The sequence below is a fragment of the Humulus lupulus genome, chromosome 6 (genome assembly GCF_963169125.1).
Source record: "Humulus lupulus chromosome 6, drHumLupu1.1, whole genome shotgun sequence".
In the NCBI taxonomy this organism is placed as follows: Eukaryota; Viridiplantae; Streptophyta; class Magnoliopsida; order Rosales; family Cannabaceae; genus Humulus; species Humulus lupulus.
In genome coordinates this window covers 202,330,806-202,402,894 of record NC_084798.1, presented here as the reverse complement: position 1 = coordinate 202,402,894, position 72,089 = coordinate 202,330,806, and the positions used below count along the sequence as shown (strand labels likewise).

The 72,089-nt window shown below is 37.2% G+C and overlaps 3 protein-coding genes and 1 pseudogene across 5 annotated transcripts in view; 2 read left to right on the top strand and 2 right to left on the bottom strand.

Moving 5' to 3' along the window:
* Nucleotides 1-1,126, bottom strand: part of LOC133782988 (AUGMIN subunit 8) — a 5,882-nt gene extending 4,756 nt beyond the window's left edge. The window contains exon 1 of one of the 2 annotated variants that reach the window (XM_062222484.1): nucleotides 896-1,126. The gene's annotated coding sequence lies outside the window, so the exon portion shown is untranslated. Of the gene's footprint in view, nucleotides 98-895 lie in introns of those variants that run through there. The other variant, XM_062222485.1, reaches the window with a different exon arrangement.
* Nucleotides 1,127-33,161: 32,035 nt separating this feature from the next.
* LOC133782983 (uncharacterized) lies at nucleotides 33,162-39,192 on the bottom strand. 2 transcript variants are annotated; one of them, XM_062222478.1, is made up of 14 exons: nucleotides 38,722-39,192; nucleotides 38,253-38,315; nucleotides 37,573-38,019; nucleotides 37,244-37,315; nucleotides 36,751-36,876; nucleotides 36,429-36,641; nucleotides 35,820-35,867; nucleotides 35,280-35,432; nucleotides 34,783-34,944; nucleotides 34,463-34,556; nucleotides 34,210-34,328; nucleotides 34,091-34,135; nucleotides 33,641-33,969; nucleotides 33,162-33,552 (listed from the first exon to the last, which is right to left on the bottom strand). In XM_062222478.1, the coding sequence occupies exons 1-13, from the start codon at nucleotides 39,055-39,057 to the stop codon at nucleotides 33,736-33,738; spliced, it is 2,112 nt and encodes a 703-aa protein (XP_062078462.1). In that variant the 5' UTR covers nucleotides 39,058-39,192; the 3' UTR covers nucleotides 33,162-33,552; nucleotides 33,641-33,735. The 2 variants fall into 2 exon arrangements, with proteins under 2 accessions (XP_062078462.1, XP_062078463.1); XM_062222479.1 differs by having other exon boundaries at nucleotides 33,162-33,446.
* Nucleotides 39,187-40,624, top strand: LOC133782985 (F-box/kelch-repeat protein SKIP6-like). The gene has a single exon (XM_062222480.1). It carries the CDS (start codon nucleotides 39,187-39,189, stop codon nucleotides 40,453-40,455), a length of 1,269 nt encoding a protein of 422 aa, XP_062078464.1. The 3' UTR covers nucleotides 40,456-40,624.
* An 18,735-nt stretch (nucleotides 40,625-59,359) lies between these two features.
* LOC133787572 (small nucleolar RNA R71) lies at nucleotides 59,360-59,452 on the top strand (annotated as a pseudogene).
* Nucleotides 59,453-72,089: the final 12,637 nt, after the last annotated feature.

Below are 72,089 nucleotides of genomic sequence, written 5' to 3'. Positions count from 1 at the left end.
ATGTATATTTTATTCCCATAAGTATTATTAGAAGATTGAAATTGCAGATGTTAATGTCCTTGGAGAAATGGCAAGAGACAAGCAAATCCACGTGGAATGGTGATCACTGTCCATCCCAATGAATTTTACAGTCTAAATTATACTAGAAAAAAGAACTTACTTCTCAGTTCTCACCACAGACATAGGTAAATAAATAAAATAAAATAAATTACACACAAAACAATATATTTGAGATACAGGTCAGAGTAGTTATATATGAAAATATTTGTATGCATAATATATTATTATTTTTCATTTGACTCTAGCATTCATTTTTCCAAGATTTGGGATCGAAAATCAATGAAAAGCATAAAGCTTTAATTGAAATAGAGAAAACCCAGGGTTTTCCATTACATAACATAAACTTCTGCATTCAAGGGGTCCATGTCTCTTTTGTGGAAGACAAAGTTCAGTGTTTCACTGTTCATCAAATCTCTCCATAGCCCATTTTCACAACAAAAGGAGAGATTTGATTGTTGATTGCTCATTGAACCCAAAAATACAACAAAATCAAATTAATCAATCTCTGTGTATTTATTTACTTTAGTTTAAAAATGAGCAAAATTTAGTTCATTATAGTTGTAAAATAATAACAATAATAATAAACCGTAAAAAAAATACATATATTTACCGATTAACACAATAAGTAAAAAGAATGAAAGGTTGAAATTGAAACCCTACCAACCGCTAATTATAAAATTTAATACTTCATAAAATAGAATTAAAAAATCTCACTTTTTCATTAACCAAATGGCAAACCTCAAAACTTTCTCTCTTTGGTCAAAACTTTATCGGAATTCAATCACCAGTAAACAATAATCTATATAAATGAAGAAATCAAAATCTCAGCGATTACCTAAAAAGCTTTCACTTTGTAATACGCCAAATCCGAATGATTTTCCCAAAACTTTGAATCTAATCCGACTGAGACGGCTCTGAGGGATTGCCGGAGATTGGAATACGGACGATGATCGGAGTCAGATTTTCCGGCGGGAAGTCTTCGTTGAGCAGAGACGAAGATGAAGAGAGAGAAAGAATGGAAAGCAATGCGGTTGAAGAAATAATCAAATTTTAAATATTTTTTTATGTAATTAATAAATAAATAAATAAGAAAGAATTGATTTTTAATTAATTAAATATAATTATTTGTAAATAAAATAAAATAGATTGCGCGAAAAAACGGTTTCAGTTGAATAGGACTATGCAAGAAGTCGTTGATTTCGCGCCACCAACAATTAATTACTTTACACGTTTTCCTTTGGAAAACATCACTTTTTTCTTCTAATTTTCAATTATGCCAATATAAATCTAAAAGTTCAAAATTTTAAAAAATATATATATAAAAATAAATAGATTAGATTCACATTGTGAATTACAAGTTTTTTTAATTTTAATTCTATTTATGCAAAAAAAAATGTTTAAGTGAACCTAATTATTGTCTTTTAAGACTAAAATGGGAAATTAAGTTTTTTAGTTATGAAGTTTGGTAAACAACTAATGAAATAGTTTGAATTTAGAGACTATTAATGAATTAACTAATTATTCATTTTTCATTTATGTCTATGTACCATTTTGTTTGACTAACTATTTCCTTTTTTTTTTCCAAAAATTATTTGGCTAAAATAATGTAATTAGTAGATTATTTATTTTCCATGGATAGTTAAATTTTCCAAGTGGTGGTCAAATAAATCAAAAAGAGTAGTACAAATTAATGGTTCTTAATATACTAAATGTCCAAGGTTGGCTTAATCATCATGGTGAGGTGGCTTTAAAAGCTCAATTAATGTGATACTCTAACAAAATATCGTATTAAATTCTTCTTCTTTTGACATTTATTTTTATTTCTTTTAGAAAAAATCTATCACTTTTTTAATTCTATTTTGTGGTCCCCTAATTATATATAGAATTTGTGGTTATATATAAAAAGAAAAAATTGGTAGTGTAAAATATAATAAATTTTTATTTTTTTTTAAATATGGAGTAGGTGTAGTTGTACACGCATGAGTCATGTAATGATACACATTCAATTCTTACAACATTATTCTTTAATGTATGGTATAAATCATGCTTTAATTAGTTATAATAATTATTACTACATTGTGTGTAATAATCAAATACTAATTGAAATTTTACAACTTGATTAATTATTTATATGTAATTGCAGTTTAATTACTAAATAAGTATTCCAAACTATCAATAATTATTTTTATATAAAAGCAAGTAAATTAATTAATTAGTTAATAACAACAATGTCAAATTTAACTAAAAAAATATTATTAATTGTTATAATTATCTTTACCAACTATTGCTTAATTGTGACCTCATATTTATGTTTGCTTAATTGTTCTGTGTACAATTATTAATTGATTTTAATGAAAAATGAAAGTAATAATTAATTGAAATCCCATACAACATTCAATAATATATACTAACAATAGACAGCTATATAAATTTGAGAGCTAAGTATCAGCTTCTTGACCCCAATATCAAAAGATATTTAAAGAATTAATGATAACTAATAATTAACTAATTAATTAATAAAAGAAGCTTTAGAGATCAAATTGTAGTGATTGTGTTTATGTCTTTTTGACCCCCCATAACAAGGCAATGACTTAAAACAACATCATTACTCAACATCATTTTTCTATAAATTATTAATGAGGTGGCAAATAATAATTAATTAAATTTCTCTTTCTCTTCTATGAAGCAATTCTCTATGTCTTTTCTTGATCCTCAAACATGTAAAATCAAATAATTTGTTATGTCTTTTTATTTTATAATAACAATAATAATAATAATTGTTTGAATATTTGATGTATATATATAAGAATATACTACTTTATATATGTTAGTATTTTAATTAATATAAAAATTTATTATTTTGTTTCACAAATTAGGATTAAATTATTCTTTATGTATCAACTTTGGTAAATATAAAATTAAAAATTAAAAAAAAACAAATGCTCTTGATAAAAGGGATTTTTTCACAAACAATAAGATAAATTATTTTCTATTTATGCAAACTATAATTAGGAGGGCTTACTAAGTTTTATTTTATTATTTTTTAAGACATCTTTTGGACCAGATGGAGTAATTATAAACGATGAGATTGCTTTAAATATTACCTATTTGTATTTTATCAATTATTATTATTTGAAAATCTATTTTGCAGCTGGCTTTTTATTTTATATTATAAGCATAATAAAAAAAAATTATTTTCTTTCAAAAAAGGGTCACTTTTGTTAACGAATTTGGCTTTGATTAGAATCGCCGCAACCACTGTGATCATAACTATTTCATTTCATTTTGTTTTTTTGGTTATCCTCGACAATTTTATGGTTATTTTTTAAAATGAAAATTTGTGTTGTAATGATTACCATAAACCTAATTTTCGTGCACTACTTAATAGTTGTTTAAGAACATAATATCTTTCAAATAAAATATAATGAATACGATGATAAATAATAAAATAGTACATATCACTAATTATACCAAAGTAATACTATTGATTAAAGAAAAAATTCAAAATAATATTAATAAAATAACTAAAATAATAAATAATTCCATATGTACCGAGTTATTTATCTGTATGATGCTTTCCTTTTGTGTGTGGTTTTTTTTCATATATTAAAGTAATTTAATTTTCAAAATAAAACTCTTAAGTATAAATATATGATTTATAGGCCAACTTATTAGGGATACAATGATGTAGCCAAAGGAGGCTAGAGTAGACATGGCTCCTCTAAATTTTTTCTAAATGTTTTAATAAAATATTAAATTTATATGTGCATAAAATATAAACCTATATTGATCTATTTTAAAATTAAATAATTATACATTATATCTCTTATAAATAAAAATGTGTAGATAATGAAAATTATTGATTTTAATGGTGTGTTTTGTTAACTTTAACAAAATATTTTAAATATTTAACGAAATATATCTTTAAAATTAATTAAAAATAAATGTTTATTAATTATATTAATATAAATTCAAATTCAAATGTTATAAAATATTATTATTATAATAATACGTAATACAAGAATAAATTAATAATTATATTAATATAAATTTAAATGTTATAAAATATTATTATGATAATAATATAACTAATATGAATTCAAATATTATAAAATATTATTATGATGATAATATTTAATATAATACCAAATATTTAATACATTGTTAATGTGAATTTAAATATTATAAAATATAATTATAATAATATATAATACATAATCTTAATAAAATTATATTAAATTATTATTTATGTTTAAAAGTGTTATTATATATATTAAAAAATCATAAATAATATTTTGATTTAATTTTTATAATATATTTATGTCATTCTTATATATATAATATTATTTATTTATTTGATATTTATATGACACAATAATATAAATTTAATAAAAATAATTAATTAAATTCTTTAAATTAAATTAATAAATTTTATATTCAATTCACTTTATAATATTAGTATAATATATACTAGAAGAATTTAATTTAATGTATTTAATAAAAATATTAAATATATATGTACATAAATTTATATTGATTTTTTTTGTCAAATTAAAAAAAGATTATATAAATTTTATATATTAGCCACGTGTCAAGAAGAGCTTGGACAAAGGATTTGAATTTGATAGCTTTAGTCAACGAAGGTCAAAGCCACGTATGTAGTGACGTGGCAGATCGTCATTGAGGTTTGTTGCCTGGACACTTCTACTTCTTTTATTTATTTATTTTACATATTTTTATTGGGAAAGGTTTTGGGTCGTTGGATCGGAATTTTTGTTTTATTCGTTCAATAATTGACCCAAACACAGCCTTATTATATTAACACGTGGCTGCCTTTCGGTCCGTTGGATTCCCCAATGACCGTTGATTATGCTTTTGATGACATTTTCTACAATAAATATCATTTTAGAAGAATGAGAATTTATTTTAGTGTTTTTTCAATTCATATATTACTCTCAAAAATAATAAACCAAAGCTTAATATAATGTTTAAGCTATTGTAATAATTTTTCTGCTTGATATATTTTATCCACTAATAAAATAATAAAAACTGCATAAATTAATGGAGCATTGACATTCTTAATTATGTAATAAATTAGTTAATAAAGTTTTGAGTGATCTTTATTTATTGGCAATAAATTATTTGAGATTAGTGTCACTATGTATTATATGGGCTAGCTAAGTTTCATGACTATCAATACTACTAAAGCCTACTTTAAAAAAAATAATTAATTTTTAAAATTTGTATTATTTATACGATTTTTTTTTACTTCTTTCAAAATACGATGTAGCTTTAAAATTGTTATTAATACAATTTTGAACATATATCAAATATATGTAATGAATACTATATATATTTCACAAAAATAGCAAAAAAGATGTTAAAAAGTCATAACTCATAATAAATGTAAATTCATAATATATATATATACTGATAATATGTGTTAATAAATTTAACTAATCGACATGATTTTAATATATTAGTGTCAATTTTGAGACTTACAGATTGTATAAAACTATGCATCAGTCATTTTTATATATAATTGAACATTAGATAAATTAATATATATGATTAAATAAATAAAGAAGTGTATGGACTTAGATGCGTTTTTTATTGGATAATTACTATTTTGTAGAATAAATAAAAGGTAAGAAGAAGAAGAAGAAAGTAGGGGCCAACCAAAGCATAGGTGTACTTTTAGCTGGAAGATTTTATTTAATTTTAATGGAAAAGAAAAAGACCAATTTTTAGAGGGTAGAAAAGAGCCAAACCAAAGTAGACAAAAAGTGTTTGGAAGTCACTATAACAAAAACAATAATATGGTCCCATTGCTATATATATATATATTAATATCATATAGGAACTAGGAAGTCTAATCACATTTTTCTTTCTATTTTGTTAAAATTTCTTTTCTTGTGATTGAAAATTGCCAACTATATAGATTATATAATATTAGATACAAATAACGTCTAATATACACATTTATTTAATTTTATTTATAAAATTTATTAATTATTTTTATTAAATTTATATTAATATCATATAAATTTTAAATAAATATCTTATTTTAATTAAATAATTTATTTATGTTTATTTAAGTTTATGTTTGTTCTGGTTTGTGAATTTGGGAGTGACAACAAAATATTATATATTATATGTTTAATGTAATATTAAATATTATACGTGAATTTTAAATTTAAGTTTCTTGTTATTTTAAAAAAAAAAAGATAATTTGTTGCTAATTGACAGATTATATTATATGTCTAATATGATATTATTCTAATAATTGAGTTTAAGTTTAATTAAATTTTATTTAAGTTATAAAACATATGATTTTATTATTTTTAAATAATTATCATTGTAAAATATCTTAAAATATCATATTTTAATTTATTTAATTATTTATTATTTTTAAATAATTATTATTGTAAAATATCTCAAAAATATCATATTTTAATTTGTTTAATTATTTATTATTTTTAAATAATTATCATTGTAAAATATCTTATTTTAATTTTTTAATCATTTATTTTATTTTATTTAAGTTTAAGTATTTATAAACTACCGTTAAATATAAGAATATTTTATTAAATATAAAAATATTCTGTTAAAATTAACATTAAAAAAATAAAAATAAAATTGTTAAAACTAAAAAATTTCATTATTTACACATTTATTAATAATATATATATAAATAATAATGGTATTTTGATCCAACTACATAATCCAAAGTCAATAGATTGTGAAATGAACGGTGATACTTATAAAATTATTTGGAAACTATGCTTCAATGTTCAATTCGGACTTCTTGCCATTTTCACTTGTTTCTCCATCTGCTGTCTCCTTCTTTCTACCTAAGACAATTCCCTCTCCGTTTCGAGCCCCTCTGTCTGACCAGACCAGAGACTCATGCTACACCATGTTCAATCAAAAGCTTCATTTAAAAATATTAAAATTGAAGCACCCATTCCCTGCCGACACTTTCTAAAAATATTTTCTAAAAATTAATTAGATATTTTTTAAAAATATTTTTAATGATTCAAAATCTAAAACTTAAATCCACAAATATAGTCCCTTAAGGATCTAATTTGTATGTTTCGAATATTTTGTGAATGATTTTTTTGGTTCGCATTTTTTATTCCATATATGGAACTATGAAATTTGCATAATTTTTAATAAATTTAAATGCTAAATTATTGAAAAGTTGATGCAAAATTGGTGTTGGTCTAATGGTGCAAGCAAAATTGAATTTTAGAATTTAATTTCGATGTAAAATCAATGTCTATTTGACGATGCGAGCAAAACTTGAATTTAGAAAGGGAAATTTGACTTTTTATGCTTAATAGTATGGTGTAATACAAAATAATGCTAAGCATTTTTAATATTACAAAATAATGCCAAAAATTTTGCTAGTACCCAAAATACCCCTAAAAACAACTATCTCATCTATTCCCTCCCCCTCTCTTCCTTCCTCCTCTCTTCCTTCTTCTTGTTTCTTCCTCACTCTCACTCTCACTCACCTCACCTCACCTCACACCACCACTAAAAGCACCACGGTAGAGCTTGGGACCGCCACTAAGAAAGCCATTTGTAGACCAAAGTAAGGCTTGAGAAATCTTGGAGAAAAATTTAATGGGTAAGCAATTTTTTCTTAAATACTTGGATTAGTGATGTTTCCTTTAAACTTTTTGAGCATTTCGAATAGATCTGAGCAATATTTGTACATTTTTTTGGGTTTTTTCTGGTTTTTTGTCGATCTGCGTTTTTTGGGAATTTTCTGGGTTAGTGTTGTGCTCGATGCCTGCTCGATGCAGGCTCGATGACACACCAATTTTAGCGTTGCATGTTCTGCTCGATGGGTACTCGATACCTACTCGATGGGTACTCGATGGTAATGTGCATTCTCACTTTTTCATGCATGCTCGATAGATGCTCGATGGCACATCATTTTTTACGTTGCATGTTGTACTCGATGGGTACTCGATGGTAATGTGCATTCTCATTATTTCATGCATGCTCGATAGATGCTCGATGCCTGCTCGATACAAGCTCGATGGCACATCATTTTTTACGTTGTATGTTGTACTTGATGGGTACTCGATACCTACTCGATGGGTACTCGATGGTAATGTGCATTATCACTATTTCATTCATGCTCAATGGATTTTCGATGCCTGCTCGATGCAAGCTCGATGGCACATATTTTTTTACATTGCATGTTATGCTCGATGGTTACTCGATGCAAGCTCGATGGTAATGTGCATTCTCACTATTTCGTGCATACTCGATGCAATCTCGATGGTCATGTTTTTCAGCATCATTAAAATACCATTTCCTACCATCTGTTTTTCAGCTAACTGTATTTGTGTTTTTTTATTTCAGGTTCTACTGTTTACGTATTTGTTTCTTACAACGGTGTTTGGGAAATGCATGGTAGGAAATGGTATTTTAAGGATGCTGAAGGTGAAGTGATACCAGTAGAGAATGATGTCACTTACTTGCAACTACTTGACATACTGCACGAGACATTTCAGGTGGATAGAGAGGTGTATGAATTGAAACTCGAGGTGACATACGTATGCGGCGAGCAACCATTTGCACCAGCTCAATTGAAGAATGATCGTCAAGTTCGTGTATTCTTAGGAATAAGCTTGAATGAACAAGTAGTCTTATGTGTGACTCCAGTTAAGAAGAATGTCATATCAGATCCTTCTCCTAGTGTGAACAAAAAAGACACGACCAGTATCGATCCATCTCCTGCAGGTAGCAGTTACAAGCATCTTAGCGAGGTGGGCACTTTTGTTCTAGTTACTGATCTGATGGCTACTATTCAGCTTGATATACCACAAGGAGGTCCCACAGGTGTGCTTGAGGCATATGAGTACGATCCCTATGTGAATGATGATCCAGTTGGTAATTACTTTGAAGATAATGATGATGGTTCCGAGGATGACTCGTATTATAGTGCATATGTTTTCAAATGAGGAGTTAGACATTTCCCAAGCCCAACAAGTAGAAGAAGAGTCAGGACTGCCTCTTGCACAGGCACCTCTCCCAACTCAAGGACGCCGAGCACCTGCTCGAAGCAGTAATCAACCTGCTAGGACAGAAGATAACACTGGGTGGAGGGAGACAATTGTATCAAGAGAAGATCATACCAGATGGAGTGCCCCAATGTTTACAAAAGAAGATATTGAGGCATCTGCTAAAACCCATTCCTCATCATCTGGTGGACCAATGGGAGAAATATATGTTGGGAAGACTTTTGAGGACAAGATTGATTTAAAAACCAAAGCTGCTCTATTTGCAATGAAGAATAACTTTGAGTATATGGTGAAAAAGTCTGGTACTGACGTGTGGTATATCACATGCAAAGATCCTGACTGTTGTTGGAGATTGAGAGGGAAAAAACAACCAATGTCCCCCATGTTTGAGATCAAGGTATACAAGAGCGTACACACATGCTCACTAGAAGTGCGACAAAAAGGTCATCGTCAAGCTGCACCGTGGGTCATTGGACACCTCATAAAGAACAAATACGCAGTTGATGGGTACAGTTACATGGCAAACAACATAAAGGAGGATATGAAGAAAAAATTTGGTATTGATATGAGTTGTGAAAAGGCATGGAGATGTAGAGAGAAGCCATTTACGTATGTTTGGGGGACATATGAGGATTCGTATTGCAAGTTGCCATCCTACTTGCACATGTTGCAGCAAAAGAATCTAGGTACAATTACTGATTTTGTCACTGAAGATGGTCGTTTCCTATATTGCTTCTTTGCCCTTGGAGTTTGTAGGAGAGGATTCAAATTTTGTCGTCCTGTGATATGTGTGGATGGCACATTCTTGAAGAATAAGTACGGTGGCCACATGCTATGTGCCGTTGCTTTGGATGCGAATAGTCATTTATATCCAATTGCCTTCGGGTTGGTGGATAGTGAGAACCACAACTTGTGGAAATATTTCATGACAAAGTTGAAGGAAGCCATTGGGGACGTTGATGACTTGGCTTTCGTGTCAGATAGGCATGCGAGTATTATTCATGCTCTAGAGGCTGTCTTTCCTGATGCCTACCACGGCGCATGCTACCATCACATCAGTATGAATGTGAAAGCCAAGTTCAAGACTGATCACTGTCACAGTGAGATGTGGGCAGCAGCCTATGCATGGAAGAAGACCGAATTTCTAAAGCATTTTGAAAATATTAAGCGAATGGATCCTCCTATAGCTGCCTATTTGGAGGGAATTGGTTTCGATAAGTGGTCTCATCCTTTCTTTCCTGGAAAACGATACAATATAATGACAAGCAACTACGCTGAAAGCTTCAACAACAAGACCAAGGATGAAAGAACCTTTCCAGTTACAATTTTTTTAGAATTCATTCGGTTCACACTACAGTCTTGGTTTTCTGAACGACATAGTGTGACAGAGAAGACTACCACCAAATTATCCACCCTGATGGAGGCAGATGTATCGAACAATGCTGACAAAGGAAGGTTCATGAATGTCTATGCCCTTGGTCAATTCGAGTTTCATGTAACTGGTGCAGACAGCGATGCTGAGGTGAATTTAATGACGAAATCATGCTCATGTGGGGTATTCCAGCTCATAGGCACACCTTGTCCCCATGCAGTTGCAGCAGCTATAGAGCGTGGAGTGAACCTTTACTCTTTGTGTTCACCGTTTTACACCATTGAGTCATGGAGGAATTCGTACAAAGAAACCATTTACCCAACTGGGAACGAGGATGACTAGATACTTCCAGATGACATTAAGAATATGGTAGTTGGTGTACCCATAGAGAAACAACAAGTTGGTCGCCCAAAAAAGCCAAAGCTAGGAAGACCAAGGACAAACCGTTGGCCATCTGGCGGGGAAAAACCAGTTACAATGCGTAAGTGCAGTAGATGTGGTGGTCGTGGCCACAACAAATCCTCATGCAAAGCTCGGCTTTGAGTTTATTTTTTGTTGTATTTTATTTAAACTTGAAGTTGAAGGTTATTTTTCATTTTCTTTTTTTATTGTCGTTAATGAATTTCGGTCGTTAATTGTCATTAATAAAAAGATACTCGACTCAAAAAAAATTCTTAAAAATCTACATTTTAAGCAAATAAATATAACAAGAGAATGTTCAATGTCTAACATTCTGATACCATAAGTCAACTATCCATTTGTTTCTGAACAACTCCATGTTGTCATCGCAAATCGTGTCAAGTGGTAGCCTACCCAATAAGTGTTCGATGTGCTTGATGGCGTACACACCACAATCTCCACTGTAACCAAAACATAAATTGCATTAGTAACAAAATCAACATAGAATTTAATTTAAAAAACTTGAATAAAAACTAGACTTTTGTTTACCTGACTTTGGTTTGGGGTACTGAATCAACTAGCATGCGGTGCACATTGAACTCTTTGCATCTTTTAGCTCCAGGTGGAATCGTCAACCGAGGGTCGTCCTTGAAAAGTTGTGACTGCAATAACAATGATGGGAACAAAGTAGACCATGACTCATAAAAGATTGCAGATGTTTATCACTTATCACGGTCACGTCCGAATCATAAACATTCAGAGTCCAAGTAGAAATGGAGGCTTCAACTGCAAACCAATGCGCTTGAAGGTAGTTCTGGCACCAATATACAGTGTCTACTCCCTTCCACCATGCCAGAAATTGATTGTCAATTCCCGTAATCATTGATATCACATCTGAATCCCACAAAAACCTTTTCTTATCCGCTTCCTTGGCATTCTGATATGCATCATAACGGGTCAGTACCACTTGTGAGAACATAATATTCATCACAACACCATCTTTCCGATACGCCCCGGGATAGAACTGTCGACGCCTATGTAGCATATGCATGGCCGCATCAATATGCTGCAAAAATGATAGGAAAGCAATTAATCAGCCTATCGAAACCCCTATTGAACCCACTGTTTATACCAGATAATAAATATTAATAAATTTAATAAAATTACTTACCCCATCATCAATCCAAAACTGTGGTGTCTTCATCGTCAGAAACCAACTCGGACCATACACACCAGTTTGGACATCCCTCTTCGTCTTGTTCGGAATATCTCCAAGCAACCACTTGCTGACCGTTTTGTACTGTGTAGCAAGTGGCTTCTTTAGAGGGTCGAGGACTAATGGAATGTCATCAATCGCATCCAAACGAGCTTTCTTTTTGGTTGGGTCGGTGTAGTCTTCAAATTTCTTAGGTTTGCGTCTTTTTCTCTTGGCCAATTCAAACTCTACACCAGCAACATCCCCAGGTTCTATAATAGCAACACCTGGGGTCTCAGGATTTGCTGTGAGTACTATCGGGGGAGGAGTGCCTATGTCATGTGAGACAAAATCATCTGGGAGGTTAAGTGAGTCAGAATCAGAATCAGAATCAGAATCATAATCATTTGGAAGATCTTATACGAATGTCAAGATCTTATTGACAGCATCCATGATGACCGCCTGGTTCTCTAGGATGGTATCCTGACGACTCTCGACTCGCTCCAACCTCTCCAACACCTCCCGTAAATCAGGTTGATCAGGACTGGGGTGTACCGATGGGGCTGGGGCCGAGGGTGTGGGGCCGATGGGGACTGGGGTATCCTCATCATCAGGGCCATCAACAAAAATATTGGCTGCCTTCGCCACCTTCTCAAAATCAGTGGAAGTTTCTACCTCTTCTTCTTGGCCCAACCCGGGATACAAGGGAGCATCACCCTCCGTCAAAGCGCTATAATAATCTATCTCCGAAGGCCGGGGCTTCAACATGGACAACACAATCAACTGCATCAAATACAAAGCATTAAGTTAGTTTGAAACCACCAAAGAATACTCTATTTTGACATAATATAGCAGAACTTACACTCGTCTTCTTGAACATCGGTGCAAGGTCGGCCTTCGAAATAGGACGCTTCTTATTGCTCGACCAACTGAGCATCCTCGGAAACTGGTTTCCATGGTTAATACTATACTCACATGCAAACTGCTGGATGGCTTCGTATGCCCAATACTGCAATGCAGGGACATAACCATACAAACTATATTTTGCTTCTTTCTGTTTCCCCTTAACTTCCTTTTTCTTCTCATAGTTCCTCTTCTGATGATGCATGCCTTTCTTACATGAATCCATAAGCTTGTTAAAAGACACCTTCCCCCATGGGTAAGTAAAGAAGTACTCAGTGTCCTCCACCATCTTCAGCGAATCTATCCAGACATTTAACTTGCCCTCTCGTGCAAGTAAAACCCCCTCAACAAAGAAACATAGACCCAACTTGTAGGCATCTTCAACTACAGTGCAGTTTTTTAAAGCAGCCTCCAAATGCATTAACTTCATTGTTTCTTCATCATTAAAGTACTCCTTGATTAAGCGGTCACTAGTCAAGTGTTTCTTCAAATCAGTCTCATATGGCCCGGAACTGAAGTTCAACCCCGTAACCAAAGCAAACTCGTCTCTAGCAAATCTGCAGGGTCTAGATCCCAAATGTAAATGCAACTCATCCTCTTTGAAGCACTGGATCTTGCGCAACATTAATTGATGCATGAGAGATGCAGAGAAGTCTAATTTCTCAGCCATGAAAAATTGTTTGAATGGGGATTCCTTCACCCTTTCTATCAACCCGAGCTCCTCAAACTTGTCCTTGATTGTTTTAAAGTAACCATTGCCCCTATATGTGACTCGTCCAGGAAAGTGATCTGTCAAGGGTAAAAGAAACTTCGGCATCTACAAAAAATAAAGATAACAATAATACAGTTAAACAAAGTCGCATGAAAAATCCATAAATAAACATACATGAAACCATCGAACCCATCTCAAACACCCATCGAACCCCAACCCGAGTACCCATCGAACCCCTAGAGCATGCATCGAACCACCATCGAACCCAACATAATACCCAATCCATCGAGCATGCATCGAACCCCCATTGAGCATGCATATAACTTCTTAGGTTTAAACCTGGAACCCATAATGGGCCTACCCCATCGAACCAACATCGAACCCCTAAGGCCTACCCTATCGAACCAACATCGACAAGCATCGAACCCAACAAATACCAAACCCATCGAGCATGCATCGAACCCCCATCGAGCATCAAACCTAAACTTGGAACCCTTAACGACTTAACCTATCGAACCCCATCGAGCATGCATCGAACCCAACAAATACCCAACCCATCGAGCATGCATCGAACCCCCATCGAGCATCGAACCTAAAATTGGAACCCTTAACGGCTTAACCTATCGAACCCCCATCGAGCATCGAACCTAAACTTGGAACCCTTAACGGCTTAACCTATCGAACCCCCATCGAGCATGCATCGAACCCCCCCATCGAGCATGCATCGAACACCCATCGAGCATCGAACCTAAACTTGGAACCCTTAATGGCTTAACCTATCGAACCCCCATCAAGCATGCATCGAACCCCCATCGAGCATGCATCGAACCTCCCATCGAGCAACCTTACAGACCCACAAAAATCCCAGGCTTCACTAAAACATACCCACATTATTCCATACCCAAAACAAACCAAATTAATCCATACACACAAAAAATCCCACACTAATCCATACACACAAAAAATCCCACACTAATCCATACACAAACAATTCCACACTAATCCATACACATACACACAAACACAAACAATAAGCTTACCTTTGTTTTGGGTATGGAGAAACTTGAACCGTGGGTTTTGGATGACAAACGGCAAGAGGCGAGAGGCAACACGGACGGACGGCGAGAGGCGAGACGGAGGCGCGGGGTTTCGACGGGGGCTCGACGAGGGGAAGCGCGACTTCGACGGGGACTCGAACCGAGAGTTTGAGAGAGAAAGCTTGAACGTAGGGGGGAGATCTGGGTAGTTCAATGGTCGGGGGGTTAGGAGTTTTTGACCGAGAGTTTGAGAGAGAGAGGGAGAATCAAAACTGGGATTGGGGGGAATTGTGACAGGGGCATTTTGGGTACTAGCAAAATTTTTGGCATTATTTTGTAATGTTAAAAATGCCTAGCATTATTTTTCATTACACCACACTATTAAGCATAAAAAGTCAAATTTCCTTTTAGAAAATAATTTCGATGTAAAATTAATGCTAATTCAATGATGCAAGGAAAACTTGATTTTAAAAGACATCTTTGATGCAAATTATATGGTGCAGGAAAAACTTAATTTTGTGATGGATTTTATTTCTTCAACCGACATAACTTTCTCAAAACAACGAAAATTACTAATAAATATAGTTTTCCAAAATCCTATGGCAATGAAATTAAAAAATTACAAGAAACAAAAATCTTATGGGCCTCCAAAAGTGCTTCAAACACCATTTTTTGGACTTAAAGTTGGGTTGGGAGGGTGTTTCATTTTACAATGTGTGTAAATTTCTTAACGATCTTCAATTTCATAAATTGTACGTCTCGTGGTTCAAATAGAGTCAACAATTATGAGCTTGTGAGCGAACGTACATCAAAACACTCTAAAAACTCTAAGGTCTACACATTTATTATCTGGCTGACATCATTTTGGAAGATAATTTTGATGCAAAAAAGATGGAAGGTGGATGTCAATCTGATAGTACAAGAAAAACTTGATTTCATAAGTCAAGATGTAAAATCGATGCCAATTTGATGGTAGTTCGAAATATCATGAAAGATCAAGTTTTCTTGAACAATCGAATTGGCATCAATTTTGCATCAAAATTGACTTCCAAAATTAAGTTTTTACTTGGATCATTGATTTTGCATCAAAATTGTCATTCAAAATCAAGTTTTGCTTGTACCATCGAATTAATATTGATTTTGCATTAGCGTTGTCTTCCGAAATCAAGTTTTTCCTGCACCATTAAATTGGTATTGATTCAACATGAAAATTTATCGAATTTTTGTATTCCCATATTTGAAAATATATATATAAACAAATCCAAAACATCGCACACAAAAATGTTCAAAACATATAAATTAGTGCCTTTTTTGAATTTCGTGGGTTTAAGTTTTGAATTTGAATCATCAAAAGCATTAAGTGTTAGTGATATGGGCGTTTTGGATTATATATTTTTAGTTCTTTCTCACTTGGATAATGATGATTCTTAGTATCTTTAGTGCTTTTAACTTTATTTTATGATTTTTTTATTTTTAGGCTACAATGCATTTTATGAGGAGTAAATTGACAAAATTCATGCAATTTGTGGCTATATGATTGATGGGAGAAAAGAAGACTCAAGAAAATAAAGTTTGGAAGTGTTTCGGAGTCCCTAAACCCCGATACTTGAGGGTGGAGCAAAAGAAAACCTAGGTTGCGGCCTAGGAATTGAAGATCATAAAAAACGCGTTGAGGTCACGGCGGACACATTTCAGATTGTGCCCTAGAAGTTACCCCAAGACTTGAGGCTGTGGTGGTGAAGATTGCAGGTCGCGGCCTAAACCTGCGTTTTGGTGTGAAAACATGTTGAGGTCGCGACATTCAATATCCCAGGCTACGGTTTACGACGTTTTTCAGCTTTTAAATTTTAAATTTAAATGTAATTATAAGGGGACTATAAAAGGAATAGTTAGGAAAATTCAAAAATAACTTTTAATTGCCTTTTTTAGAGACTTTAAGTCATAGAGAGCATGAGAGAGAAGAAGAATTGATCATCATCTGCATCAACATTCTAATTTTTTTCTTATTCTTAAACTCTATTGTTTTGAATTATGATTTTGATTATGTTTGAGATTATGAAGTAGTTTCTTTCTATGTTAAGTGTTATTTCAAAACTCTAGATATGAATTCTTAATTCCAATGATGATTATTGTTCTTTTTATTCCTTAATATTGAATTGTTTATATTCTTCTATGCTTAATTTTATAATTATTGTGTTTACTCTTTTTTAAATGGCCCCGAAATAGGATTTTGTTCTAGTTTACTACCATGTTAGGGATTTTATTCACCTAATCGTTTAGAACTCTAGGTTTTTATAATAATTTGCATTTAATGGTAATTTCAAATGCCTCTTTATTAATTGTGATGAAGAATATAATGAATCACACAGTTGTTGGGTTTGTTGCATTGATTAACTCATCTTTATAGAAATTAATGTTTTTGCTAGATTAAATCTAAGGTGCTTTTCCATTAGGTTGTTTAGTAAAAAGAATTTGTTAATAGCGCTTCACTTTAATAAAGTACATGATTGAGATTTGGGATGATGACTGCTTATGTATTATTTGTGGAGTTAATAATTTGATTTGGAATAGAGAATAATAGTAATCATTGTTAATCTTGAATGATTATTGAAGGTGAAGAATTAACTTTTAACTGTTTCTTAAAATTATTTTATCTGTACAATTTCTTCGTTCATCATTTTATGTTACTTTTAATTTTCAAAGTTTGAAATCTCATTTTCAATTCTTGTTTCTAATTTTGAATAGTAAATTGAATATTAGTCCTCATAGGTTTTATATTTATTTACCAATGTTGAGATTGCTTAAATATAATGGTTAAGTTGCTATAAAACTGGTGTATAAATAATTGTATTTTATTTATGTGATTGTTTTCTGATAATATTTTACAACCTAGGGCTACATTATATAGGCTATACAACATTAATTACAGAATACTAAACAATCCCAATAAATTAGGGAACTAAAAGATCACACCCCTTTGATTTCCCTAACTGTCAACATTCCCCCTCAAGCTGGACTACAGATATTGATGAGTCCAAGCTTGTTTACTAGGAAATCGAATACTCGTTTAGATAACACTTTTGTGAGAATATCAACTAGCTAATGATCTGTTTGGACATACTTAATGTTGATAATTCCTCCATCAATCTTCTCCTTGATAAAATGACGATCCACTTCAACTTGTTTAGTTCTGTCATGATGTATAGGGCTATGGGCAATACTGATGGTAGACTACTTATCACTATAAAGTTGAATAGGAGCTTTATACTCAATTTTCAACTCCTCTAATAGGAGTTTGATCCATATTGCTGCACACACTCCATGGGTCATGTCTCTATATTCTGCTTCTGTACTGCTTCTAGCAACCACCGTTTACTTCTTACTTCGTCATGTTACCACATTTCCCCATACCATTGTGCAATATCCAGTGTAAACTTTTTGTCATCAACTGAGCTAGCCTAGTCTGCATCTATGAACACTTCAACTTTCCTTTCAGTTGTATTTTGGAAAAAAATATATTTCCATGGGGTTTGCTTAAGATACCTTATAATTCTATATACTTCATTGAGATGTCCTTGACATGGAACATGCATATATTTAGTTCTGTCATGATGTATAAGGTTATGGGCAACACTGATGGTAGACTGGTTATCACAGTATAGCTTAATATGAGCTTTATACTCAATCTTCAACTCCTCTAATAGGCGTTTGATCCATATTGCTTCACACACTCCATGGGCCATGTCTCTATATTCTGCTTCTGTACTGCTTCTAGCAACCACTGTTTGCTTCTTACTTTGCCATGTTACCACATTCCCCCATACCATTGTGCAATATCCAGATGTAAACTTTCTATCATCAACTGAGCCAACCCAGTCTGCATCTATGAACACTTCAACTTTCCTTTCAGTTGTCTTTCGGAAAAAAAAAAAAAAAGATCTTTCCCTGGGGTTTGCTTAAGATACCTCAGAATTCTATATACTTCATTGAGATGTCCTTGACACGAAACTTGCATATATTGACTGACAAGACTTACTGCAAAGGCAATATCTGGTCTGGTATGTGAGAGGTAGATTAGCTTTCCTACTAGCAGTTGATACCTTCCTTTATCAACTGGATTTCCTTCAAACATGCTCTTTTTGTCTCTGAGCTCAATTGGAGTTTTGCCTGGCTTGCTTCCAAGCATACATGTCTCTTTTAGAAGATTAAGAGTATATTTTCTTTGGGACACATAAATACCCTTCTTGCTTATAGAAAATTCCATCCCTAGAAACACCTGAGTGTACCGAGATTCTTGACTTTGAACTCTTTTGCCAACATTTCTTTGATCGAATTCATTTCTTTAGTGTTGTTACCAGTTACAATTATGTCATCAACATACACAATTAACACTGACATTTTTCCTTTCCCGGAGTGTTTAATAAATAGAGTATGATCAGTCTGACCTTGTGTATATCCAAGTCTCTTGAGTACTTTAAAAAAATGGTTGAACCATGCTCGAGGAGATTGTTTCAAGCCATATAGAGACTTGTTTAGCTTACAGACTTTAGTTGTATCGTAAGGATTTTCAAAACCCGGGGGCTAACTCATATACAATTCTTCATCTAAATTACCATTCAAGAATACATTCTTCACATCAAGCTGATGCAACTCCCAATCTAGGTTCACTGCAAGTGAGAGTAAAACTCTGATAGTGTTGAGTTTGGCAACTGGGGCGAACGTTTCTGTGTAATCAATTTCGTAGGTTTGAGAAAAACCATTGGCAACTAATCGAGCTTTGTACCTCTCAATAGTCCATTAGCATTGTATTTGACATTAAACACCCATTTTCACTCTATCACCTTCTTTCCTGGTAGCAATTTCATTAATTCCCAAGTTCCATTCTATTCAAGTGCTCTCATCTCTTCAAGGACTGCTATTTTCCATTGAGGATTACCAAGTGCTTCATTGATATTCACGGGGATCGCAATATCTGAAAAACTATAGGTAATGTAACGACCCAAAATCGCTAATAAGGCTTAAGGGCCTTGATTAGTGTGTCATGAGGGCATTAATGGATTAATTGTGATTTAAATGTGTAAATATATGTTTAGTAATGTTTTTATGATAATATGAAATAAATATGTGATATATGTAAGAACCACATTATTATGTGGGCAGGTCCGCGGAGCACGACTCGAGACGATCCTAGGGTCAGATAACGGGAAAAGTCACAACGGGACTTAAAATATGACTTTGGACAAGTTAGGGGTATTTTAGGTATCGGGTAGCTATTTAGACCATTGGGTTATGAAAATAAATATATGGAGATATATTTGAGGTTAGGATGTCTAGGCAGGAATATTGGGAGATTTTACCATTTTGCCATCGGGGACGGTTCCGGCACCCCGAGCTTTGGGAGTTAACTTAGTGGATAAGAAAAATTTGAGGAAACCCTTAGAAGGAAAATAGACCGACTCTTCCTACCAGCTTTACTCTCACTCTCTTTCAAGGAAGCACAAGGAAAGAAAGGAACACATAAATTTTAAGGGACTCAAGCTGGAATTTCTGAGAATTGAGGTGGGGGAATTGGAGGCTTAGCTCAGGAATTAATCACGAACTAAATCAGGGTTAAGGTAAGCATTTAATCTTCTTTTCTGTGGTTGGAAATTATGAGTTTTGGATGGGTTTTGAGGCAAATATGGTTTTGAAGTCTTAAGACAGAATTAAGGAGGAAAGCTTGGGAATTTGCTAGGTTTTGGCTTGGTGAAGTGGTTCAGCAGAAGAGGTAAGTTTCAATCCATGATTTAAAGGTTTTAATTTGGATTTGAATGGTTGGTTTGGGTGTTTATAGCTTTTGAGTTTTAGAAATTGAAAAGAGGAGATTAGTGTGTGTTAGGCTGAGATTTATGTGGAACTATGTGGTTTAAGTCATGCCAAAGGAGTTGGGATTAATTGGTTATGAGTTGGGGAGCTTGGGTATGATTTAAGGTGAGGTTTCGAGCTTAGAAATGGTGGGAAATCTGGGTTCGAAGGGAAGGGTCGCGGCTCTGTTCTAGAGCGCTGCGGCCCTAGGATGAAGAAAAACCAAGGAGGCTCAGCCAAGGGTGGGCGCCGCGGCGCCCAAAGCAAGGGCCGCGGCGCGTGTCTTTGTTCAGGTTGGCCTTGGTTCTGTTTTGAGGTTAGGGCCGCGGCTAAGCTTCAAGGGCTGCAGCCCTTGGTTGTGCACATGAACTTCTGAGGATCTTAGGCATGGGAGTGTGGTCTAGTTTGCTCAGGATTGGTTTCACCACCATGCTTGGTGGAATTTGGATCCCCGAGAGTTAGTCTTGTAACCGGAAACCTATATTTGAATGTTAATGGAACCCTATACTTTGGTTGTGACTAGGTGATAAAGGCTTAGGCTCAGGAATGGATCGTGCTTGAGGAGCGTCGCTCATAATCAATAATCGTACAGACTAAAGGTAAGAAAACTGCACCTGGTTGAATATATGTGACGGGACTACAGGTTCCCTATTGTAATTGCTTGAAATGATGGTATTATGCCATGCAAGCTATTTAGTGAACCAACGGCCTAAGGGTGCCAAGGGTTACACTAGCGCACAGGGCGCGGCTCAGCCACTGGTAGCCGAGGACAGCTTATTATGCACTGAGCTTGGTTTAAGCGGGCCGAAGTCAGTGGATTAAACAGAGGGTGCGGCCTAAGTCATCGGCTCTGAATATTATATGATATGAGTGATTTAAGTGATTGATTGCATCAGGAACCTGAGTATATGTGCTGAATGTCTATTGTGAGTTATTTGATGAGAGATCATGCTTGATGATTTAATTGCTTGATATCATTGATAGTGTTGTATATGATGTTTTCTTGTTGGGCCTTGGCTCACGGGTGCTACGTGGTGCAGGTAAAGGCAAGGGCAAGTTGGATCATCCCTGATTGGAGAGCTCAGAGAGCGGAATGTACATAGCCAGTTGCTCAGCCGCCACGGTTGAGGTTTAGGCCGGGACGCGTGACCCAAAGATTGACTGTTTTGCCTTAGAATGGCTAGTGATTACTCACGTATCTTTGGGAGTCTGTAACTTTTCTTTTAACACTGTTCCTTTTGGGATCCCGTGTATATAACAATTTAATTATATAAAATGAGTCTTTTAATACCAAAGCCTTTTTAACCCTAGCACTTACATGTTTAGTGACACGTTTTCAAAATAATGACTTGATTAGCAAGTCTTGCACCTTTATAAGTACACAGTGTAGCGGTCTTGGCTATCCAGGGCGTTACAGGTAAAAGCTTTAAATGGTGATGAGAATTTTGAATAAGAAATAAATTGTGAAATAGGGTGTTGAGTGCAAGATCTAGTTCCCTTCCTTAATGCAATAGGAATATTTAGATCTAAACGAATATCTAGATTAGATGGAGGTTTAGAGTGTAGAGTACCTGAATCTTTTGGGAGAGGTGGTTTTATCACCGGATCGACCTCTTGACTGTGATGAGAATTCCTTACTTGTTTATTTCTTTCTCTTCTGGTATATACCCAAATTTCTTTCTGCATGTTTTGATCTTGAGGAAGAAAAGGTGGATGAGAAGATGAATGAGAGGATGGATGATTTTCTGGTTGAGGAAGTGATGGTGGATGAGAAGATGGAGGAGAGGATGGGTGATTTTCTGGTTCAGGAATGTGCTATGGATTTGGAGGAAAGGACATGTCTAAGGGTAATTCTAAACCCCATGACCATTGAGCTTCTTGCTTGTGATGGATGTGCTCTCCCTAATGCGAGGTGGGAGTAAAGTATGGAGAATTTAAAAAAAAAGTGACATCACTGGAGATGTAGAATTTCTTGGCTAGGGGACAGTAACACCGATAGTCTTTTTGTGTAGGAGAATATCCTAGGAAAACTGTTTTTATGGCTCTAGGATCAAGTTTACTCCGATGTTGGGAGTGCACGTGGACAAAGGTGGTGCAGCCAAAGACTTTAGGTGGCAGAGTATTTGTGGAAATGTGAGGATAGAGAGACTGAAGAATATATTATGGTGTCTTGAACTGAAGAGGTAGATTGGGAAGACGATTAATTAGATAACTAGCAATGACTACAACATCGCCCCAAAGATATTTTGGAACATGCATAGTAAACATGAAAAAGCACAGGAAACTTCTAATAGGTGAAGATTTTTCCGCTCAACCACCCTAATTTGTTGTGGTGTATCCACACAAGAGCTTTGATGAAAAATCCCATGATGAAGGAGAAAAAAGGACTAAGAGTAGCATTGAAGTATTCAGTACCATTGTCAGTACAAAGTGTCTGAATAAAAGTTTGAAACTGTGTTTGGATCATACGATGAAAGTTTTGAAAAATTTGACCAACTTTAGTGTGACGCCCCACGTCACTATGGCTGCTTTCTGGAATGACGACTGGCCCTACAAACCAACACGAGTCTTTTCAGCGTGCTTTGTCCTCACTCACATGCTTCCTAGGAAAACTTCCTAGGAGGTCACCCATACCTAGATTACCCCAGGTCAAGCACGTTTAACTTTGGAGTTCTCAAGTGATGGGCTACCGAAAAGAAGATTGAAACTGTGTTTGGATCATACGATGAAAGTTTTGAAAAACTTGACCAACTTTAGTGTGACGCCCCACGTCACTATGACTGCTTTCTGGAATGACGACTGGCCCTACAAACCAACACGAGTCTTTTCAGCGTGCTTTGTCTTCACTCACATGCTTCCCAGGAAAACTCCAACACGAGTCTTTTCAGCGTGCTTTGTCTTCACTCACATGCTTCCCAGGAAAACTTCCCAGGAGATCACCCATCCCTAGATTACCCCAAGTTAAGCACGCTTAACTTTGGAGTTCTCAAGTGATGGGCTACCGAAAAGACTAGTGACGTGGGGCGTCACAAATGGTATCAGAGCCTTGACCTAGCCGGAAGTGTGGCCGACGGGGACGTCGGGCCCATAAGGGGGGGTGATTGTGACAGTCAGAATCCCGTGATCTGTAAAGGGAAAGACCGGGTAAGCTGTGCAATCCCACACCGCCTGGGAAAGGTCAAGTGTGATGATTCTAAGACTATGTAGGTATGGGACTACACGGTTGAAGAGGGCTTAAATGGATTGATGGGTACTACCTATATCAACAAGATGCATCTTCTTTTCGGTAGCCCATCACTTGAGAACTCCAAAGTTAAGCGTGCTTGACCTGGGGTAATCTAGGGATGGGTGACCTCCTGGGAAGTTTTCCTAGGAAGCATGTGAGTGAGGACAAAGCATGCTGAAAAGACTCGTGTTGGTTTGTAGGGACAGTCGTCATTCTAGAAAGCAGCCATAATGACGTGAGGCGTCACATTTAGACTTATGTTTAAGCATATAAACCCAAGTGATCCGTGTGATCATCAATGAATGTAATGAACCAATCCTTACCATGAGAAGTAGTGACTTTTGAGAGACCCCAAATGTCACCATGAATAAGAGAGAAAGGACAGGAATGTGCATACATTTTTGGAGGAAAGTAGACTCGTGTGCGTTTGGAAAATTGACAAATATCACATTGAAAATCAGCAATATTTTTATGAATAAACAAAGATGGAAAAAATTGTTTTAAATATGAAAAACTTGGATGCCCAAGTCGACAGTCCTATAACACAATTGTACGGGAAGTTAAATCAGAATTAGATTTTGAAACATAGGAATTGGAAATAGAACTTGAATCCAAGCGAAGTTAATAAGGTTGCTCTCTTCTTTGAAGTTGTCTATCAAAGAAATAAAGTCTGTCACGAATCCTAGCACTGTCAATTGTCCTCCCCGATGATAGATCCTGAAAATGACAAGATTTTGACACAAATTGAGCAAGGCAGTGATTATCAACAGTTAACTTATGGACATAGATTAAATTGCATTTCAAGGAAGGTACATAAAGAACTGATTTAAGATGTAAATCAGCAAACAATGTAATGGTGCCAATTCCTACAAAAGGAGAGTAAGAGCCATCTGCGATTTTGACACTAGATTTAATGGCACACAGATAATAAGAATCAAACAATTGAGGTAAACCTCTCATGTGATCAGTTGCGCTAGAATCGATTATCGATGGTGTTTGGAAAGTAGAAGAAAATGACCAGAGTTGTAACGACCTCCAATCTTAACATACATATATATATATAGTGTAAAAACAAAGTTTAACCTGAATATAACAATACTTAAATTCTGAATTTACAAAAAACTTTATTAAACAATACATAACTAATGTTCATAACCTCAAACCATACATTACTCACAACTAAATAAAAACTTTATCTTACATACAAATCTTAATACTTTTATAAATAATTTTCGTGGCGTTACTACACCTTAACGCAGAGATGAAAGTGTATCTAATCGATAAATTGAAAAGCTTTATGTAAATTACAAAGTCCATGAAATACTTTTAAAGCTTTAAGTAAACGATAAAGTTCACAAAATACTTTTAATGAAATATAATAAAACCAAGTTTCTTGTTTATTTATAAAATAGTATAGCAGAACTACACTCCCTTCAGGTCAGCCCCATATGTACAGTCATGTTGGCTCCACGTATACTCATCAACGATTTATATTTGAGGCCTCTTACCTACAATACAAAACATTAACTGATGAGCTAAAGCTCAGTAAGCAGAATAACTACCTCATATGCATTAAAATAAACGTGCAACATGCTATGTATTTTCTTTCTTTCTGTCACTTTCCTTTCTTTTGGGCCCTAGAGGATGCTGCTGCCGGCATTACATAGGGAATCACATTCCCACCTGAACATAAACATGATAATAGGGAATTTCTCCCTCATAAACATTCATTATATAGGGAAGTACATCTCCCTCCTTACATTTTTGGGACGTAGGTCTCCCAAGCAGCACCTCTACTTTAACACTTTCAATAACTTGTTTGTGAACATTAAGCGTGCTTATGCATAAGAAATATAACATTCTTAAAAATAACTTATGCATAAAAACATGGAAGGATAACATATAAATGCACATAAGACACATAAAAGACATGTATTGTAGATGAGGATTCTACTTACCTTGCGTCTTGATAAAACAACCAAAATTGTTAGCTTCCTGATAAAAACACAAACTATTAACTTACATAAAATCTACATGATGTAATTTTAGTTTATAATTGTTGTTATTCTATTTTTATTTTCTTCTTATTGTTTATTTTATGTCCAGGCGTATGGTCATACTATATTTGTCCATGGGATGGTCCTGGTCTAAAAGTCGTGGTCATGGTCATGGTCATACGGAAATGTCCAGGTCATAGTATCAATCCATAATAATAGGGAATAAGGTCATATAATAAAAGTCCAAATAGTCCAAAGTGTGACCATAGCCTATATAAGTTTAGTATTATAACGATACATAAAAAAATAGTTTATATTTCAATTTTTGGCATTGTAAATTACGGCGTCATGGTAAAATAATCTATATATAAATTTTAGCATTTTAATGACATAGTAAAGTAATCTATATAACTTTTGGCATTATAATGACATGGTGACATAATCCATATATAAATTTTGGCATTATAGTAAAGTAATCTATATATAAATTTTGGCATTATAACGGCATCGTAAAATAATCTATATATAACTTTTGACATTATAACGACATATTAAATTAATCTATATATAAATTTTGACATTATAACGGCATAGTAAAATAGTCTATATATAACTTTTGGCATTATAACGGCATAGTAATTTAATCTATATATAAATTTTAGCATTATAACGACATAGTAAAATAATCTATATATATACTTTGGCATTATAACGACATAGTAAAATAATCTGTGTATATATAATAACTAAATAACTTAAATGAAAGGCTTGGAAAGAGCTTACCTAAAAGGTTTTCGTAGGCTAGCGTTACGGACAAAACTTCGCCTAGATCTTCGAGGTTTAGAACTTTAAAAGGGTGTTAAGAATATTTTTGAGTAGAGTAAGAGAAAGGAAATGAGGTTTTTTGTGATTTCAAGATGAGTTTTGGAAGGGCTATTTATAGGAAAAACTTGGGATACTATTCTAATAAAATATTAAAAATAATAAGCATAGTGGAATAATAACATATTCAAAATATCAAGCATAGTAATTTGCTTAAGTCATCACTGTGTCACTGCTGCATCAACATGTGGGACCCATGGGGTGGACCCCGCTGTGGGACCCATGTGGACCCTACTGTGGGACCCTTGCGGACCCCACTGTGGGACCCACTATGAATAGTACCCAGTGAATAGTAAAAAAAAATGAAAATTTCCCAATCTTCTTGTATTACTTAGTTCAGCATTTTTGACTCACAAACTTTCTAAAAAAGTTTCTCTAACACCAATAAATTAATTATTCCCACCTGTTGGTTACTTCAACTATTTAGAACTGTTAAAATCCCATAATAGAAAACAACTATACCCCCAACGGTCAAGAACACTATTCACCAACGGTCATAAACGGCTAGTTTTTGTCCTATAAATACTTGTTCCTTCAACCATTTATTTGCACAACTTCTTCATCTCTTAACCTTCTAGATAAAATTCATCATCAAAACATGAATTTCTCTTTATTTTTCATAACTTTAGTGATTGTTTGCTTGTATTTAGCACCATTCTATGGGTATTATACTAATGAAATGCCCATGAATGTTATAGTTGCATATTCATTAGTTATTCTTCCACTTTACTTAATAGCTATAACATTCGGTTAGCATTGTAATGCACTCAAAAATGAATAAAAATATTTTCTCTTATTTCTCATAATTGTTATAATGTATTTGTAAAAAGAAATAGGAGTTACAAGAGTGTGCAGTCGAGGTACTATGAGAGGTAGGAACAGACTTGGTTTTTAAGGAAGATGGATTATGGATTGTAGGCCTAGATTTGATAGAAGCAACGATGGACTGATTATGGGCCTGAGGTTGGGCTTGGATTTGGGTAGGCCCACTAATTTGAGAAAAACTAAGGATGGTGGGTCTGGACTTGATAGGTGCAATGATGGGCTGATGTTGGGCCTGAGTTTGGGCAGGCCCACTATTTTGAGAAGAGACTTCACTTGTCATCTTAGGGCTTCGGGACTTGAGAAGGCTGAAGGATAGTTGAGGAGACTTGACGGAGTGTGTAGTCAGGACTTGAGGAGGTTGAGAGCTTCTTTCCAAGAAAGTGAGACGGAGCTTCACTTAGACGGATTGCCGGTCTGGAGCAGGTGCCAAACTACTTCGCCAGAGTACCTGGAACGTCGTCGGACTAGTTCGCCGGAGTGCTTGGAGCGTCGTCGGACTGGTTCGCGACTGGAAGAAGGGACGACTTGAGTGGTGCTAGAGTAGTACTGGTCCGCTAGTTCGGGATGTGCGACTGGAAGATGACTTCGCCTGGAACACCTTGAATGTCGCCTGAGAGCTGAGGATCAACAACCGAAAAAAATGGAGGAAAAAAAACAGAGGGTGGTCGAGAACGAGCCTTACAGCTCTGATACCATATAAAATTGGTGTAGAAATAATTGTATTTTATTTATGTGATTGTTTTATGATAATAGTTTACAACCTAGGGCTAGATTATATAGGTTGCACAACATTAACTATAGAATACTAAATAATCCCAATAAATTAGGGAACTGAAAGATCACTCCCCTTTGATTTCCCTAACTGTCAACCGTTGTTTACACAATGCAAAACATTTAACAATTTTCACTTAAGTTGAAGTGCAAATATGAGATTTTTTTACTAGGTATCTATAATTGACTTTTATGGGTCTAAAGTGATGCAACAAGGTATCTAAGCATGTTAAAAAAATTTGGGAGCATTTGAAGGATTTTAAGGTCACTTTTGAGAAGTTAGACTTGCTTATATGGTGTTGCATTGCCTCCTTGTAGGCGATGCATCGCCTAAAGTGTGAAATTCTTGAGGACACACTGCAGGCGATGTAGGGAGGTGACGCATCGATGCATCGCCTACGTGTCTGTACTGTTACGTTGTTTTAGCTCCAAATGATGTGTTCAAAGCTCTAATCCTATTGGTTAGACTTAATGATGGTGCCTACACTATAAATAAGAGTTATTAGAGTTGCAAAGCCTTGATCACAATTTACAACTCTCTCTCCAACCTTTTTCTCTCTCTAACCTCTTTCTCTCTTTAGCTCTCAAAGTTCATAAGTTTTCTCTAAGAAACTCATCAAGAATTACTTTAATTGTATGAGTTTCAAAGACTTGTTTAATCTCAAATCTCATTCTATCTTGGTGAAGCTTCAAGCAACAATAGGAAGCATTGGAATAGAGATTTTAGACAACGATACTCCTCGTGTATAAGCCTTTAGATGTTCCTCAAGTTTGAAGATTCAATTGCTTAATTCAAATGTTGTGTTTCCCTAAACTCTAACATTTAATTGTGTTTATATTGTTAGTATTGATGATTAAATGTTTCTAAATTCATAATATAATAAGTTAATATTTAATTATCAAGATTTGCATTCAAACTTTGAATATGTTATTTGATTATCAATATTTGCATTCATACTTTGAATAAGATTGTTGATTAGGATCTTGAATTTGTAATATTAATTTATTCTTATCATTTATTGTTGATTTAAAAAATGTACATCCATACATTTCTAACAATCATTGCGCTAAAGTAGTTAAAAAAATTAAAAAATTAATATATAATTAAATTTATTAAAGTATACCACACTCATTGGTCGGTATTCGGTGACTAATGAGTGCTTTGTTGAAACTCAAAACTCATCCATAATGTGGTAAAAAAAAGTGAGTGATTCCATTTCAAAAGAATACTAAATTTAGGCTTTAACATTCTTTTTATTTATTTATTTTTTTGCCGGTATATTAATGTATATTATATTTTAAAATTATTTTATTTTCAAAATATCTAAGCCTTATCATGTGATTGATCATTGCCATCTCCACGGTGCTACATAAGTATATATATATTTTTTAAAAAGACAGTACTAATAAGTATAATACTAAATTTAATCATCTCTTTCTTTTTTTGAACAGTGATCGGTTCATTTTTATTAATCTCTGTATTAAATATGAAACAGTTAAAAACTATATAATTAGAAGCATTTGTAGGGTTATCATTATCACCCATTTTATTCCAATTAATGATTCAGGAATAAGAAGTTGCTTGATTCAAATTCTGTATGATATATATACCATGTATACATTCAAGTTTTTTTTTTCTTTATCTTTATGGGGGTATTTTGTTTGATTCTATACATATTCAAACAATTTTTCTCAGAGAAATATTGAATGACAAAATGTTTTTGTCTCTGTTTTTTTATTTATTAATAATATGTTATTGTGAATAAAATACAGGATTCTGTCATGTCAGTCCTGGTTCCATACAACACTACATTTAATCTAAAGTAAATTAACTTGATAAAGTTAAAAAAGTAAGGTTAATATGAATAGAAGTAAAAATATAACATGGTGGTCAAATGACTTTTAGATAGTCAAAACTATATGCCATCCTGTTATTTCTCAAGGTTTCACTTTACAACTACAAAGTCCAAAGTCACCTCTTTTCTTTAACTTTTTATTTTTATTTTGGGATTAAGTTTGAAGACTTTTTCCCTCCACATTGATCAATTTTACATATATTGTCCCTTAAAAAAAAAGACATTCTTTTTATATTGCATGCATCAACAATGACAGCTCTCTTAATAATTTCTCATGATTACTATGTCACCAATATAAATAACCCATTTCCCCTTTTCCTACCATTAAACAAAGAAACTACAATGATGGACACACCTTATGTGTAGAAGTATTGTCCGAAAAAGGTCCTTTCTTCTTACATCAAACCAATAAACATCAAGTATTTAATTAGGGGTTTGAAAGGAATTAGAAAATAGCTACATAAATTTCCATTTTTTGTGATTTGCTTGCACATGTTATGATTAGGACAAATCATATTTCATTTTCTTTCCTTTTTTCTTTTTTAATTTTTAAAATGTATGTGTCTTGTCATCTCATGGGACACACTTTATTAATAATGTTATTATTATTTTCAAAAGACGTATTAAGTTTCTAAATAGGCCTCCTTAGTGAACCAGATTGGTCAGAAACGATACAACTTGAAAAGTAAGTCCAAGAAACGACACAACTTGAAGAGTAAGTCCAAAATCCAGGATTTTCTATTGCAGGCAAATGGTAGTACCATAATTATTATTATTATTATTGTCATGTCATTAAATGAGAACATTTTATCATTTGTCTTTTTCTCTTGTAGATTTGATTTACTATGTGTCCATGGCATTTATTGATAATTATGAATAAAAATAAAGAATGAACAAAATTTACAAATTAGAGTAGGGATCACAATTTTACACTAAAACTCATTTATACGTGGATATCATTCCTTGATCTCAAGGGTGGGTATTACCTCATAAATTAGAGTTTAAGATAGAGTGAATGAATGCAAATATGTACCCGAGACGGGTATAGGGTAAGGTGCGAGTATAGGTATACCCAACCTTATTACCCTACTCCAAAGACATAAGCAGAAAGTTGAAACAAGAGGGGCCAAACATAAAAAATAAATTAAAAAGGGCCAATTACGTAATTTTTGAACAAAATTATAAATTTTTATTGAAAAGTCAATAAATATTTTAAATGAAATAAATAAATTAAGGGGGACCAAGGCTACCCTTTGGGTCTACTAGATCCGCCGATGCCCTACCCTACCCTATCCTACCCGAATATATATATATATATATTATACTTAATTTGTAAATTAAAAGATATATACAAATATTAATATATCTTTTTAAATATAAATACATGTTATATAATATACATAAAAAATAATTAATATACATTTTGAATTATAATTTATATACTAAAAATTAAATACTTCTAAACTTGTTAAAAATAAATATAATGTATAGTATAGTATTTAAAATCTTTAATACATTATATATTATATATATTAATTAATTTAAACAAGTATAGATATATAATATATTAAATTAGTATTAATAATTTTGAATACATTATATTATATTCTTATTCTATGTTATTATTGTTTACTATCCTTAATATTTAATACATATTATATTTCATTTAGATTTCAAAGTATAGTGTATTAATTTTTTTTAAAATATTTTTATTTTAAATTTTGTTAGGGTAAAGTACTCTATATTGTTAGGGTAGCACTCCTACCCGCAAAAAATTATAAAATAAGAGTGTAAAGTATGGATAGTACTTTTTTTGATAAGGCAGGATCATGAAATAGACATACCTTATCCATTGCCATCCCTATTAGAATATCTTAAAAGTGGTATACCAATTAACAAGAAAATTTTAACAAATAAACTTACTATTTTGTTTACATTATTACTCTAAAAGGCATAAGAAAATAAAAATTGCCGCTAAAAGAATAAGAAAGACAAAAAGATGAAAAAGATGAAATAGTATTTGAAATATATGATTAATGAGGGTAGGGGAGATGAATTTAGTTATAATTTGGACCATTCAACTTATTTCAATAACAACAAACGAATCCTCCTAAAGATGGTATCATGGAAGTAGTTTTATTCTTTTCTTATTTTTTAATTAACATATAAGATGCTTAGAAGAAGAGAGAGATAATAATTGTCCATTGATTTGAGCCAAGCAATGGATAAGTTCAATTATTATTACTATTTTTATAATTATATCATATTCAAAAATTGCTTGAGAACTAAAATGAGCATAACCCAAATGAGAGGCCTTCATGTGCTCGAACAAACACATGGCATAATTCTTATTCTTTTTTACACTAATACAAACCCACCCATATGCCATGCTCCTTGCATGTCCTTTTGTTGCTTCAACATGTTTATTTATAAAGGGATTAAAGCTTATATAAAATCAAATATAATTTTTATATATAAAATCCTTTCAATAGTGTATTATTAGGGGGTTCTGATGTGGCAGCTTGCATGTGAGTACTATTATTTTTTCTTTTGTTTCATTGATTAAGTAGGTAATACTTAATGAATGTGAAACAAAAATGATTCAGATTGGTAATTTTGTCCTTTGTTTGTTTGTTTGTTTATATATATGTGACATATTATATGAAAATCACCGATTGTACTTTTGTTTGGTTCATAGGATTATTGCAGTTCACATTGGATACCTCGGGGAACATTATATAAGAAAGGATTTAGCAGTAAGGATGGAACAAAATGGTTCTGATTTCTGAACTCTGAACATTGTCTCTTGTTTTTTATTGATCTCATTAATGTCTGGTCACATGTGATATCTAGTATCTATTTGATCCCAACAACAAAATCTCATTATTATGTTTTTCTTTGTGAGTATCGAGCAATGTGGGTCTCTAATTTTATGTCTCAAACCTTCCTACAATTCAATATGGTTTGCCATTCTTTTGTTATGTTAAGATGTGTAGTGTGTTTCTTATCAGTAAAAATCTCATATATTTTCATGGAAGTACAAGAAACCAAAAATTTAAACGAGTAAAATTGAATTCTAAAGCTTTGTTGGTTTATGTTCATATACAAACTCGCAGAAATTGATTTGTGGAATTACATACTATGATAGATTCCTAAGTTAAAAACGAGTCTCAGTAAGTTTGTAATGTAAGAGTATATATTATAAGGTTTAAGTTTACAAGAGTCTTACTGAAGCAAAGTATTGCTTGAATGCTTGAAAACTTATATTGTTATCAGGTCAGTGATCAACATGATGATGGCTTCTGAATCTACAAAAACTCGATCTGCAGTGAATCGAAAAGCTATTCGTCAGATCTCGGTGCATAAGTCACAGTCAGCTTGAGATTTTGATTACTCCCAAGCTTGCTTACGAGAAAAATCTTTACCAAGCTGCGTAGCCACAAGAATAGAAGGAGGTGATGAGTAATCAAACCTTCCTAGCTGGATTTTCGATGAATTGTTTTGGTTAATTCTTTACCTCAGATGTTTTCTTCAACGACAAATTCGTTGATGCTGGAGCTTGTATTTGCAGGGCGCTAAAAACCACAGTGGGAGACAGGACCGAATATGTTACTAGTATTTAACAACGCCAGCACTCTGAGTCTTGCCAAAAACTGATTCTATGCTATCATGACATAAGTCGAATGCATTTGACACAGCAAAGCCTGCACACATGCCATCCACAGCTGCGCTTACAATCCCTCCAGCATAGCCTGCTCCTTCACCAATAGGGTACAATCCTTTCAATGACGTGCTCTCGTAAGTGTCTGCGCTGCGGGGAATCTGAATAGGGGAGCTCGTTCTCGTCTGGAGCCAAAGATAATATGTTGGCAGTAAATAAATCTAATCTTTTCCAGAGAACAATAACTTAACATGTGAAAATGAAGAAATTAAATGGTTTGTCAATCAATATAAATACTATTATTACCTCTACTCCATGAAGAAGGCCCTCTTTGGATATTATTCCTGGTAACTGAGTGAAAGAAGGAAGTTATGTAGTAATTGTTCACAGAATTACGAGAGGAAAGAAAAGAAAGACTTTAATACCTCTTCATTGAACATTGAGATTGACTGTTGCAAAGCCTCTGTTATATGAATCGGGAACAACTCGTAGAGATTTGCTGCTTTCACTCCTAACCGATAACTTGACGGTGGCGTAGATGTTACTAGACCAAAGAAAAGAACAAGTAAACTTTCAACCACAAATAGTGGGGGATTTTTACAGGCAAGCAGCTCTCTTTCTTTTTCAGGAAAGAGATCCTGCAAAACAACTATAGAAAATGAAATGACAAAACCATACCAGATAACTTTCCATCCAAAAAGTCGGTAACTGTCTGTACAGGCACAACGAAATCTCCCCCTCCCATTATAGCTGCTCTTCTTTCGAATTCTCTCTTAAAATTTAAACACCACAACAGTAGAATTTGAAATTAGCGGTGTTTAAAATGCTATTACAAAATAGCTAAATATCATGAAAATCCAACTAGAACAAAGATAAGGGAATTCAAAAAGGTTGTCAAATCTATATCCCCAGAATAGTGAAACAATTGAATCGGCAAAGATAGTAATATAAAACTTCGGAAGTGCTTAGGAGAATATGCCAGGAAGGAAAACAAATACCTGAAATTCCACCCCTGCAAGATGACCACGGAGATTCAAGGACTCAAAATCCTTCGTTGAGACAGTCACAACAAGGGCAGCATTTGCCCACTTAGATGCACGCCGAGAAAATGACATGCCATTGATACAGATTTCTGAAGGATTTGTACTAGTGAGCACGACCTGCAAATAAAACATTTGGATTACTACTTCCAGTGTGAAATATTACTGGTAGATCTATCATATTATCACACCAATTAATGAATTTTCTTGTCATCTGGCATTATTATCACACCAATTAATTAATAATCTTGCATCTGGAAGTCCTTTCACAAGGTACTAGCAAAGACTTCTCGACTTTTAACCAATGTCAAGTAGGTAGTCAAGTGTAACATGTCTACTAACATACATCCTTTTATGTAGCCCTCTAAAATATTGACACTTACAAAATTTCAGGCACAAAATTTAAATATTTCACTGCTCTGCAAAGCAGGCTCTTAAAAGGAAAAGGGAAGTACCTGCCCACCAGGACACATACAAAAAGAATAGCAACTTCGAGTTGCCCCAGCAGACACATCGCCATTTTCCCTGCCAACATATTTGACAAGCTTGTAATCTGCCACTGGTACTTTTCCACGTCCACTGCGAACTTCAGATGCCAAACGAGAGTACTATACATTTTCACAACAAATTTGTTGAATTCTGATCAGAAGAAAAACAGTTTGGAAAAAAAATCCTGAGTACTATACTTACGCCTCAGTTTCTGTCTCTCAAAAATATTATAGAGTTTGTAGTGGGATGACCTAGTTTCAAACTTAAGTGAGTTTTAAAAGCTTTTGGGGATATATAAAAGAAAAATGGTTGTATCAGAATATTATCAACAATGGCATGCAGAATTAACCTTGTTCCTCGTGCCTTGAACTATAAAAACATTCAAAACTGAAATAGGAGTAGAATAGCTATAGCTGGCAGAGGTGACTTAGTCATGGACAACAAAATTTTACATGGACAACAAAATTTTGATAAATTATCCAAAGCAAAGAGATAGTATAACCAACCTGTATGCTGTTTATCACTTCTTGAGGATGCTCCATCCGCAAACCTACCTGTTCAGCCATATAAGAGATCGCATTATAATTTTTTTTTAAATAAAATATTTGAATGAGCATGCATACATGTTAATTGTCTCTATGAAAATCATCATCCATTATCCTAGCAACAGTTTGCATTGTCAAAGAAAGTCATTTCTTTTACAAGACCTGACAAAAGAGTTCTGTGCGCATAGCTATACAGTATACAAAAGGACCGGAATATTTCAATATCGAAAACATTAAAAAAAAAAATGAATGAAAGGTTGTTCCGGCTAGTAATATACTCATCCAGGAATACCTTGTTAAAGCAAAGTAACTTCCCTATGTTCTTTACTGTTAAATATATATATATATATATATATATATTATTAGGGTGTATACAATGTCATTTATTAAATGCTTAAAGTCTGAAATATTATCATCTCCAACAACATTGTAAAAAAACTTCAAATCTTAGTAGTCATGGAAGGCAAGTTTATTGGAAGTAATGCTTAAGCCGATGTCATGAATAAAATGTCCTTAACTACCAGATATACCCTTACTAGCTCAGAAGAAAAGGAAGAGAAAGCCACTCACAGCAAAATCTTTTGGAACCAAAGCCACATTATGAGAAAGAAGCATTTGATAAACATCACGTGCAGAATGCCCAACAGCCAAAACAACAGCATCAAAGCCCCACTTCTGGCTATTAGACTGTGATCTGTCTTTTGAATCAGATACTTTGACGCCAACAACTTGTCCATCCTCTATGAGAAGATCATCCACTCTCTTCCCAAACTCAATAGTAACCTAAGATGTTTATGAAAAGAAAAAGCAAGATTAGGAAGCAAGTTTAAAGTAAGAAAAAAATATCTGAAAAAATACGTTTGATTCAGCCAAAAGTATGTATGTCACTCACACCCAGTTCTAGTAAATGTTGCCGAAAATTGCGAAGTAAAGGAATCAATTTATCTGTTCCCAGATGTGGCTTCCCATTAACCAAGATTCCTTCTGTAGCTCCAAAATGAACTAAAGTTTTCATAACCTAAAAGAATAATAGCTGTGAGTCAGTCCATACCATAACCAACAAAACCTAAAATAATGCACATGAAGTGTTAATCAAATTTACTTAAAGATGGCAAAAATTTGTAGGAAGAAATATCTTGAGATGAGATTGATCTCCATTTAATCCCCTCTGAATTAATAGTTAAAAGGAAAGAGTAAAACAAATGCTGATACATTAATTTTCCATTCGTCTGTTCTGTTGTTCGTTCATAATCAAATTCTTATGAGAGGGAGTAGGATTTCAAGTGCAAGTAGTGATGCATACACTTTGCTGTGGGACTACTTGGAAAAGTGATTAAAAGGAGGTAGATAACAAAATTTCAAGAAGATAGAGGTAAGGTGCTAACCGCCAAAACAGTGTCGCTATTTCTTCCAATTCTAGTAACTAGCTTTCCATCACTCCAGGTACCTGCACCACCCTGCCATGTATAAGTCCTTGATAAATGACTCAATCATAAGTTATGTAAAAATAAACATATCAATTAAATTAGTAAAAGACAACTTTAGCAGAATTTTGAGAAAATACACAAATCCTATGGAAAACACCATTCAGTTCAAAATCAACAGTTGGCTATTAAAATAAGGCATCAACATTACTCCATCACATTTTTTAAAATTCAGTCTAAAACAAAAGAATGGCACATAATAAGAGTGAATCAAGTTTAATGTATAAAACCTCCCCGAAGCAAAAATTGCTTTCCATCTCTAAAATCTTCCGCACAACCAAAGCGCCAATGTCACGTCCTCTTTGTTCAACAGGCTGACCTCTTTCTATTAATGTAACATCTGCCCCAAATTCTGCAAGAACGAGACACGCAAATAGACCTGATGGTCCACTACCCACAACTGCAATTTTTGGTTTTCTGGATGTCGATGATAATGGTCCCTTAGCCACAGAATTATAGTCATGTCCACCATCTCCTGAAATGGTATCCCTAGAGATCCTTTTACAATCTCTTATAATGTTGATCAAGTCCCCAGTTACTTTTTCCTCAGACAAATGTTCTATAAGCCCAACTTTAGGCTCCATCTGAGAAATGAAGTCCCAAGTACGAGGCTCCAAGCTCAAAAGTTTCTCAACGTCCATGTCCACTACGTATACAAATTTGGGCTCCTTTAGCATCTAAGATAATAACAAAACACAGACGCACAAACAAAGCAAATTAGTATTGTAAAGTTGATCCTCAATTAACTTGAAATTCTATCATACAGATTTTTTTGGGGGGGCTGTTTTAGCAGCTGTGCATAATGATAATATGTTTCAAACAAAAAGCTGATTTTTAAGATTCTATTTCGGCCGTGATTAGAACACACAAGGAGAAAAATTATAATACAATTCAACACGATTGAACAAACCTTCCTTGCATCAAAAGATTTCCGAATCACTGTGAATGCTTCTGCTGGCAACATCGAAGCAACCTGAAGTCGCACCAAAAAAATTTCATAAGCTAGGAAACTTGTACATTTTCTCTCAATAAGAAAATGATGAACGATTTTTAAGAGCCCAAGCAATATAAAAAAGTGAATGAAACTTTTGGTTAGGGGAAAATAAACTCATTTCTCTCTCTGCTCATACATTTTCTAGGTAACCAAACAGGTAGAATTCATTTGTAACTTGAAAACAAATGCTTACGAACTTCATTTCCCGCCAAGAAAACACAAATGTAAATGAATATCTAACCGCAGCTTTCGTATTTAAGTACTACTTGAGTTTCAGTTTCGTCCTTAATCGATAAAAATCGCCATTTTCCAGAACGAAGCACGGTGAAAATTTTATTTTCCTGAATGCTTTCTCACCAACCAAACAAACAGAAATTGAAATTACCGGAAATTCAAGAACTTTAGCAATGGCTTCAAGCAATCCCTCCGAAACGCCAAGAAAGTCCTTTCCCGGGTCCCTATGGACCGGAACTCCGAGCTTGGACAGCCTCCATAAACCCTCGAACTTGTTCCTGCTCTTAACTTCGGCTAAGATATCCTTCTGCTTCAATTTTAGCTTCTTTTTCTCCGACGGATATCTCCTTTTACCGGCTCTCTTAGCGCAGACGATTCGTAGTGTTTGCCTACGAGTATGAGGTAGTCCACGGCAAGGATAGCACAGTCCTGGGATATCGTTTCGGGGACTGAGGCAGAAAAGCTTGGAGGGAAGAAGTAGAGACATGGTTGGCTCTCTTGAAAACAAATTGAAGTTTTGGCTGCTGAAAAAGATGATAAGAAAAGGAGAAATGATTTCAAACGACAAGTCGTATATCCACTCGGAATCTTCTTCAATTAAAACCACTTGTCGTATATGGAATCGTTAAATAATTGGAAACCTTTAATGGGAGAGGAACCAATCTCCCATAATTATAGAATTACAACCCCGCTTTTCTTCTCCCCAATGTCGACTGCCGTACCTCCGCCGCTACCGGCGGTGCTCATCCCAGCCCTGCCAAACGATCTGGCGTTGAATATTCTAGCTCGAGTACCGAGACAGTACCACCCGATCCTCTCAGCTGTATCCAAATCAATCAGATTAGCCATTTCTTCTACACAGCTGTTCACCCTTAGATCACTCCTCAACCTCACCGAAACCTTGCTCTATTTCAAGGTCGGTTCTTTATTCCTCGACACCGAGAACTGGTTCGCCATCTATCAAAAACCAATCGTCTACGGTCGCAAGAGTCTTCTTCAATTCGCCCAACTCCTCCAACCGAACCCAATTCATTTGGTGGGATCTGCCCACGCTGTTGTTGGCCCTAACATTTACGTCATCGGCGGCACCACCTCGGATGACGCCAATGTTGTCAAACCTTCCTCGGACGTGTGGGTGCTCGATTGCCGCTCTCACACGTGGCAGCGGGGGCCAAGCATGCGAACGCCACGGTTCGACGCTTCCACCGCCGTAGTGGACGGCAAGATTTATGTGATTGGAGGACGAGCGAACAATTCATGGGTCGAAGTGTTTGACCCGGTGGCGGTGGGCGGTGGACGCTGGGAGGACATTCCAGGCCCACTTGACGGGCGCATAGAGCTGTTTACGGATGTAGAAGTTGTGGATGGTAGAATCTGTGTCAGGGTAAGCAATCAAGAGATTCGGCTCGACCCGAAGACCACGACGTGGGAGGTGACCGGATATGATTTGCCATATGGTGGGAGAGAGGAGTGTGTGGTCAATGGGGTGTTTCATCGCTGTGATAATAGGGGGAAAATCGAATGGTATGATGACAGGAACAGAGTGTGGAAAGAGCTCAAAGGTGGTGTGACGGAAATGTTGCCCAAGTACGTTTGTGGTACCAAATTGGTCAATTTGAAAGGGAGGCTGGTTATGATGTGGGGAGAGGTGAGCTATGGAAGTTCAGTCAATGGTGTGGAGAAGAAGAAGAAAAGGAAGAAGGGGGTTGTGAAGTTATGGTGTGGAGAAATTGAAGTGAGTAAAAATGGAGATTGCAGGGATTTATGGGGTGAGCTTGTTCAAAAGGTGTGTTTGCTTCCAGAAGGGAGTTGGGGTTTGGCCGAAAAGAACTTTTATGAGTCTGTGTTTCTTTTCGATGGCATAACTTTGTGTGTTTCTTTGTGAAGTCATGGTGTTCTATATAAATTCCTATGATATTTGATATCGATATGATGTTTCGTACCACTTATATACACACACAGTGACAGTGTTATAGTTGTTTGACTCTCTGTAGAAATGGGGTAACAAAGCAGATTCTAAAGACATAAGATGAAAATGGTGAATTATCCTTGTATTATGTTTGTTTATACTGACATTAGAAGTTGTGTATATTATTCTAACAAGAGAATAATTTCTCTACAAATAAGGTATTTTTATCTCATTATAGTATTTACAATAATTTCATTTTATAATGACAGTTATTTAGTTAGGGTAACTTCACATATTAACCATTCTTTTCTCCTATATATTATAAGAGAAATTCGTAAAAATGATATTTTTTTTAAATAATTCTGTACTCTAGCTTATTTTTGATAATTTTTTGCAAAATAACATATGCCTAAAATTCAACAAGTTATCTAAATTTTTCCACCAATTATCTAAAATTTTCGACTGACTGTTTGAGATTTTCGACCACCTGTCTAAATTTTCGATTTGTTGTCTAAATTATGAGAGGTCATTTTGTAAAGAATTATTAAAACTAGGCGAAAGTGTAAAATAATTTTAAAAAATAGATCATTTTGCCAAAGAATGCTAGTTATAAACATATAACCCTTTTAAACTTTTTCACAAAAAGAGCTCATGCGGTATATTTTTAACATCATTATTCTTTTGAAAAATTCTCCAAAATTGAAGGAGAAATAAGTATTGAAGCATCTGATAATAAGTAAGTTATTTTGTTATTTATAAATTATGAATGTGTTATAAAATAATTTATGTGTATTTTCACACTAATTTAGGTTTAGAAACCAACCAAAAATATTAATTTTATGTTGACATCATGAATTTCTATGGAAATCTACCATTTATAGTTTTTTAGGTTTAGACCATGTCCGAACCTGGTATAGTCTGAATTTGGTCATTACTATGTCTAAACCATGTCCGAACAATGTCTAAACTTGAACCGAACTTGATTCGAACAATGTCCAAACTTGGTCCGAATTATATCCAAAAAATGTTGTCCGAACCATGTCCGAATTTGGTCCGAACATGAAAACCCTAAATCGCATAAATCACATAAAAATTCATCATCTCAACATAAAATTCATTTTTTGGCAAAGTTTTCAGCCCAGGACAGTTCGAAAAACAACTATAAACTATTATATAACATACACATAACTTATAAACAACAATAACGGTTAACCATTATCAAAAACTCTTTCTTCCTTCAACTTTGACAACTTTTTGAATGAAAGAACACAAATTCGAATTAGATGAAGGTGGTAGCTGCATTTCATGAGTGAGGTGAGAAGAAAGAATAACACAACAATTGATGGTGGTTTGTGGCTGCAAAATTGATAGAGGGGAGAAGAGATAAATAGAGTCTTAGTTTGTGCTAAGGGTATTTGGGACTTTTCAAGTGGGTTTAGGATTATTTTTGTGAATTTTTTTTGAAAGAGATATATGTTTATAATAATAGAGTAAAAAAAGGTTAATATGTGGAGTTACTATGACAATGATATCTATTTTTATTTATATGATATTAAAATAGGGTTTTTTTTTTCATAAATACACTTTTTTTTTTTTTACATTTTTACGATCCTCAAGTTTTAAAAAATACAATTTTTAAAGTTTCATAATTACAAAAATATCATCTCAATTATACATCAACCTCCGACAAACAGTATTTAAAAAGCAACTTAAAATCAATTAGAGAGCAACACCACAATAATATAACATTGAAAAAAAACAATTACAAATCAATTAGATATCAAACTTATTTTTCGATGTATTTTCATAAGAAGTGTAATCACTTTTCAATTTCATATTTTTTTTTCTGTTCATGAATTTTTCTCAATCTTACTATTTCTCTTCTGAAACAAATTCCAAAATAAGCCCAATTACAATCATTCCCTATCCAATATTCATATGCTCAGGGTATAATTCAAGGGAAAGAAAAATAATCGAATTTTCATTTAAGCTCAAAATCAGTGTCAAATAACAAAATAAATTAATATTAGGCTCAAAAGGGGAAACTAAGGACACAATTCATCAAGGTTGGCTTAAAATGCTCAATCGTTCCAAAAATAGCCTAAATCATTTTACTAATCATTCACCATCTATAATTTCGTCTCAAATAAGTAAGCAAGTTCTAGAAATATTTTTACTCATCATTCCACATTTCATATTTAACATGCATAAATCACATTCAATTGCAAGGAATTTACAAATTATTGCTAAATTTTCATTTTTCCCAATAGATCAAAGCCAATCGAAAATGCAATCTAACCAAGCACACATATTTATAATAGTTGATTTTTCATCAAATCATGTAACACAATTCATGCAGTATCATTGACCCATATTGACAACTTGATTCATACACAACACAACAAACTAGCTAATTACTAAAACAACACAAATAAAGACAATAAACAACTAAAAAAACAATAAGATTCCTCCCCTAAACTTGTCTAGCACATTGTCCCTAATGTGTAAATAAATAAAAAGAAAGGAAACTTACCAGGGAACCATCCAAACGAAGGCAACAGAGATGGCAGTGGCGTCACAACCCTCTGGTAAGCGCCAAGGTGATTGGAAGCCTTCAAAATCACCTGCTCACTGACTTCCTCGGAGTCGTGACTCAAAATGGCAATTTCTTTTATAGAGATTTCACACTTTCCACGGTTTAAAAATTACAAAACTAAACCCAAAATGTAAAATTTAAGACAAAAACACATAAATTTTTTCACAAATCCAAACTAAAATAACAATGCAAATAAAAGAGTTGGGATGTCTCCCAATGGCGCTTTATTTCATGTCTTTAGTTGGACTTTTTGATTCTTTATAGCTTCAACTCTGGTCAAGTCCACCCCTTAAGTCCTTAAGAGCCAGAGTGTCATTAGTGAGAGCCCGTCTTTTGATGTTGCAAATATTAGGATCCTTCCACCGCTTTGTAACATTCGAATCTTCCCAATAAAGAACTTTTTCAAACGATAACAAATTGCTTGACTACCAACTTGAGCAATGGCCTTTCTCTTAGTGACTTCAACCTTACTACCACATCCTGTTATAACATCCACTCTACAAAAGTTGGAATTTCAGTTGCTACAAAAATATTAAATGTTACCACCTCGTCTTGTTGCACGCGCAACTTCAACTCCCTTTTTTGTACATCAATTAGCGCCCTTCTGTTGGGGATTAGGCTATATATAACCTTTGGTTTGTGATACAAATCAAGCAAAAGACACAAGTAAAACAATCTTTGAGAATAGTTAAACGCAAATTACATAAACACAATAAGATAAGAGTTCAGAGTGGACCTTCCTTGAAGAACAAACCCTAGGAACATAAAATCACAAGCTATGATTTTATGTGAAACACAAAAGTTGCAAGGCTTGACACAAATGAAGGTTTGTTGTCCAAAAATCCCTATTCTTAGCCTTTTCTACAAAATTTTTTGAAGCTACAACAATGGAATGAGACTGGGATACACAAGCCTTGATATTTCATACAAACCAAGCTTTCTTAATGAAGATCTTGGAGCTAGAGAGAGAGAGAGTTCTTCTTTTTAGAGAGAGTGAGAGAGAGGCGAGTGATCAATTCACCAATTAACTCATATAAAACCCGTAAATAGTATAGAATCCTCATTAGGCTCAATCAATGAGATTAGATCATTTAAATTTAAGTTTTGGAGGTTATTCACGTAACTATGCGGACTTTCCACAATAGCCCAGGCGACGCATCGCCTGGCACTAGGTGATGTATCACCTATGGTCAGGAGATGCATTGCCTGGTCCATCTAAGCCAAGGGTTTCCTGCTTTTGGCGACGCGTCGCATCGCCGACGCCTCTGTTTTGGTACTCCAAGACTTGTCTAAAAATACCTCCAAATGCTCCCAAACTTCTTGAGTATTCTCATATACTCCAAATAAACATTTTGGACCCTAAAGTTGATTTATAAATGCCTATACTGAAAGTCAACTTTCACATATTGACTTTTGTGAAATCATTATTGTTTTAGCACATCTTCGCGCCTAAACAATTTCACAATGTATTTAACCAATCTCAACACCTTTCGATAGCTAAAAATGGCCTCCCAAGAATAATCATAATATTTTCAACTTCCTCCATATCAAGAATAATAAAGTCTGCAGGAAAGATGAATTTGTCCACTTTCACCAATATATCTTGAATTACTCCACGAGGATGTTTAATTGAACAATCTGTCATTTGTAGGGACACGTTAGTAGGGCGATGTAACGTCCCAAAATTTCTAATAAGGCTTAGTGCCTTGATTAGGGGGCTAGGAGGGCATTATTGGAATATTATGTGAATTAATTAAATATTTATGTGATTATGTGAATTGCATGGGTTATGTCATTTTATGAATAATTAAGCATGTTTAAGTTATTAAATGTGCGAAACAAGCTTGCTTTTATTTAAAGGGGCATATTCGTAATTTTGACCCGCTGAGGGTATAAATGTGATTAAATGGTATTATATGATTAAGATCACATTATTATGTGGATATATTTGACATATTTAGCAGGAGTCGGTCCTTTTGAGCAAGATAGTGGTTTAGTCACAACTGGGATTTATACCCAGCTCGGGGTGAGCCAAGGGGTATTTTGGTTATTCGGTGAGTTACCGGGACTCATTGAAGTATGAGTCATATTCTGGGAAAAATAGTGATATTTTGGGTTTGGCGGAATTAATTGCGATTATAAGTATAATGTGAGACGGGAGTGTAAATGACGATTTTGCCCTTAGTAGGCTTTGAAAGGGAAATTTTGCCTTAGGGGAATTTTGGTCATTTGGACCATGGGCTGTCTTATTTAGCTGAAGCTTATCAGCTTACATTTTAAAATAAACATAAATCTCTCTCTCTCTCTCTCTCTCTCTCTCTCTCTCTCTCTAGTTCTCTTTGTTTTTTAAGAGAAATTTGATTTCGAATCTTGCAGCTTACTTGCTAAGGGAAGTAAGGAGATTTGGGGAAAGTTCAGAAGTTGTTAAAGCTTAGGGAGTATAGCTGGATCCAAATTCTTTTTGAGGTAATTCAAAATATGAGTTTTAGTTTTTGGTTTCTTAGAGATTTTAAAGTTTCATTGAGATTCTAAGTTTAAGGGACTTTGATTGAGTTTTAAGATTGGTTTTGATGTTTATGAGCTGTTGGGACCATTATTATGGTCGAAATTGGTTAAAATCATGTTTTGGGACGATTTTGGATAGGTTTTTTATTTTTAAAATCGGTGGGTTTTCGAGTTCACAGAGTCGAATCGCAGCGCTGTTCTTGAGCCCCGCGACCCTCATGAACTCAAAGAGGCATGGGTGTGCCTCGAACCGCCCAGGCGCCGGGGCGTGTGTCTAGTGATTTTTGGGCTCGCGCTCTCTGACTTGTTGAGTGTTGCGACTCAAATTGGGAAAAAAAAATTAGAAAGTAGGTTTTGGGAGCTGGGAACCCAAACATAAAGGCTTAGGAGTGGTTCTACTACCCGGGTTAGTAGAATTTAGGATCCCAAAGGCTAGGACTTGGTCCGGAAGCCTTTATTAGTTCGTTTCTTGATAGCTATGTCTTGTTATGGTTGTGACTAGGGTGAACCATTAGGCTCGGGAGGAAAGGGTCGTACTCGGGGTCATCATACGCTATTCTCTCAAGACCTTAGGTAAGAAAATTGTACCTGGACTGTGGTCAGGGCTTGAGCCCCGGTTATTGAACATGGTTGTAATCATGCTTAGAATATTTTGTTAAACATGTTGATTGCGATGTGCATACATGTGTTAAATTATGATCGTTCATTTGATATATCTGATTAAAAGGCCAATGTCGTTATCTGTCATATCTGATTGAAAGGCTCGACTTATACTGTAACGCCTCAATTTCCCTAATAAGGCTTAGTGCCTTGATTAGGGGTCAAGAGGGCAATAATTGAATTATTATGTGATTACATGCATGATTATATGAATTATGTGAGTTATATTATAATATGACTATGTCTGCATGTTTAGGTGTATTAAGCATGCATGTGGGCCCGTTTCTTATTAGAATGACATTTTCATAATTTTGGCCTGTTGATGGCATATTTGTATATGTATGTGCATATTGATTGAGACCAAATTATTACGTAGACATATTTTGGTTGTTCGGCACGAGGCAATCCTAGTGAGAAAAGTAGTGGTTTAGTCGCAACAGGGAAAAATACCTTACTCGGGGTTAGCCTAGGGGTATTTTGATAATTTGGTACATTGCCGGGATTTATTGGGTAATGGGAATTGTCTGGTAATCACTTGGGAATATTTGAATTAATTGGGAAATAGAGTGATATTTGAGAATATTAGGAATCTCCAGAAAAGACCAAAATGCCCTTGGTTTGGTTAAAGGGACATTGGCTTGGGTGAGGGTAAATTGGTCATTTTGACCCTTGGGCTGAGTTAAGTTGGCCAAAGCAGAGCACTTTGGCTCATTCGCGTTATTCTTTCTCTCTCTCTCTCTCTCTCTATCTCTCTCTTGGTTACCTTCTTGGAAGGGTTTTGGAGCTAAGGAACAACTTGAGCTCTCATTTGGAATTTGGAGACTTGGAAGGGAGAGTAAAAGGCTGGGGAAGTGGAGATTGCAACTCGCTTTGTCATTTCCTCCCTTGTATTTTTGGATTTGGTCAGATGAGGTAAGAATTTCTCAACCTCCTCTTGAGTTCTTGATGTGTTCTTGGTGTTCTTAAGAATAAATGGGTTTTGAATCTTCATTTACGGTTTTGGTGCTTTTGGTGTTATTTAAAGATTGATTTAAGGTTAGGAATTGGTTTATAAACTAATTTAAAGGCTTGTGGTGGCTTGAATCATGAATTGGAGCTCTTGATTTTTGGTTTTGGTTAGAGAATGAGTTTTAGAACTCAAAGTGTGATTGTTGGCATCTTGTTTTCTGAGAGCTTTGAGGTTGTTTGTGAGCTCATGGGCACTTGGGTAACCATCTTGGGGGTCGAGGTGTTGTTAGAATTAAGTCAGGAGCTGGGTTTGGTGACCCTTGGGGGTATTGGATTGGAGGTTGTCAAGCTTAGGTCGGAGGAACTGCAGAAAACGGAACCCAGAATTCTAGGTTCGCGATGTAGCGCAGCAGGGGAGGGCTTGGGGCTCTTTGTTTAGGCTTGGGCGCCCCTGCGCTATGCAGGGGAAGTTTTGGGTGGCCTTGCCATATCTTTGGGCCTCCCTACCATATGCCAACTTCAGCAAGCCCCATTTTTAAAGTTTGGGAAAAACTTGGGGGCTCGGGGGATGGTTCCACCACCCCGTTGGGTGGGATTGGAAGTCCTGAGAGCACAGGATTGGTTCCAGGGTTTAATGAGGATATTATTTATAGTTGTGACTAGGTTACCACTAGGGCTCGGAGCAGGATCGTGCTTGAGGGTCGTTCTATCTATCTTGTGCTTGGACCAGAAGTAAGAAAATTGCTCCCAATACGTGATATATGTGATTAGGGCTTGGCCCGGTTGTTAAAAATAGTTATGATTAGGGCTCAGGCCCTTGTGAATGAGAATGATTATGCCTGTGATTGTTTGATTAAGCATGTTTGAATGCTTCGTATCTGGATAATTGTTAAATGATGTGTGCTTGTTTGCATTATCTAATTGAAAAGCGTTGACTTATAAGTCAAGGGCAGTAGTAACGCGCTGAGCGTTGGTCGAAAGCATTGACTTATAAGTCAATGGAGGTAATAGCGTGCTGAGAGTTGGTCGAAAGGCGAGTTTTGGATAAAAGTGTAGTCCCTACTCACATGGGAAGAACCGCAAGCTGAATTCCTGAGTACGCATGTCGCTCGGTTAGGCCGCTCGACAATGCATGTGGAACGTAGGTTGTAAAGGTGAGTCCTGGATAAGGGTGCAGTCTCTTCTTGTTTGGCAAGAACCACGAGCTGAATGCCTGAGTATGCATGTCGGTCTGCTGGGCCGCTTGGAAACGTGTGTGGAACACAGGCCGAAAGGCAAGCGTAATCTGAGGGTGTGGTCCCCATTTTCCCAACATGAGCTAAGAGTTGAGCGCCTGAGTATGCACTCACTCGGCTGGGCCATTTGATAGGATTGTTTCTTAGACCGTGTGACTAAGAACAAGTCCAATATGAGGGTGCGGTCCCCATTACTCGGCATGAACCGCAGGCTGGGTGCTTGAGTATGCACCTCGCTCGGTTAGGCCGCTCGGCGGGACTAATATCCTGGGCCGAATAATCAATGGTATGATTTAAATGAATATTTTATTTGTAAACCGTGGAATGCATTTACAAGTTATATGATGGGAATGAATATATCTGATATCTGCGAAGCATGTGTTTAGTGCTTTTGAATATTTAAGTATATTGTTATACCTTGTGAGGTTTTCTTGTTGAGCCTTGGCTCATGGGTGCTATGTGGTGCAGGTAAGGGGAAAGGAAAGCTGGACCAGCCATGAGTTGGAAAGCTTCAGTGGCGACGAGTACATATGCAGATGCTCGACCACCACGGCCGGGGTTTCTTAGAGGAACTAGGTTTGAACCTTATTTTGCAGCTTAGGCAGACTTATGTTGTAATTACCCTTTTTAGAACTCTAAATGACTTTGTAAATGTTTATTTTGGGATCCCATGTTCGAACTTAACGTTTTAATGAAATGACTATTCCTTTTGACCAATTTTTTTAACCATAAATTGTTAATCACGTTTAGTCACACGTTTATGGCTAAATGGCTCGTTTAGAGAGTCTAGCACTGTTTAAAAGACATAGTGTAACGTTCTTGATTAGTTGGGCATTACATATACATCAAGATTTTATCGATTATATTCGACTGAAAAGCTCGATTTATAAGTCAGGGATCTATCTATTGTATCTGATTAAAAGCTCGACTTATTAGTCGAGGGTATATCTGGTTAAAAGACTCAACTTATAAGTTGAGGGTTTACAAGGCTCGACTTATAAGTCGAGGGTTTACAAGGCTCGATTTATAAGTCGAGGGTTTAAAGGCTCGACTTATGAGTCGAGGGTGGCAATAGCGTGCTGAACGCCGACCAATGTGGTTAAGCCAACCCAGAAGCATGATATACACTTGAATGACCCTATGGTCGCTTGGAAAAAAAAGCGCAAGATGCGTCGGGCCAGCTCTAAGGCTGGTTAGATAGGAATAGGGCAATGGGCCCCCTGTGTGACTCTATAGTCGCTTATATGGGTTAAAAAGCTCGGCTTATAAGACGAGGGCGACTTTAGCGTGCAGAACGCAGGCTGAAATGGTAGGGCCAATTTAAGAAGCCCGACTTATAATTCTGTTGTGGAAATTATGTACTATGCAAGTATACACAATCGTAACAAGTAATAAAGTGATAAATCAAGTATCGTTCCCACGAATATTGTTATTAACTATAAAAAAATAATCTTTAATTCTAATTGAATGACAAATAATGAATTTTGAATTTATAAAACTAAAGGAATAAAACACTAAAATAGAACAATAGGGAATTCAATAATAAATATTAATTTAATGGAATAAGAATTATGGTTATTAATTTCATCAACTTTCCACCTATGCCTCTCTAATGTGAATTTAAGAATTTCTATATTTATTGTGAGAGCGGATTACAATTGTAAATTATATTCTTGCTAGGACTTATAATTCTCTACAATAAGCAATCTCTAACATCTCTGTGGTAAACTAACATATTGCGGGCATTAAACACGTAATCCCTAAGCTACACAAATCATACAGGTACTCTCGTCCAATATAAATCTATGATTATTTGACTATAGCATATTTATCATTCACTTCTCAGATCTCAAGTTAAAATCATATAAATCATGTAAATGGTGATCAACCATTCACAAGCATTAAACACAAGTCAACAATTCACAATATTGATAGGAAATTCATAAAAACTGCATTAGATAATCATAAGGTTTTAAGAGAATCCATAAACACCCTAAATAAGAAAATTAGTTCATACTAAACATAATCAAATCCATCAAACTAAATATAAACATCACTACACGAGAAAGTAAAGGAAGAAGAAGAAAAAGAATGATAAAACTAGTTGATCTCCAAGATTTTGCCTCCAGAGAGTGTTCCTTGAGTCTCCTTTTAACGTCTTCCTTCAAAAATCGTCATAATGTTGCTTAAATAGAAGTTTGTGCTTTGCACAAGAAATTCCACTTTTTCCCCTGCTTAAAATACCCTAATTTGCACATTATCGCCTCAGGCACCGCAGCCCTCTAATGAAGAATCGTGGCCCGTGTCCAGGAACTGAACTCTGTCTCGCCTCTGACTCAACAAGCACCACGACTCTAATACTGGTGCGCCGCGGCTCAAACTCTCCAATCAATAGTGCTGCGACTCTCAAAGGTAGTGCCGGGGCCCTCGACTTCTCAAGATTCGGTGTCTCTGTCTAATCACAGCACTGCGACTCTAATGCTCAGAGTCGCGACTCAAATGTTCTTTTTCACCAAATCACATATTTTCGAAGGCTCATTTATCAATTTTTCCATAAATCCTGAAATATTATCAAACACAGGCAACAAAAACGTCATAATGCACAAACATAACTAAATAAGCTAAAAAATTCCCCAAAACAACTGTAATGCCTTACTTCCTTAGAGCCGTTACTAAGTGAGTTTAAAACGTGCTAGTCACTCACTAATCAAGGTTTTAGGTTAAAAGTGTAGCTAAATTGTAACAAAAAGAGTCATCTAAAGACATTTGATATGAAAATTTGGTCATTTATTGAAAACATAAAGCATTATACATTTGGGATCCCAAAATATGGTTTATAAAATACTTTACATCTCAAAATACATTTAAGGTTGACCTAAGCGACAAATCAACCAAATACATTATATTTTCCCAAAATAACCCTGGCCGTGGCTGTAACGCCCTGGTTACCCCAGAACCGTTACGGTGAACCGGAAATTTGACCCACTACCCGAGTCCTTTGGTTAAAAACGTGTTCTAAGTGGTATTAACAGGCTAAGGTGAAAATTAATAAAAAGACAGGATATGTTTTATTTAAATCATAAAACTGTTCATGGGCCCACAAGAACATTTACAAGTTATTTACAACTCAAAAAGGTCATTACTATTTCAAAATTACAAACCCATCGACCTAAGCGGCAAAAATAGGGTAAACCCCCTAGTTCCTTTGAGAACTCCTTGGCCGTGGTGGTCAAGCGGCTGCATATGTACACATCACCACCTAAGCTCTCCACTCAGGGTTGGGTGAGCTTTTCTTTCCCTTTACCTGCACCACGTAGCACCCATGAGCCAAAGCCCAACAAGAAAACACAGCATTGTATGTAAACATTATCAAATGATTATCATTATAATCACACATAGCTTATGGCTCTTAAACAGATGAGTGAATATCACTTGAGATTCTAGAAAAACCATACTGAGTGACTGACAAGCAAGTCACTAATTTAAACAGAAGAATGGCTGCTAGGTAAGCCACTAGCCTTAAACAGATGAGAGACTGATAGGTAAGTCTCTAACTTAACAGATGAGTGACTGATGGGTAAGCCACACAAGCGCTTATAATATTCATCGAACTTGAGGTCGATCCGGCATTAATGCTCCTTGAGTCATCCAATGCAGATATCGATTAGATCTAATCTTTATTAGCTTGCGTTGGACACGCTAAAGCCGTCCTGACTAATGAGTCAGCACTATGTGACCAGTGCCCAGTACCACTGCCGAACCTGACTAATGTGTCACAGCTTCACAGTTGATACTGACACTTTTGCCAAATCTGACTAATGAGTCAGTACCATGCACAAGTGAGCAAGATTTGCTAAGCATTCAATAATCAATTCATGTCCACATTTACACAATCAACATGCCTCAAGAACAACCAAGCATGTCACATATGGGGTGCAGTTTTCTTACCTCTGATTCGAGCTAGAATGAATAAAAGAACGACCCTTGAGAACGATCTAGCTTTTAGTCCTTTAGCGGTTACCTAATCATAACACATTATAGGATACCATCAATAAAATGATAATCAAGGGTTCCCAAACCAATATCTAGCCTCCGGGGCATCAATCCAAACTAATCCAAGTAGTAGGAGTGATCCCGAGGCCTAAAACTATGTTCCCGGGGTCAAAACATGCAAACGGGGTGAAGACTGGGCAAGGGCTGCGGCCCTAGCACCTTGGACCGCGACCCCCAGAACTTCCTGAAGCAAGGGCCGCGGCGCCCAACAGGCACAAAGAGCCCCACCTGCTTCTTCAAGTCAGGGCTGCGGCACCCCAAGAACAAGGCCGCGGCCCTCAACTATGGGCCATTCCAAAACACATTTTCAACTTCCCAAAGCCTCCAAAATCATACCTAAACATTCCCCAATCATCAAATCAAAGTTACCAAGCTTCCCCATGCTTCAAAACCATCAAAACCCAAGGCTCAATCGAGTTGAAAACTCAACGATTCACAAAAGCCAATTCTAAGCTTAGAAACTCTAAAAACTCAAAACTTTAAACTTAGATTACCTTCAATTGGGTTGTTTCTCGTCAAATCCTTTGGTCAAGAAGCTTCTAATCTTTCCTAGGATCGCTATGCCTCGATCCTCACTTGATTTCGACTCCTAGAACTCAAGATATCTTCGAAAATGCTTCGAACGGTGAAAATAAGTTAACGGGGAAGAACGAGAGGTTTTCTAACGTACATTCTATCTGACAAGCTACTTCAAGCTTAAGTAACCTCAAATAAAACCTAGTGCTCGGGGTCCCAAAAACACCCCCGGGGACATTATAGTCAAAACTTCCAAAATTTCACCCTGATCTCAATAACTCCCAATTTATCATCAAATAACATTCCTATTACCCAATAATTGACCACGTTATGACAAAACCGCTAATCCATTATATAGGACCATCTCATGCCGACTAGCTCAAATATATCTCCATAATAATGGGATCTCATTCACAAATCACATTATGCACCCAAATACACAAATTTACCCTCAATAGGCCAAATTATCAAAACATCATAATTATTCAAATGTGGACCCACATGCATGCATTTAACATCATATTATAATATAATTCACATATACATGCATTTTATCAATTAATGACATAATTAAACAAGTATGGCCCTCCCGGCCTACTATTCCCGCCATTAAACCATATCGGAGATTTCGGGGCATTACAGTGGCAGCCAGGTAGACCAAACATGTACCCATCGCTTCACGCTCTCCATACTCATGGTTGGTCGACCTTTCCTTTGCCCTTACCTACACCACAGAGCACCCGTGAACTGAAGCCCAGCAAGAAAACTCAACATAAAACAGATAACATATGCATATCTATTAACAACATATAACAAAGCAGCCAACAGGCTAAACACATAGCGACCATGCCGTCCCAGGCGCTTTACCAGGCCCTGGGTTCGCGGTCTTCACCAAGAGGATGATTCCAGCATCCTAGAAGGATCTCACCCTAACGGCTTGCACTCTGCATGCTCAACGCCACTCCCGGCCCCTTGCCGTACTCGACTTCCTGCCGTTCTCGGCCTTCGCCATTCCCGGCCTTCGCCGTTCATTCACATATATGCAATACATAGCATAATATCAACAAATACTTAAACAAATACAAAACGTAAATAATAGGGCTACGCCCTACAATTCAATCACTTAGGGCCATGCCCTGCAATACAAACTATAGGGCCACGCCCTGCTCTACGGGTACAACAGTTTTCTTACCTGTGTCCCGAGCTTCTTGAGCACTGCAATCCCGAGCATAGTCCTATAATCCGAGCCTCGTTGAAAACCTACTCACAACACACACGTAATGTTCTTGTTACTAACCTATCCAAAGTTGTACTCCGGAACCAATCCCGTGCTCTCGGGACCTCCCATTTCCCCACACGAAGTGGCGAAAGTGTCCCCCGAGCCCCCTGGGCCAAAGCCCTAAAAACCAAAATCCAAGACCCTGAAAATGGCCTAGCGTCGCGGCACAGCCCTACAGGTGCTACGGCGCCTAGCAGGGGCTCCCTATCCTGATTTGTCCCAGTGCCACGACACAGAAGAACAGGGCTGCGACGCTCATACTTGAACCCAGAAAACTGGGTTTTTCCCACCATTTTTCTTGAGCCAAAACTTACTCAAATCATTACCCAAGTTCCAATTCGACCCAAAACTCCAAATAAACAATATCACAACACATAAACATCATAAAAAAACTCAAACATCCATCCTAGCTCAAATCACTTAGTGGTTTAAAATTCCACAGAAACTTAAACCACACCAGAAAATTCACTTCAGAAATCAAAAGAATCCTTACCTTGAGTAAGAATTCGTTCGACCCTGAGCTGCTTTCAAATTCAGCTCCAAGCTTAAATTATCAGATTCCTAAGCTTAAGCTTCACAAAACTTCATCCCAAAATCCACCAAACAAAACATAAATTCAGCTTACTAATACAACACTTCCAACAAAAATTCAACAGAGAAGTGGGTTAAAAGTTTACCCTTGAACCCTTGAATTTCTGGCCTAAAGTCTTCCAAAATCAAGCACTATGGAGAGAGAGAGAGAGAAACCGAATGGGTGAGAGAGCTGAGAGAAATTTTGATTCTTTTCCTTCCTATCCTCTGTTTTTGTCTAAGTGTTTCTAGAGTCTCAGCTCCCAACTGAGTATATCCACTTTCCAAAAGGTCAAGATTGCCCCCCTTAAGTTAATCTAAGTCCTCAAATACCACAAAGGGTAATTTAGTCATGTACCAAATCTTACTAATTCCCCGAGTGTTCCTATAAATCCCCGTTGAGTCTCGACATATCCAAATAACTACCCATTACTCAATAAATTCCAAACACATATTATATACCCAAATTACTAGGGCTGTGCAAAAAATTTTACAACCCGCCCAACCCGAATAAACCGCCCAAACCAACCCGAAAAAACCGCCAAAAAATGCAACCCGAATAAACCGACCAAAATTTAAACCGCCCAATTGTTACATTGGGCGGGTTGAAAATAATTATCAACCCGCCCAATATAACCCAACCCGCCCAATTAAGAATTTATTATTTTTAATATATTCAAATAAATATATAAATTAATTAAGTTTTGTTTTAATTTTTTTACTATAAATTTAAAATATTGTTTTAAGCTTAAAAATATAAACTTCACACTATTAGTACTAGTATTTAAAAGAAAAAAATTACAAAAATGTTAAAAAAAAAATTACCACTTTTGTTTGGGCGGGTTGACCCGATCAACCCGCAAAAAAAAAATACAATTTCGGTTTGGGCGAGTTAACCCGACCAACCCGCCCAAATTATTGGACGGGTTAAAATTTTTTTTTTTCTTAATTGGCAAGTTACGGGTCACTTTTGCTAACCCAATTATGACATTGGACGGGTAAAAATGTCTTGTAACCCGACCAACCCGCCCAATGCTCAGCCCTACAAATTACCCCTAGGCTCCTCCCGAGCCAGGTATTCGACCCCGTTGTGACTTTCTAGCTAAACTTCTCCCTAGGACTATCTCGAATTGTGCATCACAGATATATCACCACTCACTCACGGTGTCAATCACAATATTCACAAATATAACATTTATGCCCTCAACGGGATGAAATTACAAACATGCCCCTAATAGCAAAATGGGACCCACATGCATATTTAATCCACATAAACATGCATTTCTAATCACATACTCAAAAAATTCTCATATTAACATAATAAATCAATTATTGCCCTCTAGGCACACTAATCAAGCCCTAAGCCTTATTAGAAAATTTGGGACGCTACAACAACTCTCTAAAACACTATAAAAACTACTCTATCAAAGTCATGGACGACATTAGTGTGCAGAACGCAGGCCGAAATGGTAAGGGCCAACATTGAAGCTCAGCTTATAAGTCGTGGATGGCATTAGCGTGCAAAACGCAGGCCATAATGGTGGGGCCAATATAGAAGCATGATATACACTTGCACGACTCTATAACCGCTCAGAACATGGAGCGTGGTGCACGCTTGGTCGACTTTATAGCCGTTTCTAAATAGAGTAGTGAAATAGGCACCTGTGTGGCTCCATGGTCGCTTAAATGGATTAAATGCATGCACGAGTATGGTTATTACTGCTAGACATGTTAGGTATGATTCTGTAATCTATTGATTAACTGTTTGTGGGCATGTTTATGTTTTCTTGCTAAGCCTTGGCTCACGGGTGCTACGTGGTGCAGGTTAGGGCAAGGGAAAGCTGGATCAGCCATGAGTTGGAGAACTTCAAGGGCAGAGTGTACATATGCAGCCTGCTAGACCACCATGGCCGAGGGTATCCGTTGGAACTAGGGTTGGACCTTGATTTTGCCGCTTAGGTTGGCTTTTGTATTCATTTTGAGTCTGTAACAGTTTTAAACTCAGTTGGGATCCCATGAATCGAACTCAACCTCTTTTAATGGAATGGTTGAATTTTGACCAAAATTTTTAGTACCTAAACCTGGTGTTAGTTTCAATTACACGTTTTAAGTCCAAATGATTCGTTTAGCGAGTTAAGCACTATTTCAATTACACAGTGTAACGGTCCGGGATTTAGAGGACGTTACAGGCAAGCTTCTCCCAATCTCAACTTGCGGAAGATCGATAGAGGCATTAGATTCACACTAGCCCCTAAATCACATAAAGCCTTTGTCACCACTAAGCCCCCTATAGAGCATGAAATAGTGAAACTACTAGGATCTTTAAGCTTTGGCGGTAATTTCTTTTGCAATATTGCACTGCACTCCTAAGTAAGTGCAACTATCTTGTATTCCTCCAACTTCCTTTTCTTTGATAAAATTTCCTTCAATAATTTAAGGTAAGTTGGCACCTGCTCAAGTGCCTAAGCAAATGGACTATTTATGTGAAGCTTCCAGAAGACTTTTAAAAATTTAGCAAACTGCTTGTTAAGATTGTTTTTGCGAAGCCTTTGTGGATATGGAATTTTTATATGGTGCTCAAAATTCATTGGTGACTGCTTCTTCTCAAGGTTCTCAGTAACCTTTTCTTCTACCTTACCCTTTTTCTCATAATTCATTTTCGGTGGAAGACTAGACTTCTCAACTGGCTCTTCCAACTCCTTACCGCTCCTCAAAGAGATTGTATTGCATTGCTCCTTAGGATTCACCTCAGTATTACTTGGCAAATTTCCTTGAGGTCTACTTTGTAACATATTTTCCAATTGACCCACTTGCATTTCGAGATTTCTAATGGATGACCGGGTTTCAGTCATAAAATGAGATTGGGAGTTGGTTAGGGTCAACACTACAACTTGTAACTCAATTGGCTTCTCTTCTAGAACTGGCGGCCTAGGTGGTGATGATGGAGGTGTTAGAAAATATATATTATTGCTCAATGGAATTATGGAAAAATCAAATACAACTCTATGCAAAAATACAATGGACAAGATAATATTGATTAAATAAGTATTACAACTCAATTGCTCAAATACAAGTAAATAAAAAGATGTAGAAGAAGAAGATTACAAACTCAATACTATAATAATACAAGTAAATAAGTTGAACAAGAGGAACAAAAAGAAGAAAACACAAACAAACTCTCACACAACCAAAGTGTAGAGTAGTGGGGCTCACCAACTTGAACAAGGTTCAAGACCTTTGTCCAAAAGCTTATTTCCCCCTATTCTCTAAGCACTAAGGGATCTCTCTAGGAAATAGCTCTATGGAATTATCAAGCCTTTTGGTGTATTTTTCAGCCAAGTGCTTTGTGGATGAAAAATGGTGTGTCTTACAAGTGAGCATTAGGCTCCTATTTATAGAGTTTAGAGACACCCTTTGAATTTCAAATTCCACCAACCCCCATGGCTGTTACCAATGATTAATTGAGTGTTTTATGGAATTAAAATAGAGATTTGGGAGTTACTTGGCTGTTGGAAACGTTCAAAATTGGATAAAAACCGAATTAGTATGAATCTGTCAGCCACTAGCGCCGCGACGCTTGTTTCAAGAGCCGCGGCCCTTGGTCAGTTTCAGCAACTAATTTTTTAAGTTTTTTCCAAAACGTTCCAATTTATTCCCACTTGATTTTGTAACTTCCATACACAATATGGGAGTTAAAATCACGTCTCTATCAGCCATTTCTCATATGGCTTTAAGAAATTCATCTCAATATTGTGTAACAACAAATCTACACAATAATTGGTGATATTTAGTAGTTACAAATTTGTGATGAATTTGTAACACAAAATATGTTACATGTTTGGATATTTTACATATATCCAAATAATGTAACTCTCTATTATATGTTACAATATGTGACACTCTATGTCACATTTATTTAATCTAAAATATTATATTATAAAATAATATAATATTACATTATATTATATTATAAAATAATATAACAGGAGGTTGAGGCATGAGCTACTGAGACTGAGGTTTGAATTGAGGTTGCTGGCCCTGATAATTTCTTTATGAAAAATTGCGGTGATTTCTCCACCCTGGATTAAATGAATTGGAGAAATGATTGTTGGCTTGCCTATTGAAATCACCCATCATGTTTACTTGCTCAATTGGGATGGTGTTATTTTACTTTGCTGCTATTCACTGCTCAAATTGGTGAGGACCACCACAATTATTGCATATATCTTGGACTTGCATGGCTTGAGTTGTAATAGAGTTCTGTTGGAACTGCTTGGTGAGGAAAACCACTTAGACAGTGGGAGCGGTAATAGCATCCAGCTCATGTATTCCAGCTACCTTTTTATTCCTTTCCCGTTCATTGGGCCACTAATAGTTAGTCATGGTCATTTCTTCTAGCAATTTATAAGTCTCATTTGCACTTTTGCTCATGAAAGCACCCTTGTTGCAGCATCAATAATGGTGCGAGTAGTACCGCATAAACCATTATAAAAATTGTGGACTAACATCCACTTCTTTATACCATGATGAGGGCACTTCCTTAACAACTCCTTGAATCTCTCCCATGCATCATACAATGATTCCCTCTTATTGCGGTTTTTTTTTGTTTCTTTTAGGATATGCAAGTGTACTTAATCGTCTCACAAGTAATAAAATAGTTAGTAATTTTATCGTCTCCTCAATGACTGCTTTAAGCTACATATTATAAAAATCAACTCTAACAATTTGGGTTGCAAACACTTTGAATTTATGTGAGTAATTAATAATTTGCAAACTACTTTAGAAAAATAAAATGAGCAAATTAACTAACCAATGAATAGTCATGTAATGCCCCAAATTTTCTAATAAGGTTTAGGACCTTGATTAGGAGGCCGAGAGGGCCATAATTGATTTATTATGATATTTAATGAGTATATGCACGTTTATGTGAATTATATTATTATATGATGGTGGATGCATGCATATGGGCTTATATTTTAAATGCAAAGGCATTTTGGTAATTTAGCCGTTGGGGGCGTGATTGTGTAATTTTATGCATATGGGTGAATTATAATTATAGCCACATTATAAGGTGGATTGGTTCGAGCTTTTCGACATGAGACGATCATGAGATGTAAGTGTTCGGTCTAGTCATAACGAGTTTAAGTTTGGGTCTCGGGGTGAATTTAATGATTAGAGCATTACCGAGAATTAAAGGGTAATGGGATATGATTTATTGGTATTTGGGAATATTGAGAATAGCGGGGATTAGAGAGCGTTAATTATAATTAACGAGATAGGCGGGAAATGACGGTTTTACCCTTGGAAGCTTTTAGAGGGATTTAATTGGCCTAGGGGCATTATGGTCTTTTGACCTTAAAGATTTATATCAGCCTTAGGAATTTTGGAAGGTTGTGGATTGATATTAAAACATAGCCTATCCTCTCTTTCTCCCTTCCTTCCCGTACAAGTCCTCCTTCACCCTCTTCTTTAAGTTTTGAGAGCCTATCTTGAGGAAGCTAGCTAGGGCGTCAAGCTTGGGGAGGTTTAGCTTGAGTTCAGCCTTTGGGAAGGATTCAAATCGTGTTTAGGGTAAGTTTCTACCATTAATTTCTGGTTCATACTCTGTTTTGAGTTTTAGCTTTTGACTTGTGAATCACTTGTAGAAAGTTTGAATTAATGGAGGTTTGGGTGATGTTTACTTTGGGTTTTGATGAGGGTGAGTTGTAGGGGATATTTGGTGGTTGAATTGGGTGTTAGGTTGTGATTTGAGACAGGTTTGAGGGGCTGGTTCTAAGGGAAAATGCAGGGGAGAAATCTGGTGTGCGAGTTGTCATTTTGGCTGAACTGGAGGTTGCGCCGCGGCATGGTCAAGGAGAGCCGCAGCCCTTGGAGTAAGCTGGGTTTGGGCGCCTCTGTTTGAGGGGTGGGCCGTGGCCCTTAAGGTCATTTTTGCCAAGGAAGGGGTTTTTAGCTTGGGAATTCAAGCCTTAAGCCTCGGGGTTGTACCTAGTACCCGGTTAAGTGGGGATTGATGTCCCGGAGGCTAGATATTGATTTGGGAACTTAAGTTGATCATTTTTATTGATGTTACCTTATGTTTGGTTATGACTAGGTGACCGCTAAAGGACTTAAAGTTGATCGTTCTCAAAGGTCGTTTCTTTTATTAATTCTCGCTCGAACCCAAGGTAAGAAAACTACACCCATATGTGACATGCATGGCTATGATTGATGCATGTTGGATGTTTAAATGTAAACATTGATAGCATAATGAATGCCTGGCAATCTTGCCCATTTGCATATGATTATTATTGAGGCATACTGGATGTTTAAGTGGGATGCATGTGATGCACAAGAAACATATGATTAGGGCATGCCATGAATGATGAATATGAGATTGGCCAGAGCTTGAGTCTCTGGGTTTGTGCATGATCATGATTATGCTAGCAACTGTTTAGTAAGCATGCTGAATGCCCTATTCTTGGATAACTGGCATATGATACATATTGATAGCATTGCTTACTTGTGCATGGTACTGACTAATTAGTCAGATTTGGCAAAGGTGTTAGTATCGGCTGTGAAGCTGTGACTTATTAGTCAAGTTCGGCAGTGGTACTGAGCACTGGTCACGTTGCACTGACTCGTCAGTCAGAATTGGCAAAGGTGTTAGTATCAGCTGTGAAGCTGTGACTAATTAGTCAAGTTCGGCAGTGATACTGGACATTGGTCATATAGCGCTGACTCATTAGTCAGAACGGCCATAGCGTGGATCACGCAAGCCAACAGAGATTAGATCTAATCGACCATCAGCATTGAATGACTCAAAGAGCATTAATGCTAGACCGACCTCGAGGGTCGATGAATGAAATAAGCACTTGGAGGCTAGTGGCTTACCTAGCAGCCACTCTCCCTCTTGAATCATGTGATGCTCATTCACTGGTTTGAAAGTTTTACGCTCAGTGTGATTATAATGATAATCATTTGATAATGCTTATGTATAGTGTGATGTTTTCTTGCTGGGCTTCGGCTCACGGGTGCTATGTGGTGCAGGTAAAGACAAGAGGAAGCTAGACCATCCTTGAGTTGGAGAGCTTAGGTGATGATGTGTACATATGCAGCTGCTCGTCCGCCATGGCCGAGGTTTAAAGTGGAACTAGGGTTGAACCCTCTTTTGCCGCTTAGAACGGCCTGTTGTAAATATTTTTTGTAATAAACTCTGAAATTATATTTTTGGGATCCCAATATATATATATATATTAAACGTTCTAGTGAAACGTTACACCTTAACCAAAATGTTTAATCCCTAAACCGCTAATCATACTTAGTTGCACGATTTTGGCCAAATGACTCGATTAGCGAGTTTAGCACTGTTTACAAGACACACCATAACGGTCCCAGGAGTTGGGGCATTACAAGTCACTTGTCAAATGAATGATGAAATAGCTAGGAGTATCAATTCCCCCTAATTTGTAGTTCACCCCTAATGCTCCAGCAAAGTTACTCTTGTAACCAAGATTCTATAACAATTGCACATGTCATCTTTCCAAATGCACATGCTAAAGTTCTCACAATTAGATACACATATTCCTATGCTAATCCAATTTCAAGAACACAATTTAAGCATTAATCTTATATGTTCGCATGGTGAATACAATATTCCTATAATATTCACTAATTAACAACATAGTTATTAACATACATCAATTAAGCATATCCACTATTTTCAACCCTTTCGGAATTAATATTAGCTTGTATCTCACTAAAGTTGATCAATCTCAAGCAAGAATTAACAATAAACATAGCTTAATTGAACAAGAGCAACATAGCGTAAATTTAAATTAACAACTTAAGGGTTCACTACAAATTAGGGTTCATTAATATCCCTAGTTTCAAAAGAGTTAGTTCATAACCAAAATAAACAAATAACCATAAACATTCAACATCATTATTTCCATGAGTTCAAGAAGGGAAAAGAAATGCAAACTCAAAATAGGAAAAAGATTAAGAAAATCTAGCCTCAAATGGTAGAGAGTTCTCCTCCTCTTCCTCTTCTTCTTTCTCTTCTCCCATGTTTTCCTCTTTCTCCTTGGTGTTTTTTTCTTCAAAAGTTTCAGAAAATGGTCTTCAATGGTCTTAGGCGGTTGCTGCCACTTCTTAGGGCTCCAAAAATGGGTATAAACCATCTTCTCTCTCTCTACGTGGGGACCACATTTTTCCCTAAAAATATCAGCTCTTTTTCCACCTCATCATCCATCTCATCATGTCATTCCATCTCATTTAATGACTTGCCAAGTATGCATGAATGACTTAAGTTGCTGACTGTGTACACTTTGCTGCAACAAAGTTGAAGTGATGTTACAGCAAAGTATCAGGATTTCAGCTCCAAGATACTTTCTTTACACAATTTCCACCAAGCTTTCCATGCATCCTTTCTTTTTGACCTTCAAAATAGATGTCACATTTTATTAGTTCATAATCTAATTATTTTCCAACAAGATTTATCATTGATTAAAATGAAATTCACAAACAAAATCAAAAGACAAAATGACTAAAACCACACATTAGTAACACAAACACTCTACTTCACTAAGATATTTAAGTCCAAGAGCTCAATTAATAACTCTAAAATATAGAGTTATCACCCCTCTATCTGACAGATTTTATTAATTTCTCCCCTTAACTTGGCTGCCTTTGCTAGAGAGAAAAATTTGGAAAGGAACTTTTGAGCAAGATCCTCCCATATAGTTATGGAGTTGGCTTGTAGAGAGTTTGTACGCCCTAAATATCTGCAAGTTTTTGGCGAGCTGAAAAATGGCATAATTCAGTCCACCACGTGTAAATCGTCCACCCGGAGCTGCTCTAACGAGTTTCCACCTCTCCAGCACGAGCTGATTAGAGAGTTAGCAGTCTACTCAAAGGCAGCGAGTCAGCAATATGGATATCACGAGTTGGCACTACATCAAGCTTGAGATGCGGCGTAGATTTGACACCTGAATCCTTGTAAAGACAACCACGCAATGTAAACGTGCACATATCAGAGATCACGTGTCTATTCCATTCCTGAATTCTCGGACACGCAGTATAAACATGCGTATTCAGACCCCCCACGCCTGGTTTGGGCCATGCGGCCCATTATCCCCCCTTACTTATTGATTAGACCACACCTCACTGTAAGGTTTTAGGAATTAATCATCAGTGTCACAGAGATGACATGATGGGTAAGAAGGTCACGGGATGACCCCCTTTACTAACCCAGGTATCCTCTCCCTATAAATACCAAGACCCTGGGTGTTGCAAGGGGTTGGCATATTTTTTGTAAAGAAACAATCTGTAAGAAATAATCAAGAGATATCAATAATATCGACTGGTGGACTAGAGGGATTTTAACCTTCGAACCACCGAAAAAGAAATGAGCGATAACTTTCCCACGATACTAACTTTTGCTAGTTTAGAATTAAGTTATTTTCATATTACGATTCACTGTTTAGCACTAATCCATCCTGTTTATTCATATAATTATCTGTTGGCGAAGAACCGCGTCAACAGTTTGGTGCTTTCATTGAGAGAAATTAGATTGGTGCTTACTCGTTCGAGAGATGGTAATGAGGCAGACCAACATGATGGGCAGGAGGCCCACCATGTCGCCATATCTTATGAGCAAAACCCCGAGGTTCAACAGCGACCGGGAAAGCAGCCTATGGGTCAGGGCGACACTGGGAGTTCGGCACCTCGGCCGCCAAATCCGAACCCAAATTTCCTAACGGCGATAGATATGGAGAACATACAGTTGAGGAGTCAGCTGTCAAGAGCAAACAAGCAAATCAAAGAAGTCTTGGCCCGGTTACCCCCTCTTACAACCAACGCTAACGTCGGAAAGAGGCAAAGTGGGACTCATAAGTCCCGCTGGGATAACCAGTCCAAGCCCAGCCGATCAGTCAGAGCCTCGACTCCAAGTTCTACCCCCACGTCACACCACCACCAGGAAATTGTGTTTGAGGAGTGTCCTAGGGCCAATCAACAATTTAGCCGATCAGTCCGAACCTCAACTCCTTGCTCGATTCCCCCATCGAACGCACCCAGAAGGGCCCGAGGCAGCTCGCGGAGGAGATCCGGGGAGGGCTTGCAAAGACAGCCTGCTCCGACCAGCCATCCTACACCACGATCAGATCGCCGAGCGCAGGATGCGGGGGATGGTAGAGTGGAGCGGCCGCGACCTAACTTGATCCGCCCGGACGAGACTAGGATCGTATCACCAGTTAGGCATCCCCCATCACCAATAAGATACCCATCTCCTCCCCGTCCAGTCTGGGACATTCCGGCTCATGGGAGCAGCAGGAGAAATCCTCCTTCTATCGGTCCTTCCCATCGCAGCCGAGCGTGCGGGGAAGTCCTGAATCCTCACCCTCAGCAGCGGGCTTCGAGCTTTTCAAATGGGAGTTACTAGACCGGGAGCCACCGAAGTGGCAGGTCCGATGAAGACCTGCACAATCGCTTGAGTTCAACGCAAAGCCCTTGGGCCACCTCGAGGGCCGACCTTTGAGATCGCCTCAACTCACAAAGGGGAGATCCGGTTGGAAATGGTAATCATGCTCGCCGAGGGGATGGTCTTTCGGAAGTTTGTGACAGTGGGAGTGTCCCACCTAACCAAGCTCAAGCTTGGAGGGACAATAGCCCGTCTAACGCTTACAATGGAACTAGAGTTGTTGAACAGCCCCAAAACAACCAAGGAAGTAAAGACCAAACCCTAGAGCGTTTAGCTCAGATGGAGGAGCTGATGAAAAAGCTTTTGTCGGAAAAGGAAAAAGACGAGTACGACTTGATGGACGAACTCGAGCTCTTCGCCCCCAGCATAGCAGCCACGACGTATCCACCGGGTTTTTCAGATGCCCCACTTATCCAAGTTCGATGGAGACAGAGACCCATCAGATCATTTGGGTATGTTCAACACCCTGATGATGGCCCACAACATCGGCCTCGAGCTAAGATGTTTGATATTTCCTTCCACCTTGACTGGGCCGGCCAAGCAATGGTTCAAGCAGTGTAAAAAGCAGTCCATCAGCTCGTGGAAAACCTTTTCTGCTGACTTCAAGAGGGCATTCCGAGCTTCTCAAGCTGCCTGCATCAAAGCCGGCACCCTGGCAAACGTGAAGCAGCAGCCTGAGGAACCCTTGAAAGCTTACTTGAGTAGGTTCGCAAATGTCGTGGCACGAGCTAGGGACTCAGATGATAGTTCAAAGCTTATGGCCTTGAGGACTGAAATCCTTGTTGGAGGCGGACTATGGAAAGAGATACAGAGAAAATGTGTCAGCACCGTGGATGAATTCCTGAACAAGGCCCAGGGATGGATAAACCTGGAAGAGGCACGAGCATCGGTCGCGGAAACCAACCAAGCCCCTGATCAGCCTATTGGAGTGGGAACGGATGTCATGAAAATGACTCAAACCGTTACACAGAATAACCAAGTGGGTGGAGGCAAGAGAAAATGGAGGAGCGAGAGCGGCCAACACGGTCCAAAGAAGAACAAGCCCGTGGAAAAATTTAAGCTAGTCTACGCGACTTATACCGAGCTCACAAACACTAGGGAACACATTTTCCTAGCCAACTCTGCTCGCCTCCCCTGGAAGAAACCAGAGCCTTTGAAGCACCAGAAGGCCAAGCGGGATCCTTCCAAGTTCTGTCGATTCCACAACGACATTGGCCACAACACTAATGATTGTAGGCATTTAAAGGATGAGATCGAGACACTCATCAGAGCCGGACCTTTGGCTCAGTACGCGCGGAACAGAGTTCCCACCAGTCAGCCGGCCCCAGAAGCTCCGGTGAATCAGCCAGGGCCCTGGATAAATCAGGATACCCCTCCACCTGTGGTAGGAGGAGAGATATCCACAATCTTCGGTGGCCCCCATTTGGCCGGCACGAGCAGAGGTGCCCAGAAGAGATATGTCAATGAATTGAAGGCTCATAACGGGGTGGAATTCGTCCCGGAGCAGCATCTACCCAAACAGCAACGATTGGAGAGGCAACCGGTCATCTTTACCGAGGAGGATGCTAGTCACATCCAGTTCCCCCATAACGATCCTCTGGTCATAACCGCCCAGCTCGCCAACCAGAGAGTTAGGAAGATACTGGTCGATAATGGGAGTTTGGTGAACCTGCTATTCCGGTCTACGCTGGAGAAGATGGGGCTATCTGTCATCGAGTTGAAGGCCACCTCCATGATGCTGTACGGGTTTTCTCGAGAAGGGTCAGCGGCGATAGGGACAATCGAGCTGGTAATTACCTTGGGAGAGGGGCCTCAGATTTTCTCTGAACTCCTCGAATTCGTGGTCATCGATTGTCCCGCCTCCTACAACGCTATTCTAGGCCGACCTACGTTGATAGCATTTGAGGCCGTAACCTCCATTTGCCACCTCGTAGTCAAATTCCCCTCCTCCACAGGGATATGCACGGCCCGACGTGATCAGCTCGCGGCCAGGGAATGCTATAGCATTTCCATGAAGGGAAAGTCATGAACCGGGCAGCAGATGATGACCATTCAGGGTGGGACTGAGGAATCTCAGGAAGCAGGACCTATTATTGATATAGAAAAGCCTCAGAAAGTCGATGGGGAGGGTATCACCTTGAATGATGATATCGGCCCCAGAATAGGCGAAGATAGATCTGAGCTCCAGGCCATCGAAGAGCTCGAGGAGGTGAATATCGACCCACAAGACCCCTCGAAGGTGGTAAAGCTCGGGAAAAACCTGTGTAGTAAAAGGAAGGCGGAGCTGCTTAGATTTCTACAAGAAAATCTAGATGTGTTCGCCTGGTCTCATGAGGACATGATAGGGATCAGCCCATGCATCATCATGCACACCCTCAACTTGGACAAGAACGTGCCGGCAAAGTCCGAGAAATAAAGGCGCCTGGGCACGACCCAAGCTGAGGCGCTAGAGGAGGAAGTAGCCTGGCTCTTGAAGTGCAGCTTTATTCGCGAGGTGAAGTACCCGATCTGGGTCGCCAATCCTGTTTTGGTCCCAAAGTCCAACGGGAAGTGGGGGACTTGCATCGACTTTTCCGATCTAAATAAAGCCTACCCCAAAGATTGCTTCCCTTTGCCAAGGATTGATCAATTGGTAGATGCCATGGCGGGGCACGAGCTCATATCTTTTATGGATGCATACTCAGGCTATAACCAGATCGTCATGAATTCGGTGGACCAGGAGCACACTAGCTTCATGACCCCAACTAACGTTTATTGCTACAAGGTCATGCCTTTCGGGCAAAAAAACGCAGGAGCTACATACCGAAGGTTGGTCAATAGGATGTTTACTAATCAGATCGGGAAAAACATGGAAGTGTATGTTGATGACATGCTGGTGAAGTCAAAAACTGTCGATAACCATGTCTCCGATTTGAAGGAATGCTTTAAGATTTTAAGAGAGTACGACATGAGGCTAAATCCCCAAAAGTGTACTTTCGAGGTTGCGTCAGGAAAATTTCTGGGTTTCATAGTCAACACCAGAGGAATAGAGGCAAACCCCGATAAGATCAGGTCGCTACTCGAGATGCCATCACCCCAGTCACAAAAAGATGTTCAAAGTCTGACAGGAAGGGTGGCAGCCCTTAATCGATTCATTTCCAAATCTACCGAGAAGTGTTTGCCATTCTACAACCTGCTCCGGGGAAATAAAAAATTTGAGTGGACCGAAGAGTGCGAACGTGCCTTCCTCGACCTGAAAGCACATTTAGCCGAGCCGATCGTGTTGTCCAAATCAACAGCAGGAGAGCCTCTTTTCCTTTACTTGGCTGTCACGGAAGATACGGCTAGCGCAGTACTGGGAAGAAGATCGGTCTCAGAAGCCAGTCTATTACATTAGCAAGAGGCTTCTCGGAGCTGAATCCCGATACCCGTTGATGGAGAAAATGGCTTTCTGCCTTATTACGGCCTCCCGAAAACTCAGGCCGTATTTCCAGTCCCATTCAATCCACGTCGTAACCGATCAACCCTTAAGGCAGGTTTTGCAGAAACCTGAGGCATCGGGACGTTTTTTGAAATGGGTTATCGAGCTCAGCCAATTTGAGATATTGTACGTGTCGCGAACTTCTGTGAAAAGCCAAACTCTGGCTGATTTTGTGGCAGAGTGCACGGGATTCCGAGAAGAACCAGTGGAAGAACCGGTTCAGGCCTCGTGGAAAGTCTTCGTAGATGGCTCGTCCAACGAGAATGGGTCCGGAGCTGGAATCATATTGATATCCCCGGATGGACATCGATTCCACTCCGCGTTACGATTCAGATTCAAAGCATCCAACAACGAAGCCGAATACGAAGCTTTATTGGTTGGGCTAAGGGTGGCCCAGGAGCTGAAGGCCAGCTAAGGCCAGCTCCGTCCAGTGCTACAACGATTCCCAGCTCGTGGTAAACCAAGTATTAGGAGAATACCAAGCACGGGGATCCAAGATGGTTGCTTACCTGGCCAAGGTAAAGAAGGAGCTATCCGCATTTGAGCACGACCTAATTGAACAGATACCTCGGGAGCAGAATGCCAATGCTGACGCCCTGGCAAAGCTCACCACCTCCAGGGAGGCCGAAACTTTGGGCCTGGTACCGATAGAATTCTTGGAAAGACAAAGCATAAAGGAAGCCGGGGCGGAGGTCGAGATGATCGACACCAGGCCGACCTGGATGACCCCCATAATCGAGTACCTCACAGCAGGGAAGTTACCCGAGGAGCGAAACGACGCAATGAGGGTACTTTACCAGGCTCCAAGGTATATAATGATAGACGGGATATTGTACCGGCGTGGCCTCTCTTTACCTCTCCTGCGGTGTGTTCTGCCAGGTGAAGTGAGAACCATTCTGCAGGAGGTGCATGAGGGATTTTGTGGAGATCATGCTGGGGGGAAATCCCTGGCCTTGAAAGTGTTGAGGTAGGGGTATTATTGGCCCACTCTATCGAAGGACTCGATCTCTTATGTCAAAAATTGCGACAGGTGCCAGCAATTCGCCACGGTCGCCCGAGCCCCTCCAGTCGAGCTAAAGATGATCTCATCCCTATGGCCGTTCGCGGTTTGGGGGATTGATTTAGTTGGTGCCCTTCCCACGGGAAAAGGAGGAGTTTGCTATGCTGTGGTGGCTATAGACTACTTCACAAAATGGGCAGAGGCAGAAACCCTGGCGACGATTACTTCAAAGAGGGTCTTTGACTTCGTGGTCAAGAATATTGTCTGCCGGTTCGGGCTGCCAAAGAAGATCATGTCGAATAACGGAACACAGTTCGATAGCGACCTCTTCACCGAATTCTGTGAGAGGCACGACATAGTTAAAAGCTTATCCTCTGTGGCCTACCCCCAGGCTAATGGGCAAGTCGAGGCTGTGAACAAGACACTAAAAGCGAGCCTTAAGAAGAGGTTGGATGAAGCCAAGGGAGTCTGGCTCGAACAGCTCCCCCAGGTGCTGTGGGCATACCGGACCTCACACCGAACTTTGACGGGTCACACTCCTTTCTCCCTGGCTTTCGGAAGTGAAGACGTCCTTCCTATCGAAACGAAGATAGCCTCGCACAGAGTCCGGACATTTGACCAAGACCAGAACGACAAACTGCTTTGCGCGTCCCTCGACCTAATTGATGAAAAATGAGAAGATTCGCAGCTGCAGCTCGCATATTATCAACAGAAGATCACTCGTTATTTCAACTCAAAGGTCAAGAAACGCATCTTTAGCGTAGGCAACCTGGTGCTCAGAAGAGTCTTCTTAGCCGGTAAGGATCCCAAGGACGGAGTGTTGGGGCCAAACTGGGACGGACCCTATCAAATAATAGAGGTTGTGAAGGAATGAACCTTTAAGCTAGCTCGGCTTAATGGATAAGCAGTCCCACGGACTTGGAACGCTATACACCTGAAGAAATATTATCAGTAATACTTTTGTAAGGCTTAGTTAGAAAAGCCACCTTGTTTTACTAAATAATGAGATAGTTTCTTCGTATCTTTGTATATTTTTTGTGATCGTAATGTTAAAAGAGCACGTTCCAAGTAACCACGAAAGGTCTTTTCCTGATTACTTGGGGGGCATATATATCCTGGACACCAACCAGGTCCTAAAACTTAAAAGTTGATTCAAATTGGTTAATCGGTGTTTTTCTTAAAAAGCACGAGATATCAATAAAGAATTAACGTGATTTAAGTTTCTAAAATCAATGTCCTGGATACAACCAGGTCCTAAAACTTAGAAGTTGATTCAAATTGGTTAATCGATGTTTTTCTTAAAAAACACGAGATATCAATAAAGAATTAACGTGAACTAAGTTTCTAAAATCAATGTCCTGGATACAACTAGGTCCTAAAACTTAGAAGTTGATTCAAATTGGTTAATCGATGTTTTTCTTAAAAATCACGAGATATCAATAAAGAATTAACGTGAACTAAGTTTCTAAAATCAACGTTCTGGATACAACCAGGTCCTAAAACTTAGAAGTTGATTTAAATTGGTTAATCGATGTTTTTCTTAAAAAACACGAGATATCGATAAAGAATTAACGCGAACTAAGTTTTTAAAATCAACGACCTGGATACAACCAGGTCCTAAAACTTAGAAGTTGATTCAAATTAGTTAATCAATGATTTCTTGAAAAGCACGAGATATCAATAAAAAATTAACGCAAACTAAGTTTTTACCAAACACGCTAAAAATAAATAGTAATAATAGTAAAAGTAGATTAAAATGAAACTCGGGAAAAACAATTGTCTCGAGGAGAAAAACCTCGTGGTAAAAGATTACAAATAAATAAAAACAAAAGTCCTAGGCCCCCCCCAGGCCGTTCCGTTGAGGTCACCCCTTCAGTCTCCTGCTCGCCTGCAACGTAAGTCTCCCCAGTCTCAGAGGGCGCCTCCTGTTGAAGACGAGCCTTGAACTTCTCGAGGAAGGGCTCCCACACCTCCGGCGCTAGGAAGGAGAAATCGCCATCCTGGTTGAAGGCCCAGCAATGATAAAGCATGGCCTCCATGGAGGAGTTGGAAGATGCCCTCTCTGCCACAAGGGCAGCTTGGGCCTCCTCAAGCTCAGCCTTCGCAGTGGCCAAGGCGACCTGTGAAGCCTCGAGTTTATTTTTTGCAGTAGCCAAGGTGACCTGCACGGCCTTTTCGCTTTCCTTGATAGCCGTCAGGGCAGCCTTGACATCTCGCTCTTGCTGTTGTGCAGACGCGAGAGCGGCCTAAACAGTCTGGAACTCGCCCTTGATCTCGTCAAACCTGGCCCTGGATCGAGCTATGCTGCGGTGTAGAGCCAAAGCCG

Bases quoted from the DNA above. Each gene is read 5' to 3' on its own strand.
- LOC133782983 (XM_062222478.1), bottom strand. From the start codon at position 39,057: ATGTCTCTACTTCTTCCCTCCAAGCTTTTCTGCCTCAGTCCCCGAAAC. The intron at 35,868-36,428 runs GTGAGTGGCTTT...ATGGCTGAACAG, and splicing joins TGGTTCCAAAAGATTTTGCT to GTAGGTTTGCGGATGGAGCA. The intron at 34,945-35,279 runs GTACTTCCCTTT...TTTTATTTGCAG, and splicing joins GTATGTGTCCTGGTGGGCAG to GTCGTGCTCACTAGTACAAA.
- LOC133782985 (XM_062222480.1), top strand. From the start codon at position 39,187: ATGGAATCGTTAAATAATTGGAAACCTTTAATGGGAGAGGAACCAATC.